This window comes from Manis javanica, chromosome 1, assembly GCF_040802235.1.
Source record: "Manis javanica isolate MJ-LG chromosome 1, MJ_LKY, whole genome shotgun sequence".
Classification (NCBI taxonomy): Eukaryota; Metazoa; Chordata; class Mammalia; order Pholidota; family Manidae; genus Manis; species Manis javanica.
In genome coordinates this window covers 66,097,690-66,169,778 of record NC_133156.1, presented here as the reverse complement: position 1 = coordinate 66,169,778, position 72,089 = coordinate 66,097,690, and the positions used below count along the sequence as shown (strand labels likewise).

Below are 72,089 nucleotides of genomic sequence, written 5' to 3'. Positions count from 1 at the left end.
TCAGACTTCGCAACAGAAATCTTACAGGCCAGAAGAGAATGGCATGATATATTTAATGCAATGAAACAGAAGGGCCTTGAACCAAGAATACTGTATCCAACATGATTATCATTTAAATATGAAAGAGGTATTAAACAATTCCCAGACAAGCAAAAGTTGAGGGAATTTGCCTCCCACAAACCACCTCTACAGGGTATTTTAGAGGGACTGCTCTAGAGGGGAGCACTCCTAAGACCAAATAGATGTCACCAGAGAAAATAAAATCACAGCAAAGAAAGCAGACCATCCAAATACTAACTAAAGGCAAAAAATTAAATCAACTACACACTAAAAGCAGTAAAAGGAAACACAAAAGAGCACAGAATAAAATAAGCAACATATAAAGAATGAAGGAGGAGGAATAAGAAGGGAGAGAAAGAAAGAATCACGAGACAGTGTTTATAACAGCTCAATAAATGAGTTAAGTTAGAAAGTGAGATACTAAAGAATCTAACCTTGAACCTTTGGTAACCACAAATCTTAAGCCTGCAATGGCAATAGGTACATATCTTTCAATAGTCACCCTAAATGTAAATGGACTTAATGCACCAATCAAAGAACACAGAGTAATAGAATGGATAAAAAGGCAAGACCCATCTATATGCTGTTTACAAGAAACTCACCTCAAACTCAAAGATATGCACAGACTAAAAGTCAAGGGATATAAAAAGACATTTCATGCAAACAACAGAGAGAAAAAGCAGGTGTTGCGGTACTAGCATCAGACAAAATAGACTTCAAAAAAAGAAAGTAACAAGAGATAAAGAAGGACATTACATAAGGATAAAGGGCTCAGTCCAACAAGAGGATATAACCATTATAAATATATATGCACACAACACAGGAGCACCAGCATATGTGAAACAAATACTAACAGAACTAATGGAGGAAATAGAATGCAATGTATTCATTTTAGGAGACTTCAACACGCCACTCACTCCAAAAGGTAGATCCCATGGACAGAAAATAAATAAGGACACAGAAGCACTGAACAACACACTAGAATAGATGGACTTAACAGACATCTATAGAACTCTACATCCAAAAGCAACAGGATACACATTCTTCTCAAGTGCACATGGAACATTCTCCAGAAGAGAACACATACTAGGCCACAAAAAGAGCCTCAGTAAATTCAAAAAGATTGAAATTCTACCAACCAACTTTTCAGATCACAAAGGTGTAAAACTAGAAATAGATTGTACAAAGAAAACAAAAAGGCTCACAAACACATGGAGGCTTAACAACATGCTCCTAAATAATCAATGGATCAATGACCAAATTAAAATGGAGATCCAGCAATATATGGAAACAAATGACAACAACACAAAGCCCCAACCTCTGTGGGATGCAGCGAAAGCAGTCTTAAGAGGAAAGTATATAGTAATCCAGACATAAAGAAGGAAGAACAATCCCAAATGAATAGTCTAACATCACAGTTATCAAAACTAGAAAAAGAAGAACAAATGAGGCCTAAAGTCAGCAGAAGGAGGGACATAAGAAAGATCAGAGAAGAAATAAACAAATTTGAAAAGAATAAAACAATAGAAAAAATCAATGAAACCAAGAGCTGTTTCGTTGAGAAAATAAACAAAAGAGATAAGCCTCTAGCCAAACTTATTAAGAGAAAAAGAGAATCAACACACATCAACAGAATCAAAAATGAGAATGGAAAAATCATGACAGACTGCACAGAAATACAAAGAATTAGTAAAGACTACTATGAAATTCTATATGCTAAGAAGCTGGAAAATCTAGAAGAAGTGGACAACTTCCTAAAAAAATAAAAACTTCCAAGAGTGACCAAGGAAGAAACACAAAAGTTAAACAAACCAATTATGAGCAAAGAAATTGAAGCGGTAATCAAAAAACTACCCAAGAACAAAACCCCCAGGCCAGACACAGGCCAGACAGATTTACCTTGGAATTTTATCAGACATACAGAAAAGACATAATAACCATTCTCCTTAAAGATTTCCAAAAAATAGAAGAGGAGGGAATACTCCCAAACTATGAAGCCAGCATCATTCTAGTAGCAAAACCAGGCAAAGATCCCACCAAAAAAGAAAATTAGAGACCAATATCCCTGATGAGTGTAGATGCAAAAATACTCGATAAAATATTAGCAAACCGAATTCAAAAATATATCAAAAGGATCATACGCCACGACCAAGTGGGATTTATCCCAGGGATGCAAGGATGGTACAACATTCGAAAATCCATCAACATCATCCCCCACATCAATAAAAAGGACAAAAACCAAATGATCATCTCCACAGATGCTGAAAAAGCATTTGACAAAATTCAACATCCATTCATGATAAAAACTCTCAGCAAAATGGGTATACTGGGCAAGTACGTCAACATAATAAAGGCCATGTATGATAAACCCACAGCCAACATCATACTGAACAGTGAGAGGCTGAAAGCTTTTCCTCTGAGATTGGGAACAATACAGGGATGCCCATTCTCCTCACTGTTATTTAACATAGTACTGGAGGCCCTACCCAAGGCAATTAGACAAAACAAAGAAATACAATGAATCCAGATTGGTAAAGAAGTAGTTAAACTGTCACTATTTGCAGATGACATGATATTGTACATAAAAACTCTAAAGACTCCACTCCACAACTACTAGAACTGATACTGGAATACAGCAAAATTGCAGGATAGAAAATTAACACACAGAAATCTGTGGCTTTCCTATACACTAACAGTGAACCAATAGAAAGAGAAATCAGGAAAACAATTCCATTCACAATAGCATCAAAAAGAATAAAATATCTAGGAATGAACCTAACCAAAGTAGTGAAAGACCTTTACCCTGATAACTACAGGACACTCTTAAGAGAAATTAAACAGGACACTAACAAATGGAAACTCATCCCATGCTCTTGGCTAGGAAGAATTAATATTGTCAAAATGGCCATTCTTCCCAAAGCAATATACAGATTTGATGCAATCCCTATCAAATTACCAACAACATTCTTCAACGAACTGGAACAAATAATTCAAATATTCATATGGAAACACCAAAGACCCCAAATAGCCAAAGCAATCCTGAGAAAGAAGAATAGAGTGGGTGGGATCTCACTCCCCAACTTCAAGCTCTACTACAAAGACACAGTAATCAAGACAATTTGGTAATGGCAGAAGAACAGAGCCACAGACCAGTGGAACAGATTAGAGACTCCAGACATTAACCCACACATATATGGTCAATTAATATATGATAAAGGAGCCATGGACATACAGTGGGGAAAAGACAGTCTCTTCAACAGATGGTGCTGACAGAACTGGACAGCTACATGTAAGGGAATGAAACTGGATCACTTTCTAACCCCATACACAAAAGTAAATTCGAAATGGATCAAAGACCTGAATGTAAGTCATGAAACCATAAAACTCTTAGAAAAAACCATAGGCAAAAATCTCTTAGACATAGACATGAGCAACTTCTTCATGAACATATCTCCCCGGGCAAGGAAAACAAAAGCAAAAATGAATAAGTGGGACTACATCAAGCTGAAAAGCTTCTGTACAGCAAAGGACACCATCAATAGAACAAAAAGGTATCCTACAGTATGGGGGAATATATTCGAAATGACAGATTCAATAAAGGCTTGACATCCAAATTATATAAAGAGCTCACACACCTCAACAAACAAAAAGCAAATAATCCAATTTAAAAAATGGCAGAGGAGTTGAACAGAAAGTTCTCCAAAGAAGAAATTCAGATGGCCAACAGAAACCTGAATAGATGCTCCACATCACTAGTTATCAGAGAAATGCAAATTAAAACCACAATGAGATATCACCTCACACCAGTAAGGATGGCTACCATCCAAAAGACAAACAACAGCAAATGTTGGCGAGGTTGTGGAGAAAGGGGAACCTTCCTACACTGCTGGTGGGAATGTAGTTCAACCATTGTGGAAAGCAGTATTTAGGTTCCTCAAAATGCTCAAAATAGATATACCATATGACCCAGGAATTCCACTCCTAGGAATTTACCCTAAGAGTGCAGCAGTCCAGTTTGAAAAAGACATATGCACCCCTATGTTTATTGGAGCAGTATTTACAATAGCCAAGAAATGGAAGCAGCCTAAGTGTCCATCAGTAGATGAATAGATAAAGAAAATGTGGTACATATACACAGTGGAATATTATTCAGCCATAAGAAAAAAACAAATCCTACAATTTGCAACTGCATGGATGGAGCTAGATGGTATTATGCTCAGAAATAAGCCAAGTGGAGAAAGACAAATACCAAATGATTTCACTCATATGTGTAGTGTAAGAACAAAGAAAAACTGAAGGAACAAAACAGCAGCAGAATCACCGAACCCAAGAATGGACTAACAGTTACCAAAGGGAAAGGGACCTGGGAGAATGGGAGGGTAGGGAGGGATAAGGGCGGGGAAGATGAAAGGGGGTATTATGATTAGCATGTATAATGTGGAGGGTGGGGGCACGGGGAGGGCTGTGCATCACAGAGAAGACAAGTCGTGATTCTACAGCATCTTACTACACTGATGGATAGTGACTATAATGGGGTTTGTGGGGGGGACTTGCTGAAGGGGAGAGCCTAGTAAACATAATTGTAATTGTAGATTAATGATAACAAAATAAAAAATATATATATTTACATTGAAATTTTGAAAGAACAGGATATGTTAAACACACTGTCATTCATAATGGCATTTAATACAAAATTTTGATTATCTCTTTTTCTCCTAATCAGATATTTTCCAGTTTTATTGAAATTTAATTGACATACAGAACTGTATCAGTTTAAAGAGTACAGCATAGTGATTTGACTTACATATATTGTGAAATATATATATATATATATATATATATGCACACACACACGCACACACACACACACACTAGAGGAAACAAAAAAAAAAAAACTTTTTTCTTTCTATGAGGACCCTTAGGATCTCTTCTCTTAATAGCTTTCAAATATCTATAGTGTTGTTAATAGTACTTATACTGTGTATTACATCCCTAGCACTTAATTATCTTATAATGAGAGTTTGTGCTTTTGACCACTTTTTCTCCAATGTCCCCTCCCTCAACCCATTACCTCTGGTAATTACAAATCTGATCTCTTTCTCTGTGAGTGTGGTGTTTATTTTGTTTTAAATTCCACATATAAGTGAGATTATATAATATTTTCTTTTTCTGTATGACTTCTAATATAATTTAACAATACTCTCAAGGTCCATCCATGTTGTTGCAAATAGCAGATTGCATTCGTTCAACAAATAACTGGATGTGAAATCCTTAGCAAATAATTAGATCCAAAGCAAGTTTTCATTGTATGGTTGCAATTGTCATTCTTAATATCAAGAACTAATAATATTTTTCCTGTCTGAGGATAAAACAGATTCCTATCATGAAAATCTTAAGTACGGGAACAGATGATAGAGGCAGTATTCGAATCCAGCTCTATCTGAATAAGAATAATCATACTTTAGCTTTTTATATTGAACATAGTAATTGCCTGTGGAAATAGTATAGGTGAATTATTTATTATGTAATTCACAATTTTGAAGCTGAAATTTTCTCATTTCCTACGGATTTGTTTATTTCTGCCTAGTATATAATAAAGACTTCGTACAGCTTTCTCACCAATTAGATATTTAAGAGGTCAAAGAAAAGGAATGCACAAGCTTAATATCTTAAGTGTGGGATAAAATGAGACTGAGAATGAAGGTTCAAATGACCTGTTTATAAATTGAGTCATAGAGACTCATGTAAATTTCGTCCAAGACAGAATGAACTTTAAAAGAAAGGGTAATATTTGACTTCCTAAGGGGGTTGGGGGCGGTGACATGGTCATCTCCTTTTTAGGTTTCTAGGTGTGTGCAAATGAAAGGCATCTTTGTTAAGGTAGCTAATTGCTTGATCTAAGCCACATAAAGGAGAGGAATAATCAGCCGTTGCTGGTATCTAGAGCTGTGCTCTCCAATATGTTAGCCACTAGGCACATGTGGCTATTGCCCAACTGAAGTATAGTCAGTTCAAACTGGGAGGTTCTGTAAGTTTAAAATACAAAGCAGATTTGTAGACTTCAATATAAAAAAAAAGAATGTAAGATACTTATTAATGATCTTTACATGGATTATGCATTGAAGTAATATGTTAGATATTAGGTTAAATCAAATATTTATATTAATTTCACTGTTTATACTTTTGTTAATGAGGTTACTAGAAAATTTTAAATTGCTCATGTGGCATGAATAATATTTCTCTTGGACAACACTGATGTAGAATGCCATGTGGAATGTTAACTATTAGGAGAAAAGATGATTTCGATAGTAAAACAGGAGGCCACACAAAACCAGAGAAGACCATACAAAGATGAGGAACCATTTCCCCAGATACGGAGGGTGGATCATTCCAGAGCAGGCATCATTGCAATCATAGTCTCACCTGTAGCAGCTCACAAGCCTGAAGTGGTCCCCATTAAAAGTCACAGTCTTCCTTCTCAATTTCATCATCACCATCCAGTGACATTTCTGATGTCACTTGAAGAATACTTATGAAGTAGTGACGTTAAATATCTGTATAGTTTGCCTACTGAAAAGTGTATGTATGTATTTAGCTGGTTTCCCCCTTCTACGTATCTTATCCAGGGGGCATTTAATTTGGTGTCCTCTCATTGTTTAACTGGTGTTTATTGTGGAGTTTTTAAAAAGGTTCTTATATAAGTGTTCTAACTAGGAGAAATGCAGCGTTGTGCCCTGCCCCCCCTCAAAAACAGTAACTTCATGCTACAGAAATTTCAAATTTCATTATTAAATATATAATACATAAACATGGTATTTTTCATTTCTTATTAACTAGGCATATTAAAAATATCATTATCTAACCCATTACTACTAGGGAAAAGTGTAACAGGAAAGAAAAGATATAATAATAGAAAGAAAAATATATATGTAAATGGTAAATATCATTCCTAGTTAACTCTTAATGAAATAAAAATGGTCATGTTGTCAGATGAATCATCCCACACTGTATACTGGTACTTACGTAAGGTGTTTATGAATACTACCAACAGAAAGACTTAGAGATGTAAAATCACTCAGACCATTAGATTTCACCAAGACTGCTATGGTTTACTGAAAACTCCAGATGGGATTTAAAGAGGAAAGAGGAGAGGAGAGGAGTCAATTAGGAGAGCTCAGGATTAATTTTCTTTATGAAGTATGGTTGCTCAGCTGCTTGACATTAAGTTCTTTCCATAATGAAGCCACATCTGTCACCACTTATCTTTTCTGAGTAAGACAGGTATCAGACTGCAAAATTTTCTAAGGAAAAAAAACTGCTCTTTTGTTTTTTCTTCTTCTCCATAAATTATTTCCTATATTCTGTCTTCTTAGTTCTTCTGTTTCTTATTTATTACCAAAAAAAAATTGTGGTTCCCTTATATAAAAGTGTCTTTGTTGGCTATCCCTCTCACACAAAGAATTGCTAAAGTGGAGAAATACTTCATGATGCAGCGAAAATTGCAGTTCTGAATCTGTTCAGCTTTTGTTTGTAGTTTTGCACATGATCATGTTACTTTACATGTGGCCTATAGTAAATATTTCTGTATTTCTAGAAAAGTAACTTAGTCAGCCTGCTAGTGGTATAGTTAATATAATGCCAAACCATTTAGTTTGTATTACAGCACTTAAAGTTATGCTTAGATCTAACCAGAAGTCAAAACATTTTATAGCTATAGTTCTCTGCTTACCAAATATTTATCATGTGTACCATTAGGGCAAACAAGAGAGAAAAGAAAGCTTGTGTTTTAAAATCAGTCTTGAGAAGAAAACCAAAACTCATACCTCTCTTACTTTCAGGGATAATCCTTTTTTTCAATGTGTAATAAGATGTGAGGACTGTATCTCAAAGACCTTCAGAAATCTTCAGGAATAGGGTTTCCTCCCTCAACTGCTATCTGGGATCAGCTAAGAAAAATTTTCATGTTCCATAAACATATATTGCTGGGTAGTTATCATCTCCAAAATGTGCTTGGCCCTGGGTCTTCATTTTGTCTGGATACATCTTGCGATTTGATTCCTTTGCTTTATGATGTTAGTAAGTAATATTCTTTCACTTCACAGTACTTTCTTAATTAGTAGTTACATGTTAATTAGGATAATTATTTAATTATTATCTATCTTTTTCATTTGGCCATTTATGACATGAAAACAGGAACCATGTTCTGCTTTCACTATTTTTTATAACCTCAGTTCCTAACACAGTGTCTGGCTCACTATAGTTACCAAACTAATATTTGGGGATGAAAGAATGAATGTCCAGTACCATTTTGCAATGAAAGATGATAAAGGTCTGTCCTTAATTCCTAAATGCTTATTACAGGGCAGTATAAAACCAACTTTAGGATAAAGGATAGAAGAAAATATAAAGAATACTTTGCACTGCTTGTTAGCACCCACTGGTCAACAGATCTCATTGGTTAAGACTGTACTCAGGTCTCCCCAGTGAAATATTGAGGTATCTCATCACCTTGTAAACCTAATCCAAACACCAGCTCTGAGAGTAGACAACTTAGTATCTTACCCAAATCTGCCACAAGATATTTTACAGTTATTCTCAATAGGAAGAAGCTTCATCAGCACTCAGAGTAACTCAGAGTAACAGTACTCAGGAATAAGGAAATGTAATCATAATTGTCAACAATATATTTCTTAAACTCCAGCTTATGTTGTATTAAAAAAAATGGTATCTCACTATGTATGAAGTTTCTCAACCCAAATCAGATCAAGCCTCAACATTTGCCTGTCAATTTTCAGGAACTATAAACTATGAAGAAACATGTTCAGTAAAGTAAAAGGCTGCAAAGAGGGAATTCCAGACTTTAGGAAACTCTGCCTAACAAATGACTTACTTTTCCCGACAAATAAATTGCAAGTAGAGAAAAATTGATATTATGGAAATATAAAATTAATTAAATGTTAATCATTCAAATGAATAATTAAAAGACCAAGATCACTTAGATCCAAATTGGATCAAATTCTTTCTTAATCTGGATATTTGCTGATAGTAAGGAAATACTCAAAATATATTCATCTATTTATGCTGATATAAAATAATTTATAAATACAAATCTATAAAATAACCATTACAAATATTATTTCATCAGTACATGTAATTGATAGATTGATATATATTATTCTTTTTTAAGGGATGGAAACCTAATTTATGGAAATAACAATAGTGAAACTCTAGCAGATTTCAAGACTTCTCTAAATTGCCTTTTGTACTGCAAGATATTACTTCTTAATAGAAACATGCAGTGTAACCAGTGCTATACATAAATGGCTCTTTCTAAGAATATAGTTGATAGAAATGAAATTAACTTATCTTTAATAACAATATTACATAATGTGAAAAAAAATTAACTTTTTACCCAAACATACTTCTCTATGTAGTAACTGAAAAAAAATATTTTTTAAATGTCTTTTCATGGCCCAAAGTGTGACAGAATGAGAGGAGCAAGCATTGTGATATTCTGACTTGGTATCAAAGTAAATATTTTAAACTATTACCTTTTATCATTTTTTGTGTGTTTGAGTATTTTTCTCCATGAAGATCCATCTTTTTTCTAAAATCAAGAATAATTTCACTTGGATTTCACATAGTGCTATTAAAAATATTAAGACAAAAATATAACTCCCAAATAAGTTCACTTTCAAGGCCTTTTGTATTACATTTATAACGGCAACCACAATGATTCGAGTGGTGTTCTAAAGTGTGTTCCGAAGGTGAGTTAGTGACTTTTACATATTTCTCCAGTCCCAAAAGGAAACAACAATAATAAAGTACTATGGGGCATTTTGTTACAAAGCTCAAGACCTAGTGAAAGGCAAAAAGAGACATGCACTTTATCAAACAAGTGGCTTACATACCCATTAAATCAACAACCAAGGTTGCTGTCTTCACAGTAAGCCAGTGTTCAATGAAGAGTTATACAGCTAACGACCGAATTGCAGAGCTATTGAACGAAGGAGTCTTCAAAGTCTTAGGCTATGAAAAGCATGCACCTTACATCAGAAGCAACTTTGGATGTGACAGGGTCCAAACTATCAACTCAAAGATGATACAACTTAGCACCAAATATTACAGCAAGGAATGAAATTCTGAGTTTTATGGATTTTCAACTTTAAAGATTCTTTCTAGAGTTGATAATACAATTTTAATACTCATCTCTAAGGTAACAACAGAAAATTAGTTTAAGTGCATTTAAGGGGGAAAAAGTGGGGACCTTGAGAAAAGCACAGGGAACAAAAAAATACCTGAATGTTAGAATTGAAAGAGAGACGAGAAGCTGACATAGAATATTTAGAAAAGTCTTGTTCTGGATGGCTGTTTCTAAAAGGAAGAGCCTGAGAACTAGTTACAAACATTCAGACTAAAAATAGAGCACACGTTTCTAAAGAACATTATGTTAAAGTTTAAGAATTCTCTCACAGGGCAATTTCTACAGAAATTAATAGCTGGTGAGCAGAAACTATTAATATTATTTTCTAGAAGATAAAAAAGGCTAGAAATTTGTGGGCACATCAGCTTTACAGTTGAACAGGATAGGTCTTTGGTGCATCCATAATGCTATCCAGTTGAAATGGAGTTTGAGTGAGCAGGTGAGGAATTTGCGGAAGTCAAGAGCATGGGTCCAAATACCAGGTAACCTGGGCTGCAGCCATGCTCACTCACCCCTAAGGAGCTTCAATTTAGGCAACATTCTCTCACCTGGATAGCAAACTGTCTGATTCCTTTTAAACTTTTTATCAATTAATAGGCAAATGGCATTAACGTCATACTAGGAAACATACACAGTCAATACTGCTGAATTTTAAAAAAGAAACTGAAGACTGTATTTAACTCTGACTCCCATATTTCAGTATTTGTTTTTTAAGTCATAAATATTTTTTCAGCTTTTGAGGAATATCAGTACACTCAAAACTCCATAATTTTCTGTAAATAATTTGAAATCACTATCTGACATTATAAGAAAAATCACTGAGTTTAGTAATTTTAAAATGATTTAATAACTGATGGTATCATAGGCATTGTCTTGAAAAACCTCTTGTTTGATGAAAGGACTCAGTTTATTCATTTGATTAAGTTGTCTGTCAAGCCTTTCAGAATTTTATTTTTTTTGTTTAATGAACTTATTCCATGTATTAAAATTTTGATTGAATGTAGATAAATTTATTCAAACATTCATCTGGGGACTTTACTCTTAAAGCACTAATAACTTACAGTAATTTCATATTTACTGAAATTTCGCATATGGTGTGTAAGAATGGTAAAATTGACTTCTCTGGGATAAACACTCTACAAAATCTACCCGAGAGAAAGAGAGAGAGAGAGAGAGAGAGAGGCAAACTACAAAGTTTATACTTCTTACCATTATACTACAGCATACTACATTATACTACCATTCCTTTATCTTCTGTCATTGGAGAAAGTTCCAAGGATTTTTATTCAGAGAATTTGCTTGTTTGTGTTTTCTTATTAGAAAAAATAAAACTGGTGTATAACAAATAATAGCATATGTCTAATTAGAAAAGTCAAGATAGTGCAGGTATTTTTATTTAAAAGTATTAATTATGTGTCTGGCAAAGCAATTGTCTCTAATGTACATTTCTAAATATCTGTGAAACCTCATAAAGGAAATGTTAAGAATAATGTAACATGTATTCTTTATATCTCCTTAAATAGTAATTTCACTAGGCAATCTAATAATTCTGAGATAATAATAACTTGAGAATGAGATATTAAGTTGCCATATAAAAAACAAATGTAATAGATTTTTTTCCTCAATCTAAAAATGCAATTTTATCTAAATTACTTATTAATGACCTTTGTATTCAAAAGTTTTCTAATAAAATATAAAAGTCTATATCTGCATTACAACAAAGGTAGCTGTAAGGTCAATTTGTATTTAGTGTGATTATAGATTGGATATATTGTCTGTGTGACTCTGCTATGCAAGCAGAGTTCTTGTTTAAATTTGCTATGTTATTGAAATTATAATTGCAATATATTATAATTTGTTTTAATGAAATGCTTTTTATTAAAGTATAACATGCATATAGAAAATGATAAAAGTTGAATATCGCTCTCACAAAAATTTCTCCTTGAGATCTCTCCCAGTCACTAATACTCCCCAAATCCAGAACTATCCTGATTTCTAATTCTATATAATTGTTTTTACCTAGTTTTGAACTTAATATAAATTTTGCAGGAATTCTTTTTTATATATGCTTATTAAAGCATTCTATATGTGATGTTAGTGAGAATACATCTTGTTGCATGTAGCAGTAGTTTATTCATTTTAATTTTTATACAACATTGAATTCTATTACTATACCACAGATAATTCATTTATTTTAATGTTGATGAATAACTAGGTTATTTACAGTTTTTGGCCATCATGAATGAAGCAGCTAGGTCATTCTTAGAAGGAATTGCTGAGACAAAGGGTATGCATGTGATCAACTTCAGATAATGCCCAACTATTTTTTAAAGGGTTAATACCAATTTACACTCTTACTGCCAACATATGTGACAACAGTCTTACTGCCAAAATTCTAGCTATTCTGATTTTTGCAAACAATAAGTATTAGTCAATCTCTCTTATTTTAATTTAAGCTATTTTAATGACTTTATAATGATATCGCATTGTTTTAATTTACATTCTCCTTATATCAGTGGCATTGAACACTTGTTTATGTGTTTATTAGCTATTTGGATATCCTGTTCCAGTTTTTTCTCATTTGTGTTCCATCTTCTTTTCTATTAATTTATAAGGTTATCTCATAAGTACTTATACTTTGTTGTTTCCATGAAGGGCAAATATCTTCCTCCATGCCATGGCTTACAATTTTCATGCTCTTAATAACACTTTTTAATGAATATACATTTCAAACCAAGATCAGGGGAACATTTCTTTTTCTAATTATCTCAGTGTCATCCCTATTTTACACACTTGTATGTACAAACACAGAAGAGAACTTTAAAATTTTCTCTTTCTACCATATGAAGCTCAGTTGAGAACTTAATCTCTGTCTGCTGTTAAAAATGATTCATTCCTTCCATATGGTATGAAAAGAGTGATACCCAGCTTCAACATTCTTTCTTCATCTGACAATTTGTGGGTCAGGAATCATTATCAGTAACATAGGTGACACCCTGAATAGTTCATTATCAAATAATATCATGAAGTGGAAGACATAGTAATAATGACCAGAAAGAGAAAAATGACAGTAAAGATATATACCTATGTGATCCTGTTAGTAAGAAAAAGATTAAAGAATACAAATTGAAATTTTTATTCTTACAGAACAAAAAGGGAATAATGTGGATTTGCATTAATTATATTACTGTATCTTTTAAAGAATGGGGAAATATACATGCATTGGTCTATAGCTGTAATGAGTTATAACTTAAAATTTTCTCTTTTTGAGTCACAATCTGCAAATTTGTCAGTAATGTTATCAAAATCTTCTGAAAATATTTATGGTACATAGTATAGCCAGATTTATAACTTATTTCTGCTCATAGTTAATTGACACTTTTCATTAATTTTAACTTCAAAAAATGTTCTTCAACATGATACAACTTATAAAAAATGTTTTTTTAATGTATGATATAAGGAAAAGTTTGGCATAAAATAAATAAAATAATAATTATTAATTAATAATTATTCATAATAAAATAATATGCCACAATAAGTTCCAGAAAGTGTATTACTGCCATATAGTTTATTTTCTTTAGTGTCATTTCCAACAACTTCCAATGTTTTAAACACAGAAGTCTAGCTGATTGATGAATTCACATTTCTTTCCTTCATTTTATAATCGTTGGACTATCACTGTTTATTTCTACTCTGCTTTTTAAATGGGGCCATGAACTGGGCTTGGAGAGAGCTCAAATGATTCCAAATCCTTATGAACTCACCCTCCAAACAAATGCATATATCAAGGCCAGCTGAATAATTGAGAGTTAAATTAAATTCCATGTAGAATACAATGTTTGCTAAAAGGATAAGTAATAAAAATGTGCTAATTTGAAGCTTACATATATATTATTAAAACTAACTAGTAACTGTAGCAATTGTTTAGAATTTAATAAAGCACAGATTTTTTTTCTAGTAGGAAAATTTTATCACTCAGTTAAGGCCTGGTATTAATAAAAAACAGACCAACGTCAGTCAAGTTTTATTATTGTTTTTAAATTCTCTACAGACAGTATGTCTCGTGAACTGCATGCACCACAGATGGACTGCTCCCACTGCCTCTTTATTGACTTGTCGCTACTACTCACAGTGAGTTTTCTAAGATTAAATATAATCCAAATTTTAAACTCTTTAATGAATTTCTGATTGACATCAATTTTAGGCATATATTTACATTTAATGGCAGTTCAATGTGAGAGGAACATCTCTGTATGACATGTGATTTTTCTACTTGAATATCTTACTGACAGCATTAAATGGTTGTCAGTTTTGCCTCAGGAAACAGTTGTGTAGTATTCAGGTCAGGAAGATTTATCACTAACTAGAAGCATAGAGTATTCTCACTTGTTGTATTTATATACTTTACTTTGGATTTACAATTTTTTCATGTTTATGGTAGTGATAAAGTGCTTATTTTCCTCATTCAGTGTCTTCAATAAGGATTCCAGTATTAACAAAAATAGTAATAATAGTTTACATTTCCATGTACTCTATAGGTTACACAAATAGCAGAACATTTTCATTTACATATACATACAAGCTAAACACACATATAGTTTCTTATTGTCATCACAGTTCAAATATTGTTATTTCCATTTTTCAACTGAGTAATCTGTGATTCAGAGAACATTAACAGTTTGTGTGAGCTCATGTGTTTATTCATTCAGCAAGTATTTATTTAGTTCTTATTCCATGCCAAGTTCTGATTGAGGAAATGGAAATAAAAAGAAGGTCCATGCATAATTATCACACTCAAAAAGTTTTGAATGAATGTGATAACTAAGCTTTAATTTGACCCAAGATTTTGAACACTTGACCTATTACTCTTTCCATTCCACACTTCCCCCTGCAAACCTTAATGAGCAAAGGAAGAGTTGTCGGAAAATCCCTGCCAGAATGTGTTCAAAGTAAAGAACATTATTGAGATAGCATGTTTTATACATTAACAGCTTCATGCCTCTGCCTCCCTGGCTTCAAGCCCTTCGGGCTGAGTGCAATGCAGTATGCTTCCTTATTGGACAGTACAACACATCAGTGGGGAAAGCAAGATACACCTTTTTAAACACAGAGTATCAGAATACATCCTAAAGTGTGCTAAGGGTTGCATCTTTATTCCTTCTGACAAGAACCTAAAATAAAAGAGAAAATTCTCTTTAATGGTTGTAACTACACTGATTTATTTTTTTAATCATTGCTGTCACAGCAGATGTAAAAGATTTCTTTTTCCTTACAATTTTTGTCATTGTGAAATGATATCATTTAAATTGTACTAGTCTTCTAGCGGGAAAAAGGCGGAATACCGTATTATGTTTCTTATTGTATAAAAACAATGGAGTCATTGTATAATGAAGTGGAAAAGAAAGAGAATGGACACAATATCATTATACTATATTGTAAGCCATTAAGAACATTTGGGAACCAAGTGGGTTTTGTTTGCTTGTCCAAAGTTCTTTCAAAGTGGCTGCATAAGTAGTTAATGTTTCCACTGTAAAGAAATTTTCTAAATAGTTAAACAAGTTTTGTGTTCTAAGGTAGCATCCCTTAAAAATATGAGGTAAGAAAAATGAATTAGCAAAAAAAAACAAAAATTAAGATTGCAACCGATCAAGATGTCACTATTTGCCAAAATTTCTGTTGACAAATTATGATGTAGATAAATAAGACTATTCCCATGTGACTTCCTGCCCTTTCAAATTCTACATATTTGCGAGTAGATATATTTGTCTTCTAATATTATTATTTATATAGCTTTCTTAGTCCCATACTTAACCTCATGCCCAATATCTGCATAATTAAAAAAGAGTAATATTGGGGTGTTGCATGAACTAAGTTAGATTATTTATTCAAAGCCTGTAAGATCTTCCTAACCATGGAACCTCACACACTGAATGGCTAGTCATAACTAACTACCTTGCCTTCTCAGAAACGTGGGGAGGAAAAGTCAATAAAATGTGGGATGGAATCTCAGTTCCAGAGGTTTCCAAAGACCTCTTGGCTTTCTAAAAGTCCAATAATAGAGAAAACAGTGTCTATGCCTCATGGTTAGTATAGCTTTTTTTCTGAAACTGTAAAGGCTTCTCTACAAATTGTCTGGAACCTGGTAAACACTTGGATAATGATTGCAGTTATTGTTATCAATATTAATAATATAAAGATGAAATCAAATAATAGATATGAAATACTGTTCATATCCAACTTAAAATTATTATTATACTAACTTAAAATATGTAATAAATCATAATTTTTCAGTACTCCACACATAATACTCAGTTTAATTTTTAACTAAGGATAGCAGAATCTCAGACACAGATAGCCAAGTATCCCTAACTCAGTGTGATTCTTCAGATCTCCAAATTCTGATACGTTTGTCATATATATATAACAAATCCAAGAAAGAGTAATAATATTGATAAAATTAAATATGTATGGTTTCCCTGTTTTACACTATTAGCAGCTATACTGTTATAATAACTGAATGAAGAATCAATTGAGACATGTTTGTTTTTTCAAAGTCAGTAAGCACTTTTTTTCCTAAGAATAGCATTTTTAATTATGGGTGTCTATCTTCAAGGCATTCTCAATAATTTCTAAGCTTTACAAGAGTGAGAATGAACTGTGAAGTTGCCCTCTATGTAACATAGCCATGCCCTAGAAATTCTTGGTTCTACATAACATTTATTAAAATCAAGATTCAGTTCTCAAATTCATGTAAAGAAGAAACTCTATTGTTTCAACTTCTAGCAAGTGGGATGCTTAATGATTAATGAGCAAAAACAAAAATCTAACAATCTTCAGAGAGAAAGAGAGAACACACATTGCTAGCTCAACTGAATGACTCAATTCCTGCTACTACCAAATGCCAAGTGAAGCAAAGTTAGAATTCCGTTGCTTCTGCAATTTTGATAAAACACCCATGACTATATTGTATGTGAAATGTGCTATATACTAATTTTCCCATGTGCCAAAGTATGGTCTCTCACACAGAATGTTCTTTCTTTTACAATATTATGTTCTAGACATTTTACTTAAAATATTTTCCAGCAAAGATAATACTCTATAAAACTGTCAAAAAAATTTCACATGATTTTATACCCACCTCCCTCTGTGAAAATGTCCTCTCTCTCTTATTTTGAGTATATCTATTTTCAAAGTTAGTTTAAGATTACAATGCTTTAGAAATGATTACTTGGGCAATTCTCCTGTGAAAATCATATTGAAATAGAGTTGAGACAGGAAATCTCACAAACTAAATCATCAATATTTTTAGAAAAAATAAAATATGAATGAAGGTGTTATTTGGATGTTGATACATAATGCCTCTTTTGAGGAATATGTGCTACACAAAAAAGAAAGATATTTTACTTAGCATTCTTTTTCTTAAACACCAAATGTCTAAGGAAAGGCAATGATATAGTACCTATGAAAAAACAAGGAAATCATTTGATCACAGTAAAATCTTGGTATTTTACACAGTAAAAAGAAATTATGCCTTAATAGGAATGACATATACAAACTCACTGACCTTACACTACAGAAAATTGATCTATTAAGACTTGAGAATGAACAGGATGGAAACAGGACACTAAGTGCAATAGGAAGAGAGTATCAGAAATATTTGGAGAGTGATCAGGAATGCTTCAACCACTAATATTTAAGGTTTTTAGGACTGCGCTAACACCAGAAAATAATAGGTACTGGGAAACTCCATGTTACAAGTAATCCATAAACTTAGCCGTCTGCTCTCTAAAGGCTTAGAGAGTATGAAATTTGTCCTGCAGCCATTAACCCACCACCACTCTCCAACAATACCAAGAATAAGAATGGCTTCTTAGATTTGTTCCTAAAAATGTAGTGTTTGTGGAGAGAGGTTGTCAAGGGAAAGAGAGAAAAGGCAAGGATGCCCACTGGAAGAAGAAAAAAATGGCATTTCATTCCCTTCCCTTGTCGACATCTACATCAATTGTGCACTTGCTGATCCGACCTCTTTTCATATAGAGCAAAGAAAGATGGGAGTTTTAAGAGGAGGAAAAGGATGCATGTGGGTTTAGTGTGGATCAGGTGGCACCTGGAAAGGTAGCTTGAGCCATCCTGCCTTTGTTCCACACAGGTGGAATGTTTGCTGAGCCCAGAAATCCCAGCAGTATGTGTCCTGGGGAGGGGGAAGAGTTAAGGAAATGGATGAGGTTGCATCAAACCAGAATCTCTGATGGATGCATTATGTGGTAAAGAGGACTGCAGAGGTCTCATGTAGACTTCAGAGACTTCAGACACCCAGAGGAAAAAAGAAAAAAAAAAGGAACTGTCAATATCAGTTACATTAGCAGCTACAATTTGGAAAGAAAGAAAGAAAATAGTGACTGGTTTGATTGATACATTTCCCATTTCCATCCTTCTACTTGTCACAGTAAGAAGGAAGAGCAAGTCCTTGAGGAGGGAGGGAGTTTCATTCTTCATTTAATATTTAATAAATTAATGTTCTACGTCAAGATGATAACTACTCATAAGAATGGGGTATGGTCTAAAAATTCTGCAAAAATATCTGCAAACAGTAGCCAGTTATAGATAAGTCTGTTTGATTCCTGGTGTTCCCAGAAACCTTCCTAGAAACTTCTATTAAAACTTAAAACCTTATCTATATTAAGGACAATTAAGGAAAAGTTATGTCTGCACTCTTATTTGGAAGTGTAAAAGAGAAAGCAGCACTTCTGAGGTCCATGATGGTAACAGCAGAGGTCCAAGGGAATGTCATTGGACCTGGACCATGATTTAATTCATAAAAAAGCTCACCATGGAAATAGTGTACCTGTTCATAGGACCCAGAGATGTGCTACATTTATTTAGCAAAATCCTCATATATAGTAATGTTTCAAATCTCAGAAAATATAACAGAGTAGGAATGCCTAAGTAGAGTTATGTGATGTAATTGATTGAAAAGCAGTTGATAGTAAATTTACTTAGCCATAAATTATCTGAAATTATATTAAGGAGAATTTCCATTAATACACCTCAATTAATTATGCAGTTAGACCCAACACTGGATTTGTAAAGCTGTCATTTAGATTGCTCAATCTTATTGTAAAAATCAGTCTCTTCTTAACTTCATAGAAATTACAAATTTCTGTAGTTATAAAGTATGCTTTTCAATAATATTTAAGTAATTGTTTTAATAATATTTTTACTCATATTTGTGTTACCATCCTTGTTGATTGTGATTCATATTCTGTCTGATCATAAATCTGCAAAGAGGCTGGCGGCAGACAGAGGAAATAGTTCAAACTAGTTATCTTATGAAACTTAATCTTCCTTTTTGACTGAAAAAATACAGAAATAAAAAATAAAAATAAACAATGGAGTTAAGTGATAGAGTCATTCAGTATTGCTAATAAACATCCAATATGCTGATAATACATATTCAATCATTGTCATTTAAAAAGTTAAAGATACAAAGCTTCTGCTTTAAGATAACAGGCTGAAGAAATATTTATTTTTCCATCCTCTTAAGACTCTTCAAAAATATGGATAAAGAAGCAAACACTTCCCTGGAAAGAATACCATGAGATACAGAAATATTTTAGATATTTTTAGATGATAAAGAATGGATACATGATGATGGATTAAAAGAACAGAGAGAGAGAATAATTAAAGATAAGGCTAGGAAAGATCTAAAGTGGAATAATGGGAAGATTTGTTGAGAAGACTATTAAGCTTAGACTGGTGTAGATGTATTACATGAAATTCCAGTAAAAAGTACTCAAAATAATTTTAAAAGTTAAAAAATTCCTTAAAACACTTGAAACATTCTAAGATATATCTTGTCCCATTTGCTGTGTTTCATCATTAAATTTCATTTTAATTGCAATTATAGAGAACTTAATAAAACACATCCCTTAAACAGTGTTTAATATTAAAGTTCTTTTGAGGTTTGAGGTATTAAATATGCAATGATGTAGCTTGCTGTTTAGAAACACACATTCTGGAGCCAGATGGACATGGGCTTAAATCCAGCTCTCCTACTCAATAGCTAAGTGTTACTGGGAAAGAGACTTAAACTTATAAAGCCTGTTTCTTTCTGTTATGTGGAGATGAGGATGGTACCTACTTGATAGAGTATCTGTCGCATATGAAGAGCTAACACAAGTAAAGTCTCTAATCAGCATCTGGTACATTCAATAAATGTTAGCTTCTTTGTTATTATCTATTATGTATCCACAGTTCACCATTTCTGTCTTCCTCCCATATTAGCTAATGTAGTGATGTAGATGTAAATAAGTCTGATTCTTCTCTTCACATGCTGGGTGAGCAATCTAATGTCTCTCTCCCAGGAAGAGATAGAAGAAACACTTTCCCAGTCCTATCTGCATGTGTGTAGTATTGTTCATAATTTTCTGAATAGAAACAAGAGAATTATTGTGAAGAATACGAAAATCAAAATAAACCAAATTATTTATGAGTTGTTGGTTGTAGCTGTAATTTCATAAACCAAAGCGAATTCAGAAAGGACAAGAGTGATGCTTAAGACTATTTTATATCATTCTGTCTTTTCCTGATAAGCAGTGTGCCAGAGAATGAGTTCCCAGTTTGATCCTCTCCTGACAAAAGTAAGGAGTGAAATTCAGATTAGATGTTAGAACACTGAGTATACGCAAAGGAAAGGCCAGATGAAAGCACAATGGGGTGACTTTTTTTCCTCTTCATTGTTTCTTATGGGCTGATTTATGTAAATAAATGCACTTGAAATATAGTTTTGATGTTTCAATGCAGATACACTGATGTTAGTGTTAGGGAATGCCATTTCACTCAGTGCATTTCACTCAGGTTGAAGATTACGCTTTATGAGAGGATTATGTAAATGAAATTTCTCTATAAAGTGGGAAATTGGGATTTCTTTGGGAAAAAAATTTTTTTTAAATCAATTTCATAATGGCTCCCTGGGAAATATTCAAATAAAAAATTCTGTTAAAATAACTACCATTTTTGGGGTTAATCATTCTCTCTCCAAGTATTCCTTTCTGGAATGTAACACAGATTGTTATATGATGAGCATTTAAAAGTAGTTCAATTATGTAAAAGTATGGTAAATACATATTTTGCATTTATAAAATATCCATACTTATTTAACTTAATATTAGATGCCAAAATACTTATGATGCAAAGCATTGAGCCCTACTTCTTCCCTTCAAAAAGAGGGTGTTTAAGTGAGATGAGTTAATACTGGAAATGCAGGCAGTGACTGCTAAGAGCTCCTTAAGTTGCTCCCCATGGAATAAAAAGCCAAGAATATTGTTAAAACAAGAAACAGGATAAAAGAAAGGGAAGAAATCTCAAGGAGCAGAGGTAGAAAGATATGTGAGATTCTGTTGAGAATATGTGGAAATGCAAGCACCGTGAGGCAATAAAAAATAAAAATTAAGCCCATTCCTGTACTATTTGTCAAAGAAAATGGACTTTTATGAGTTCATCTCTGAGAAGGAAGTCAAGCTATTATATATAACCTTATGGATTGTTATAAGTACTTTAAAAATGAAAATATTTCAAATTATTCTCCTCTTGGTATTAGAGTATTTGTTTTCACTGCCTCTTCTGGAATACACTCCTTAGATGCATGACTCCATATCACCTTCTTTCAAGTTTCTACTTGATTCAACTCCTGGAAGACTTGTCAAACCAGATCTACCTGGTCATTCACTTTAGATAGTCCTGTACCTGTGTGTATCTTGACATATCAATAGGAGGGTATGTATGTCTCTGTCATTTATGTTTACATAGATTTATGTGCACTAGAACCAACTTCTGTATTACATTGCCTTTGTGGGAAAGAAGTATATCTTCTGTTTTGTTTTTAACTCCTTGTGGCAGTTTAGTAGTGAGCACTTAGTGGGCTGTTAAGATGTATTTTGCTATGTTTTTATATAGTTGTATAATATTTAAAGAGAATTAAGATTCATGAAAGTTTTAGGACTCTAGGGGTAAAGCTATATTTCAGAATCATCCTCATTTACAATAAAATAGAAAGGCCTCAAAAATAGATTATTAATATAAATATCATATAATAAATATTTTCCTAGAGTAACATGGAAGTGCAGATAAAAAGGGATTGTTGAGATCCATGCAAAAATTCTTACATACATTTCTCCCACTGGTATTATTTACAGATTTGTTCAACAAACATTTATTGGACACTGTGCTTCACTTGGGACACATTGATGGATAAGAGAAGTTTTCTGTCCAAGAGGGGCTTACAATTCAATAAAGCCAAAAAAGCTATAGGTAAATAGTGGTAAGAATTCAGCAAAAGCATAGATATTTACAGTGTGTTATAGGGACACAGAAGAGAAACACTTAGTTATGTCTCTTTGTTACTTATCAAATAATTTGTTGAGCATCAAATATGTTCAAAGACTTTTGGAAAGATGATAGTGATTAAATAATGAATGCTTTCATGGGGTTTACATTATGATGAATGATAATAGCAAGTAAACAAATTATATGTATGATGAAAGGAGTCCATGTAGAAGAATATACTACAGTAAGAGCAGAGGCATCTTGTCTAAGTTCAAAGTCTGTCTTTTTCACTTGCTGACGGTTGACATGGGGTAAATTAATTAACATCCCCAAACGTCAGTTTCCTCATCTCTAAAGTGGAGATAATAACCAGGCTTACCTTACAGCATTATTATGAGAATTAAGTAAATATATGCAAAGTACTATAACAGTGTCTGGCACAAATTAAACACTATATGTATTCAATATTGTTATGCTATGATACTACATTAAAGGGATCAAATCAAGACTGTGATACTCAGGAAGATTTTTGGGAGGAAGTAATATCTTTAGTAAAAATAGAAATGTCCTAGAGGAAAGCTGTTAGAAGGTAAGAGGATGAGGTAAGGGGAGAAGAGAGGAAAGACTGAAGAATTTATGTGAAAGTCTAGAAGTGGAAAAGATACAGCATTTCGGGGAACTAAAATTACTTTGATATTCCTAGATGAAGGATGAGACAGAAACTGGGGAAAACTAAAAATTTGGAGAGGAAAAGGATCCAGAAATGAAGTATCTGAAAAAAAGTGGTACCAGACTAAATTTACAGGAGTCACTAATAATTACATTGATCAAGACAGCAAGCTAGGAAGAATAGTTTCAGAAGAAAGAGCAGTGAGAAGAGAGGCAGGGGTTGTACAGTACTGCAGTGTGCTCCAGGAGCTCCACATACTTCATGCTTTTGCCAACATGTAAAGTGTGAAAAAGAGAGTATGGGGGGAATCAGCTGTATATTAACATTAAAAAGACATATTTCAGATAAGGATGAGAGTAACAATACTCTTTATTGCCATGAAATGCTTGTGCATTACCCTGTGAATGTGAGGAATACTGAAGGATTATCCTATTAGTGATGGAGAATAGTTGAAGGATTTTGAAAAGTGGGTATGGTGTACCATTTTGTTTTAGTGTGAGGGATGGATTTAAGCCAGATGACCTTGCTTTTTAGGGTGTTATTAAAAAAATACAGTTAAGAACTGATTGAAGCCTAAATTTAGAGTGGTCATAGTAGTATCAATAAGTGGGAAGAAATATTTAGAATTAATACTTGATGGTAGCATTGTGGGTTACACTGCTGTAACCAATAGTCTTCCCAGTTTTCTTTTTTTGAGTGACCATGGGAATGTAGAGAAAAAGGATGGAAATACCTTAGATTAATTTTTTACATGATGAATTTGGTGGTGGCACATTTAAATAATGTGTTATGCAGATAGGTATCATATAAGTCATCAGGAAAGATACCAGCATGGAAATTTCAATGTTTAATCATATACCTTTCATATTTTGTGGAAACCGTGAGAGTGGTTGAGATAACATTTGGCAAGTATTCAGAAGAAATAAATACCAGTAAACCAAGATTTAAATGTGGGAGGACATTGATATGCCAATGATGGACCTGCAAAAAACACCATCAACAAGTAGCTACAGAAACATTCAGAGACTTGAGAGACCATATTTATGTCAAGTCATTTTTAAGTGAACACTTCTAAGAAGGGTTAGACACTAACAGGATTGAACTAGTCAAAAAGTGGTAAAACAAGGCTTGTTCTTGACGTTATAGAGGTCATCAGTGACCTTTGAAAGGGAAGTTTTTTGGAATGGTGAGGGAGAAAAAGATCACAGTGGTTTGAGAATCTAGTAGAGCATAAATCAGAAAGACAGGGATTATAGATGTGAGGGAAAAAAAGATCAAGGGAAAGGCATTTTTATTTTAAGAGACCTGGCTGTTTTTATTGGGCTAAAGAAAAAGAGTGAGTAGAGAAATAGTGGTTTGAATTTCAATGATGTTGGCAGAGGAAGAGGAGAAGAATGATCAGGGAGTAAGAGGAGAGGGGAGAGAAAGGAATCAGGAACTATTGTGAAAGAGTTGGCTTTGAAAAAAAGAGGGAAAATAATTTTTTTTAATTTAAGTCAGATTAGAGATGGAAAGATAGCTTTAGTCTTTTGTATTCAAAGCCCCTTTCCCCTTCCCCACTTCTTCCTGCCTGAATGTTTGTGCAAACCCTGGAGATGGAGCTGCTCTCTGTAGCCATGGGCAAAGTCCAAGAGAATTACAAGAATGTTAATTGTGATGTCAATGGACTGTTGAATCAAATTCAACATGTTCCTCCCTCCAAGGTTATAATAATTAAAATTTTTTAAGTTTACATTTATGCCATTTATAACAAGTTTTTTATCATTATTACAGCCACATTAATCCTAAATGCTACTTTTTTAAACTTCTTGAAAGATAGGAGAAGGAAACAACTTTTAAAAATGTAAAGAGTTTTTAAATAGTGATAGACTCACAGACTCCAAGAAGGGACTAGTGGTTACCAAAGGGGAGGGGTGTGGGAGGGCGGGTAGGGAGGGAGGGAGAAGGGGATTGTGGGGTATGATGATTGGTGCACATGGTGTTTATGGGGTCACAGGGAAGACAGTGTAGCTCAGAGAGGACAAATAGGGCCTCTGTGGCATCTCACTACACTGATGGACAGTGACTGCAGTGGAGCATGGAGGGGTCTCCATACTAAGGGTGAGTATAATAACCACATTGTTTTTCTTGTGAAACCTTCATAAGAATGTATATCAATGATACTTTAGTGAAAAAAAGTTTCGTATAATAGGGAAAAAAAAGTAATGTGTTTTTATGGCAATAATATTTAACTGGTATTCCATAGGAGCACAGAGAGGAAATCTGAGATTGGGCTGGGTTCCTGTTTAGCAATTTTAGAAGGAGGTCAGAAATCTGAGAGTTTTGAAGTGTTGAGTCATGGCTGGCCCAAAGTCCAGGATGAAGATGTAGTAATAAGTGACAAAGTGGAGCAAAGTAAAGATCACTGGTATTGAGAAGGCCAAGTTTCAGTGAAGAAAAGGAGTTGGCTGAATTGTCTATGTGAAGCCTGAACCCACCAAGCACAACTGAGGATTAAAGTAATAGTGAGAACTAGGTGTGATTGCAGTGGATAGCATACCTTATTACTTCATGGATTCAGATGCCATTTTTTGAAAGATAACTTCTAAGTTTTATTTCTACTACTCCCTGTCCTTAACTGTCCTTAGTTTTCCAAAGCCATATATTAAGGTACCTCATTACTATTGCTAATTGAATATCCCATTTTCATCTAGAAGTTAGCATCTTCAAAACACACTCTTGACTTATCTCCTTAAAACTATAATTCCTCAGTCTTTCTGTCCCAGCAGAAAGCACACAAGTCACCAATATTTTTGAGCAAAAATCTCCTCCTAGGTTGAATCTATTAGCTTATTTTCTACCTTAAAAAACATGCCTTATATCTGTCCTCTTCCCTCCATCCCCACTATTGCAACCCAAGTCCAAGCCATCATTTTTTTGTGTTTGTTATCTGCTACAACTGGTAAGTAGTCTCCCTGTCTCTACTCTTGAGTCATTATAAGCTATTCATAATGAAGAAACCAAAATTGTATCGCTAGTTCCCATATCATGTGACTGTTCTCTCTACACTTTCCAGTGGATTCTTCATGTAAATGAAATTAAATTAAATTCTCATCTTAGCTTATGTATTCATATCATGTCTGATTTCTGCTTTTCTTCTAAAATCTATTTTCCATATTTGCTCTCTCATTTACTAAGCTCCAGGCATATGGACTTTCTTTATGTATCTTGAAGGCGTTGAACTGGTCCGCACCTTAAAACCTTTGCACTAGCTGCTTCCTCTGAAAGACTTGTCTTTCTGGTCTGAAAAAGGCTGACTCCTTTATGATGAATGAGATCTCAGACTAAGTACCACCTTTCATTGGTGCCTTCTCTGAACACACAATCTTAAGTAGCCATCTGTCAACTTTATCAATTTTCCTCATTTTATTTAACAACATAGTACTTTCCACTATCTGACATTTTCAGCTTATTTTTCATTTGTCCAATGTCTTCTACCCTCCCCTCCAGTCCTCAAATATTAATAGCTCCATGAGAGAAGAGGTTTTCACATAGTGTACACTGCTGTATTCCTATTGTCTACAACTCTGAGAGGCACTTTTTAGGTATTTGTTAAGCTTTTGTTAAATTAATTAATATTCATTACGCTTATCCTAGTTTAGAGTTCTAGTAGGGATAGTTGAAATGATAGAAAACTGAGAATCAGGAGCTGGGGTTAAAAACAGAGCATGTGGTTGAAGAAAGTATATGTACAGGAATGTTAGCTCCTATCACATTTTACAAAATATCATCCATAAATTACTATATAGTTATACAATTTAATGTATGTGAATAAATTTTCTTACGTAAGAACAGAATTTAAGAATATCCTAGTGAAGAGAGTGTATGAAAAGATATTATCAGAAGAAATCCACACGAAATGGGATGTCATAAAGAGCACAGAAGAAACTTAGGTATCTTCTGTGTTGGCAGAACCCTTACTGGTTCTACGCAGGTTCTCAATATAGGCCATTGAAGTTTTTTGAAAGTAATTCCTAAAGAATGTATACATCATTAATTTATTAAGGCTGCAACTTCAAAAATTTAAAAAGGCAGCAACTTAACATATATCAGGATTATATAGTTCATGTTATTCTAGAATATAAATGTGGAAAATTGAAAAGATGTTTGTGAGCAAATCAACCTAGTAAATGAATTTAATTGAAGTTTTAATGATATTGGAATATAGATACATTAAATGACCAAAAATTATTATTGTAATTGAATACTTAACAATATTTAAATAGTATTTACAAGGATTTTTTATGAAGTGGTAAATTGTTTATCCTATACTATGAAACTATGAAAAGTAGAATACAAAGTAACACATAGAACATACAATCTACAAATACAGAGAAGAAAAACAGCTATTAAAGTATCAGATTTCAACAATGGATATGTGGTGGTAGTGAAATTACGATAGCTGTTATTTTTTTCTTTAAAAAGCTGTTATTTTTTTCTTTTTGCCATATTACCCAAGAAACATATGTTGTATTTAAAATCAGACATGTAATAAATGTTTAATAATGAAAATTCCCTTGTAAATAAATAAGTGATTCGTAACAGTAGAAATGAGAAACACACCACTTCTTGCTATAGTATTAGTTCTCCAGAGATTTGTGATATACTTTTTACAGCTTTCATATTTTTAGGGGCAAGAGTTGAAGAGAAATAACTAATTTCTCCATCCCCAGAGCAGCTCTAACTTCAGATATCAATTCATTGACAATCCAGTCAGATCATTTATTATATCACAGTTAGCTGGCCAGAGCCTTCCCTTAGCCAAGGAATTTTGGCAGGCCAACTGGTCCAATGAACAACGTACTTCATTGTGTCTTAAAAAGATGGAAACCACCTTGTTTTTCTGTAGCCAAATGTGAAGTCTTAGAAAGACCTCAGAATGACAAAAATAATTAATTTTAATGTTTCCCATTATGACAAACCAATTTTTTTCCCCCTTTAATTCTACTTTACCATTTGACAAATAAGAGAAAGACAGAGAAAGTCATTCTGGACTTCACCCAACTGCAATTTTGGGTGTAGAATGTGCACTGAATAAAACATTTCAATAGACATTTTCATCCTGTCTTCTGCTGACCAGCTTGGGAGATAAATGTGGAATGATTATTTGCAAGTCAATTATATTAAGTAATGGATTTTTCATGGCATTGTACATTTTAGACATGATACTGATTTTACTCAATGTGTCTGTGTATACACAATAAAATACATTTTATTTAAATAAATTCAAAGTATTCAACATAAGCCCTGGGTATACATTAAACAAGTCAAAACTATTACAAATCTAAAAATAATTCTTCAACCAATGTGAAATAACTCATACTGTGTTTGACTATACTGCATGTATTGTGCCTGATTATCTAGGATATGTATTTCATGCTATAAATCCAAGATAAAATAAATGACAGCATAATATCTTGCCAATATCTAAATATTTACTTTTTCTTTTATAATGGCCAATGACAAATAAACAATTTGCATTTTAAAATTTATAATTACTTACTTTTTATGTTTTTATTGAATAATAATTCACATACAATATTGTATTAGTTTCAGGTGTACAACATAGTGATTCAACAATTATGTAGATTTTGAAATGCTTGCCATGGTAAGTATAGTTACCTTCTGTCACCATACAAAGTTGTTGCATTATTGACTATATTTCCTATGCTGTGCTTTTCATCACATGACTTATTTTATAAATGGAAGTCTGTATTTTATCTCCTTCACCTACTTTGCTTAAATTTCCATGTCATCCATCAATTTGTTCTCTGTATTTATGAGTCTGTTTCTGTTTTGTTTGTTTTGTGTTTAAGATTCCACATATAAAATGAAATCATATGGTATTTATCTTTCTCTGTCTGACTTATTTCACTTAGCACAATATCCACTAAATCCATCCATGTTGTCACAAGTTGCAAGATTTCATTGTTTTCTTTTTTTCCAAGTAACGTTCCATTATATGCATATATAACAATATATATAACAACAATGCATGAGTATTCCCTTTTCTCCACAACCTCTACAACACTTGTTATTTCTTATCTTTGTCCTTTTGGTATTAGCCAGTCTAATCTGTGTGAGGTGATATCTCATTGTGGTTTTGATTTGCATTTCCCTGATGATAAGTGATATTGAATACCTTTTCATGTGTCTGTTGGCCATCTTTATGTCTTCTTTGGAAAAAAGTCTTGTAAGGTCCTCTGCCAATTTTTTAACCAGATTATTTGTGGGGGTTTTCTGGTGTTGAATTGCATGATTTCTTTATATATTTTGGATTATAGCCCCTTCTCAGATAATCTGCAAATACATTCTCTCATTCATTAGGTTGCCTCCTTTGTCTTTGGTGATGGCAGAAGCTTTTTAGTTTAATGTAGTCATGATTGTTTGTTTTTGCTTTTGTTTCCCTTGCCTAGGAAGACATATCCAAAAAAAAGTTAATGCCCATGTCCAAGAGTTTATTGCCTATGTTTTCTTTTAGGAGTTTTATTGTTTCAGTTCTTATATGTAAGTCTTTAATCCTTTTCAAGTTTATTTTTGTATATGGTAGAAGAAAGTGATCTAGATTCATTCTTTCACATGTTCAAGTTTCCAATGCCATTTATTGAAGATATTGTATTTTTTCCCATTGTATATTCTAACTTCTATTGTCATGGATTAATTGACCATATAAGTGTGCAATTATATCTGGGCTCCTACTCTGCTCCATTGATCTATGCTTCTGTGTCCATTTCATACTGCTTTAATTATTATAGTTTTGTAGTATAGTTTGAAATCAGGCAACATGATACCTCTGACTTTGTTGTTCTTTCTAAAGATGGCTTTGGCTATTTGAGATATTTTGGTTCTGTACAAATTTTAGGGTTATTTTTAATTTGTTATTTTCAGCAAGAGTTTCATTTTCAGTTGATAGGTAGTTTTATTCTCTGAATCAGTATATCACATGGTTAAAAACTTCTCAATTTATTCAAAATAAATTTTGTGTTTTTAATAATCACTTTGCTTTTTATCCAGCTAAAGTAAGCAACTCAGTTATTATTTTTTAGGGTTTAGCTTTCAAATCATGCATTCCTCATATTAAAGACCAAAAGGGATGACAGACCATCAACAGACTTCATTCTGTCTTAAATGTTCTACTTTATATAGAAGACTGTATTCATCGAGAATAGTCTGAAGGAATTGATGTACCCAACTTTTAAGTTAAAACTAGTCTTTCTTGTCTCTTCTTCATCTCTGCATCATATTCATACCCACCTCAAAGTTGATGTGCCCTACTGCTTCCAATAAGTTCTTGAGCTTCACAAAACCAGTCTCCTTTTGTTTACCCCATGTTTAGCTTTTGAGCTAAAGCTTCAGTGCCATACAGCTTAGGCAGAGAGAGAGAGGGAAGACTTGCTTGGGCTCACCTTCAAGTATATCATACCTTCTTTTTTACTAAAGTTTATATATATATATATATATATATTGAACTAATTTACTCAATAAAATGCTCTTTTTATTTTCCAAGGTTGAAAATTAATTCCATGGTGTGAAAAAAGCAGAGATATCCTTGTCACATACAAGAACTTCTTTCCTTTCCAAAACAAATATAAGGTATATGTTTCATTCAGGAATTCTAGAAATAGTGCCTCTGTTGCTTTGGTCTAAACCACATAGTTTCTAAAAAATAATATTTCCACAAGAAAGCAAAAAAAAAAAAAAGGAAGATCAATATCTTGACTCGTACCCAGAATGAGATTCATTCTATCCCTTGAAAGACATGATGGCTTCTTACCATCCATTGCTCAAGTATTGAGTAAGTTCTGTCAGGTGGTTATATCATGGGTCAGCAATCAATGATCAATGGCAATAAGCGGCTAAAAAAACAAATTAATACTGCCTCATGTCTATGTTTAGTGTAAGCTAAGATTTTCACATTATTAAAAGGTTTCAAAATGCAAAAGCAGAATAATATTTCATGACACATGAGAATCATATGAAATTCAAATTTCAGTATCTAAAAATGTTTTATGGAAGCATATCTTCACTTATTAATTTATGTTATGTCCATGGCTTCTTTCATGATATAATGGCAGTGTTGAGTCATTGTGACAGAAATAGTATGGCCTACAAAGCCTAAAATATTTATATTCTGGCGCTTTACAGAAAATTTTGCCAACTCCTGGTTCACAGCATAGTTCTTTCATAACTCACATCTTCACTTTGTTGCCTGGAGAGATTAAGGCAACCTGCACAAATCCCCCCGTGACATACTAGCTTCAGACAAATATGCCTATGCATAAATTTTGGAGACTGGATTGACAAATAGAGCTAGTGTATCCATGAAGAAATAAACCTCTCTCTCTATGTATTGGCTCGTTATAATCCTCAGACTGATGGGGAATTGTTAATGTAGGAATAAGTTTTAAAACTTTGAAGAAATGTAGAAAATGATAGAACTTCAAGAATTTTCTTCTGACTATATATGTTGTTTGGTGTGAATATAACTTTAAAAATTTCCTATTGAACACATCACATATATATACAAGCTTTAAAATAATCTTTGTTTTGTTGAGTAGATGAGCTTTTGAAATTGATTTAAGGGTCAGCATTAAAAGTAGAATTAAGAACGATGAACTAGCAGAAAGAGAAATCAGGAAAACAATTCCATTCACAATTGCATCAAAAAGAATAAAATACCTAGGAGTAAACCTAACCAAGGAAGTGAGACCTATACTCTGAAAACTACAAGACATTCATGAGAGAAATTAAAGAAAATACCAATAAATGGAAACACATCCCATGCTCATGGATAGGAAGAATTAATATTGTCAAATGGCTATCCTGCCTAAAGCAATCTACACATTCAATGCAGTCCCTATCAAAATACCAACAGCATTCTTCATTGAACTAGAGCAAATAGTTCTAAAATTCATATGGAACAACAAAAGACCCCGAATAGCCAAAGCAATCCTAAGAAGGAAGAATAAGGCAGGGAGGATTATGCACCCTGACTTCAAGCTCTACTACAAAGCCACAGTAATCAAGACAATTTGGTACTGGCACAAGGTAGACCCATAGACCAATGGAATGGACTAGAGAGCCCAGATATAAACCTAAGCACATATTGTCAATTAATATACACTAAAGGAGCCATGGATATACAAGGGAAATCACAGCCTCTGCAACAGCTGGTATTGGCAAAACTGGACAGCTGTCTGCAAGAGAATGAAACTGGATTATTGTCTAACCCCATACACAAAAGTAAACTCAAAATAGATCAAAGACCTGAATGTAAGTTATGAAACCATTAAACTCCTGTAAGGAAACATAGGCAAAAATCTCTTCAATATAAATATGAGCAACTTTTTCCTGAACACATCTACTCAGGCAAGGGAAACAAAATAAAAAAATGAATGAATGGACTACATCATGCTAAAAAGCTTCTGTACAGCAAAGGACACTATCAGCAGAACAAAAAGGCATCCAACACTATGGGAGAATATATTTGTAAATGACATATCTAACAAGGGGTCAACATCCAAAATATATAAATAATTCATACTCCTCAATACACAAAAAGGAAACAACCCTATTAAAAAATGGGCAGAAGATATGAACAGACACTTCTCCAAAGAAGAAATTCAAATGGCCAACAGGCACATGAAAAGGTGCTCCACATCACTAATTATCAGGGAAATGCAAATTAAAACCACAATGAGAGATCACCTCACACCAGTTAGGATGGCCAGCATAGAAAAGACTAGGAACAACAAATGCTGGTGAGAACGTGGAGAAAGGGGAGCCCTCCTACACTGCTGGTGGGAATGTAAACTATTTCAACCATTCTGGAAAGTAGTATGGAGGTTCCTCAAAAAACTAAAACTAGAAATACCATTTGACCCAGGAATTCCACATCTAGGAATTTACCCTTAGGTTGCAGTTTCCCAGTCTCAGACATATGCACCTCTGTTTATCGCAGCACTATTTACAATAGCCAAGATATGGAAGCAACCTAAGTGTTCATCAGTAGATGAATGGATAAAGAAGATGTGGTACATATGCACAATGGAATATTATTCAGCCATAAGAAGAAAACAAATCCTACCATTTGCAACAACATGGATGGAGCTAGAGGGTATTATGCTCAGTGAAATAAGCCTGACAGAGAAAGACAAGTACCAAATGATTTCATTCGTCTGTGGAGCATAAGAACAAAGCAGAAACTGAAGGAACAAAACAGCAGCAGACTCACAAAACCCAAGAAAGGGACTTTGGAGGGTGGGTGGCAAGTGGGGGGGAACGGCATTAAGGGGCCTTACAATTAGCACAGATAGTGTAGCGGGGGGGCACAGGGACAGCAGTATAGCATGAAGAAGACAAGTAGTGATTCTATAGCATCTTACTATGCTGGTGGACAGGACTATAATGTGGTATGTGGTGGGGACTTGATATGGGGAGAATCTAGTAACCACATTATTGCTCATGTAATTGTATATTAATGATACAAAATAAAATATAAAAATAAAATAAAAGTTTTAAGAAGTAGAATTAAGTAGTACTTAATTTTGATAAGTCTGTATCATCAAAAAAAAATGAACAACTCAAAAAAATCCTGCCTATTTTCCATTCCTACTTAAGATCTTTGTTCTCCAAGATTCAAAATTTCCATCAAGCATAAACTAATCTTATTGGTCATACTCCTTCTGTCAGATGACCAAATCAACAATAACTAGTAGGTTTCATTCCAGTGTATATCCTTGATATTAACCACTTTTTCACATGTTAAACCATCAGAGACTAAAATTTCTCTGGGGAAAAAAGATGCCTTCCATAATAGTACCTATTATCATGATGCCTTCAAATGCCCTTTTTATAATGAGGAAACAAAGACTACAAACCCACTTCTTAAATAAAAACAAAATATTTAATAATCCTTGAATGATTACAGAAATATATCATTAATATCAATCAAAGAAAGTGTACTTTCAATTTATTTTAAGCAGTTGTGCTTTTCTGCGTCTTTAAGGAAAGAACATCAAAAGTGTTATGATTCCTATATTTAAATCTGTGGCAAACCGGTCTGATGCCTTGTATTAGTTTTATCAATGTGTTTCACCAAATCCACATTTGAAAGAATATACATCCTTACCTATTAAAGAGAAAGCTGTAAACCTAATTATTACATAGTTATTTTTAAATATAAGAAATGTATAGTTATATTAGATACATCCTGATATAAACGGATGTGTGGTTTAGTTTAGAATTGTAATGACTGTAGTAAAGTTTTTTGTAGTATCAGTTTACTTAGAGTAGTTCCTATGGCATTTTGACGTTTCCTCTCCTAGGTGATTTCTTAAAATTGCCAAAGTTTTATCAAAATTATATCTGAAGTGCCCATAACTACACAAGTCTAATTTTTTTACCATAGAGTGACAGGATTCTATTACTGAATCAGAGTATTCTTTCATTTTATTATCTTCTTTTTAGTGAAATTGAAATACAAGAAGAAAAGCATCTCACTATTAAATTATTATTTCTTGGAAGTTTTGTCACCATAAAGAAATGGTAGCTGTAAGTATTAGAAAGAAGGAGATTAAAGCTAAAAGTAGTTTATATTATGGTTATTTATTCAAATAATAACCTGATAAGTATATAAATTTAGTGTCATATTTATGAAAAAATATAACAATAACTAGCAATGTAAATGGAACAAAAGAACCCATTCACAGTAGCAATATATATATATATTTATATTAAATGAGACCAAAGTTAACAAGGAAAATTCTGAGTGAATATGAAGAAAAACACAAATTCTTTTTCTGAAGGATAGCAAAGAAGAATTAAATAGAGACAAACCTCGATTCTGGAGGGAATTACTAGAAATAATGTAAATTATTATCAATATTATAAATGCATTAATATGAGTTGATACATAGAATATTCAATCATAATAACACTTTAATAGGATATTTTTGAAAACTTGAAGTAATAGTTCTAACATCCATCTGAGATCAACAGGCAAAAGAACACAAAAAATGATTGTTGAAGGAAGAAAGGAAGGAAAAGAACAAAAAAAGAATGGAAATAAAGCAAGGAAGGAAGGAAGAAAAAGAAAGAAGGTAGGAAGGGAAGGAAAGGAAGGAAGGAAGGAAGAATGAAATTTGTGTCCTAGTCCCTAGATCTTTCTAAAACCATTATCCAGTTAAAGGAACCAGTGTTCCTTTGGATAAAGGACTGTTCTAAACTAGGACGGGAAATATACCACTGAGCCTAGGCCATCTTTCAGAGCCAAAAAATAAGATAGTGCTCAGAAAAAAAATCAAACACAAAGTCTATGTCATATGGCAAAGGGAAACAGGAGCTAATACAAAAGCTCCCAACAGTAAACTAGAGCAATTCAAGCAACAAAATAAATAAAGTGGTGTGAAATAAATATCCATGTATTTATACTTATATAAATAAATGATTAAATAAATAAATAAATAAATGGAAGAGAATAAGCAAATCTTCCATGCATAAGAATTTCAAACAGTTTATGTATATACTCTACACTCAAGTAAATTGAGCATAACTCCCTACTGCTTACATGTGAATTGCATGTGGTGACTTCCTTCCAAAAGGATATAGTATGGAAACAGGAAAAAAAAAGGAATTTACAGTAGGGAAACCTGACAAACACTATCCCAGCCAAGTGATCAAAATTAACATAACAGTGATAAGACATGTTGATAGCATCTGTCCTTGATATGTGATGAAAAGGGTCCTTTTGGCAAGTACTGTGGCGTTCGTTCCAAAAACCCTTAACTCCAGTTTCATCTTGAGAAAAACAGAAAAATTCTAGTAGAGGAAGTCTACAGAATGTCTGAATGGTACTCTTCCAAACTGTTAAGTTCAGTATCTTAGTGTAATACCATAGACTGTCTGGCTTGTAAATAACAGAAATATCTCACAGTTCTGGATACTGGGAAGTCTAAGATGAAGACTCCATCAGCTTTGGTGTCTGATGAGAGCCCACTTTCTGGTTTGTACACTGCTGTCTTTTCACTGTGTCCTTACATGGCAGAAGGGTCAAGAAACTCTCTCTAGGATCTCTTTTATAAAGGCACTAATTCCATTTATGGCCTCATGACTTAATCACTCCAGTAGTCCCCACCTCCGAATGCCATCAACTTGAGGGTTAGGATCTCAACATATGAATTTTGAGGGAGCATAGACATTCAATCTTTTGTAGTCATCAATGACAAAAAGTCTGAATAACTTTTATAGCTAAGAAGAGCCTAAGGAGACAAGATGATGAAATATAATGTGGTATTCTGGAGGGATTTCTGGATTAAAAAGAAACAACAACACATTAGATAGACATCTGTGTTAGAACATATGTATAAAGTATAGACTTTAGTTAATAATAATGCATAAATATTGATTCAGTAACAGGAAAAGGTAAAACTAATGTGAGATGTTAGTAATAGAACTAGGAGTAGGGTGTTTAGGAGCCTTATGCACTATCCTCACAGTTCTGTAAATCTAAAATTATTCTACAGTAAAAGTTTGTTTTAAAAAGGATGTTAGAAATTCCAGTCTTTAAAGTCCACCATAAAGATACAGTGATTTATAAAACATAGCACTGGTACAAATTTGCACAAGTAAATCACTGCATAGAACATAGTCTAGAAAGACACCTACAGTTATATGCTATGCTTTAAGATCATTAGCTGAACAAGAATTTACTAAGAATCTTTTAAGCCAGGCACCATTCTGGACTGTGAAGATAAAAAAGTGAAAAAATATGCCAGAAAAGGAAAATTCATCATTAAACTCACATTCTACTTGAAGAGTCAGGCCAGGTCATAAATACATAAATAAGTAAAAGTTGGTATATCTCAGATGGTGGTAAGTGCTATGAAGGAAAATAAACTAAGCAAGAGTAATATAGAGTAGGGTGACAATTTTAAATAGGGTGGTCAAAAAGGTTTGACTAAAAGCATATTTTCAAAAAAACTAAGGAAGATGAGAAAGTGAGCAACAGGGGTCTGTGGGGAAAGGTCATTCCAGACAGGAGGAAAGTAAAAGTCCCTGAAATGACTGTGTGCTTGGCAGATTTGAACACAAGCAAGTAGACCAGTGTCACGACAACTAAACAGAGAGATCCAAAATTAGAAGCTCTGAGACCAAGGGTGATATAGTGAATATTCTTCAATAAGGTTCTAGAGATTTTCCTCTGAATGTAATGAGATACTTTTAGACGGCTATGAACAGAGGTAGTGTATTGTCCAATGTGCATATAAACACAGTGATCTGGTTACTGTGCTGATAATTGAATGTAGAGGTAAAATAGTGAAATCAGGGAGGCCAATTAAAAGGGCTTTGAAATACTCCAAATAAAAGTGATGGTGGTTTTGACTAAGATAGCAGCAGTAGAAGTTGTGAATTTTTGACAAATCTTGAGGGGAAAGCAGATGGCACATTATAATTGATTGTATGTGGGGTATCAGAGAACTAGAGGAGCTTATATAGAGGAACCAAGGCATTAATCTTGAGCAACCTGTTTGAATTTCCTTTTATGGAGATGAGGAGGATTAATGAGGCACAGGTGTGGGACCAAAGGTAAGGTATTTGGTGTTTGTTAAGATTGAGATGTCTGTAGATGTGCAAATGGTGATGTCAAATAGACATACTAATATACAATTTTGATATATAGGGGAAAGTTGTGTAATGGAGTTATAAACCAATAGTTGTTTTAAACTGAAGAGACTGAAAAAAAATCCATAAGGAGTAAATGTAGAAAAAGAAGAAATGTCTAATTCTTCAAATATTAAGTGCAGGAAATAAGAAGAAACAAAGGAGGCTGAGAAGGCTTGGCTGGTGAGGTAAGAAAAAGGAAGAAAGAGTAATTAATTGGATCAAGCAGTGTTATAATAGGGAATATGATAACTAAGAATTAAAATTTGGATTTTGTAAGGTAAATAGGGTTCATGTGTAGCCTTGAAAGATCAGCCAACACTTGACTGGAAGGTGGTAAAAGAATTAAAAGACAGAATTAGAGCCAACAGTTTAGACAACTCTCTGGAAGTCTCTTTTTGGAGAAATAATAAGTTATTGAATGAAGAGTGCTGAACAATTAGTTTACTACTCACAGAAAAAAAATATATATAATAGAAACAAGAAAGGAAGCAAAGCAGAGAGAAGGACAGGAAGGCAGGCAGGGGAAAAAAGGAAGGTACAAATCAATACTCAGATGGATTAAAAATTTAAATATAAATATGTAAATATATATCTTGAACTAAGGAAGATTTTATATGTATTTTTGTATATTATGTGTTTTTATATTTATATATAATGCAAATAAGCAAAGAATATATTTTAATCAAAATGCCAGTGATATGTAATAGACGCCCTTAATATTTCAACACAAATAAATAAAAAAGTATTGTATCAATAGAAAATGGAAAAAGAAATGAGCAGTTTTCTAAAATCAAATAGAAATGTCAAATATATATATGTGTATGTATATATATATATATGTATTCTAAGTAAGCCTTAATTTTTATTCATCACCTAAGAAAAACTAAAGAAATTACATATTCATTATTACCAGGTATAAGCTAAACAGAAACTTTTATGCACTGCTGCTTAGACAAACTTTCCAGAGGACAATTTAGCAATATATGCCAAAACTTTAAAAATGTGCATTTATTTGACTCAGCAGTTCTTTCTATGAATTTATCCTAAGGAAATAAACATGGATGTTTCCATGAAGAGTTTATGTTAGTAGTACTTTATTAATAGTAGTAAAAATTTGGAGGAAATAATCATAAGCAGTTTGTCCAAAGTAGGAAATATTTTATATAAAATTTGGTGCATTCATAGGAAGGAATAGTCTATAGCCATTAAAATTTTATGAGAGACAAATATTTATTAGCATGGGGGAAGTAATCATAATATATATTTAAGGAAATAAGAATAGATACTATATAAATGCCTTATTTGTGAGTATAACTGTTATATACACCCATATATAAAACAGAATCATTCATCAAGGACTCATGATATTATAGAGGTTTTATACAAGTAAGGTGACAGAACAAAATGAAAACTTTTAAGATAAATATTTGAGAATGGTTTTATGACATGAACGCCTTTCTCACTGGAACTCCTGACCCAGATAGAAGGTAGAAAAAGATCCAGAGATTAAAAAGGAAAGTTTGTGAAGAAGGCTTTGTTTTGTTTGCTTTTTATTTTGGAAAGTGTTGTTCATCTTCTGTGACCCCCAACCCCCTGCCCATTAACTCAGGTCCATTTACAGGAGCTTCATAGACCTTCATCAAGTAGCTTGAGAAGAATTCCCGTTAGTAAGGAAGTACACTGAGCTGCCATCTGGAGCATGCCAAAGGAATAACAAGGCCAGAAGACATGGCTACTGCCAAGGTAGTTGGGCAGTAAAAGAACATTTGGGAAGTAGACCTTCCCAAATCAGGCTTAAGAATGTTTGGGGAACAGAATAAAAAGAGACTAGAGCTATTGTAAAGATTGCCAATGAAGGGTGACTGGAAGGTTCTGAAGGACATGGACTGAAGGAAAAACTGGGGCTGCAGGAAGAATATCACGTGGAGAAGGTACATCACCCTATACTGGAGTTGCAGCAGGAGCAGACAGGTGAGGGGGGGCATTGACGGACCTAGGAAGTAACTAGAAAGACAGTGTGAGAAATCACATACACCCATGGCCATGGAAGACTGTATCCTTCTCCCACTTCTTTCACACTGAGCATGAATCTTATGAGGTGAGAACCGAGCAGTTATGGAATAGTAAGGAGGTCATCCTCTGAGTGAAGAGAAAGAAATAGGGGAGCGTGGTCCTGACTGGGAAGGGGAGAGGATCCAAATGTTAAAGCAAGTTCACAGTTTTCATTCTTTTCTGGGATTATAAAATTTGAACCACTAAATTAAAACTGTGTGTACAGTTTAAAGTGACTGAAAGTCTTTCATTACTAATGACCAGAAAGATAAGATTGTGGAGAGTCTCAACCAGAGTCCCAGATTTTATCGAGGGGCAAGGAAAAATCCAAATTTCCCACACCAAATACATTTTAATGTACATGGGAGATAATATAAAGTTATATTTTTATCCTATTCCATAAGAAAAATGGTTATATATACCAGATATGTGCTAATAGATGCAGAGATGATACAGATATAGATGACAGAGGAGATAGAGAGAAGTAAATGAGTTCACTTTTTGATCAGTATGGTTTGTGTATTTTCAGTATATATGATATATTCCAATAAAATATTTCTTAAAAATGAAAATATGTTAACTACCATTTCATGTGATTCAGCTCACATGGTAATTCCTGGGCAGTCATTGAAAACTGGTTTAAAGCTTAAGTACTTGGAAAATATGATTTTATTATCCAAGTCTGGCCCATAGTAGAAGAACACACCAATGTATAGAAGAATTTCCTGCTACTAAATCCAATTTGTTTTGAAAGTGAGGTGTTTATTTCTATTTATTTATTTCGGACAGATATCCTAAGCCTATCTATTTAGGGCAGATTGTTCCCCAAATACTATGTACAGACAAAAGGTCACAATGCCATTTTAAAATTAAAGTATACTGTAAGCCCATCTGTTAACATGTCCTTCAGAAAAACAGCCAGAAGGTGAATCATCTCTGAAAACCCAGTTCCCTAGTGAGCCCAGCTCCCCGAGACATGGAGTAATAGCTGCTCACTTGAGTTAACGCAGTCTCCGCTGACACTTTACGTAGGTTAGGCCTGGGCCATCCTAACTTTTTGCAGCAACTAAAGCTGGGTCCTTGAGCAAAAAGAGATTTTTAAAAAATGAACTTGTTAAAAAAGTTGAAGATGTATTATGTCACTAATAACTGGTAACCAAATGACTGAAAAACAAATGAGTACTAACTCTTTTAAGAAATCAGCTTTCCTTTGTTTATTTATTTGAATAACTGTTGCATCTCTAGAAACAGCTAACACTGTTTGAGTATATTACTCTGTGTACCTATCTCCAATCTCTTTAAGATGGATGTTAACTCAAGTGCCCTATCTTTTTAGATTTGTTTCATATAAATGACTGAAAATCTATCCCAGCTGTGGTGGAATTGTCTTTTTCATAATCACTACTAGTTAAATTTGCTCATTTTGACCATCACATAATCTTTACATTGCTGGCAGATATTCTACTATATCATCTCAGGTGTGGAACTCAGCTTCTATTTCGAGTCCCCACCTCCCCAACCCTCCATCCCTGCTAACATCATTCATGGACTGTAGACATATATAATCTACGTTAGGGCTTTTACATGTCTCTGCTCCCTCTCCACCTCAATAGTTCTTTCTCCCCCTTCAGTTTTTCTTTGCTACTTTCATGCAGTTTCTAGACCTCTTTTCCTATGTTCAAAGACTTCAGTATAACTGCCAAAACAAAAGGATCAACCACTCCAAAACTCACTGCTTAACAACTTTCTTTTATATCACCATCAATTCCGAGGAAGGAACAAAAGCAACATAAATTGATTTCCCCTTTGATTTGAATTATACAATCCCTTTTACAAAAGCTACTTGGCTATAGTGGTTCTGCGTAAAATGAGAAAATACATATTTTCTATTTTCACTGCTTTTCTGACTATTCCACTGTCTCCATATCTTTAGCTCAATTCTGCCTTGTTTGATCTCTCTTAATTTTCCCTCCCATTTTTGTTTCCTTTTTTCAATTTATGTTCTTGTATCGACCTTCCCTCATTGTTTCTTACTGTGCCTTTCTTCTGTATTCCATCTTCATTCCCATAGAAAATTTTATTTGAACCCAACTCAGTATTACCTCAGTGATCATTTTCTACTTTATCAAGCTGTTCTGCATACATACATTGTCACCAACTACCTTTTATTAAAGAAATTTTCTTTCTTTCATGTTTTAAAATGCTTAAAGTTATCAAATAGCAGAATGAATCATTTTATATATGATGCTAAACATATTTAATTATAATGTAATAAAATGACAATACTAAACCTAAATACTATTTCTGCTTTTGTTAGCATGACAGTTTTTTATTTCATTTACATAAAAATATGTTCAGAAGAATAAAGATTTTGTTTATATTTGCACCTCTATAGTCAACATAACATTATTTACTCTTTTATTTATATATATTATATATACTAATAGATTTATATTATCTCACATCTTATTACTCAATTCAGTTAGCAAATATCCCTAGGCACTACATTATATTCTGCATTTATACCAGAGAGAAAAGAGAGACATAGAAATATGATAAGAATCAAATTAGGCCTTTGTGATAATGGAGGAGGAAACAACTAGTATATACTATAATAATAATAATGATAATAACTACCATATGGAGGCCTTTCAGTAAAATAATAATATCCCATTAAGTTTCTGTTTTACAGATGAGAGAAAAATAGTTTTGGTAGTTTAAGTAATTCTAGATTTATATCTTGATTCACTTATTGAAAATGAAAAGCACATCTTTGCTTACAATCTGTAAATTGTACAATTCTATGAACTACATGAACATATACATTCATACTGGTAGGCATAAATAAAAGCAATTCTAAAATAAGTTTTCATTGGAAAAACATTTCATCCTTTCTGTTTGAAAAAAATACCTCATTGCTCAGTGTATACAAGGCAATATGATCACAGACAACTTTCTGCCTGTACTGCCAATTAAGATTTATACCAAATGATTGCTTTTGAATTATATTTAGATTGTAGAGTAAAAAAGAGATGGATGAAAATCTGCCTAAACTGTACATAAATATGTCATGCAATGGCATTGAAAAACAAGTATAAACATAGTAGTAGTTAAAGAGGGCATTGCCCAGAGCAATCTAGGCTAACAATTAGACACTCCTCAAAGGGGAATTATAGACATCCCTAACTAGGCAACCCACTATTTTATATATTCTGATTAATTTAAAACTCACCTTGTATATTTTACCTTTTCTTCGCAGGTTAGCCCATTTTTTATCAATAAATCAATGGATTATGGACTTCTAAAATTCTTACCTCATGTGAATGACACTTGTCATTATTATTATAAAATTATTTCATAAATTAAATTGAAATTAAATTAACCAGGACCTTGCTTTTTCTTCTTAAAAGTTGAACCACTGAACAAATTTATGAGCTAAAAAGTCATTAGTAGATTATCCTTTCACAGATTACATAAAACAAAGACCATGATTTATGTCATAAAAAAGTAAGCATCTAGTCACAGAAGCCAACATTGAACACCAAAATTATATCAACTGCTAGCACAAAGGTTAGCAACTGAAAGGTAGATCCAATTCAAGACTGTAATAAATTTCCTAAGTAAAATTATTTTTAAATGATATAATTTTTTGTATTATATTACTAATCCTTTCAGTAAGATGTCTATTCAACATTTCAAAGACATTCCATATCCCATGATTGTGTGTTCATTCAATATTTCTCATAACTGAAGAATTAATAGGAGATTTGGGTGGGAGGGACAATTGATTATGCTCTTATATTCTCTAACTCCTAGACAAGAATTTCCATTTTAGCTAAAGAAACATGTTTATAGTTAGAATTTCTTAGCTCACTATTGCTAAGTGTTCTCTAAAATCCTTCCTTACATTTGAGAAGTCCTCTACATTCTTCTCCACTCATCACATCTTTGCTTACATCTTGCTCAAAGTTCACTGCCACGTAAAATCATTGTAAGTGATCTACCTTCAGATCTGATTATCAGGTGTACATCTCTTAATACTTATTTTTAAAGTTCTAGGAATCTTACTTGTTAGTAGTTATCTTATAATATTGTGTATTTTCCCACATGCACTTATTTCACAACACATTAAATGAGAATTCATACAGGTTTCTAGCTTTAAATGAGTTTACTTAGGAATCTGTATGTAACTCTGATTTCTTTACAACTTTTTCCCCCAAAAGACTACCTATATACTAGAAGGAAAAAGTACTTTGCCTATTGATTTAAATCCTCTAGAACAATTTTGAGAAGAATTTGTGATAGACTTGTTAATTGAGTACTTAATAATATAGCAATAAAGATAGTACTATGTTTATGAAATTATGTGTCAGTGAGTGTTCAGCACCATATATATTTAACTGAGAGCAGCAATCATATCCATTTCACAGACAAAGAAATCAAGGCCTTATTTAAATAATTTGGCCAGGGTCACACAAATAATGCATGGAATTGTCAACATCCCAATCAAGATTTGTCTGAATCTACAGCAATTTCTAGTAATTATGTATGAATAGTTTCCCCGCCAATGTGTCAGTACTCAGAGCAAATAATTCAAGCAAATGTTACCTATAGTTAACATGCACTGAGTGTTCTACCCTTATGCTAAGTACTGTAAGCATATGATCAGATGACAAACCAGAATTTTCTCTTGCTGGTTTAAGCTTCATGAATTATGTCATTAGTAGATTTTCTAATTACAATATTAATTCTAGATACATTTTAATATATTAATTTTTACTCTGTTTCAAATATTATTTTACTTCTTATCAAGTCTATGTCTTGGGCTGAATTTCAGAAGTATGTTGCCTAATATGTGAAGCTAATCTTTTTTTATATAGCCTCTGTATGTTATAGTAAAATGACAGTTGGCCTAGAATCCACCTTGTTGAGTTCTTATCCCAATTGGTCACTGAAGAACTATGTGGCCACAAATGAGTTATGTAGGCCTTCTGGACCTAAGTTTTTGATTGATAGATATAACAGACTGAAATTGATTATTTTTATGATATTATCCAGTTCTAATAGAGGATATAACTTCCCATTCTAGTTTGGAATGTAAGATTGTATATATTTATTTATTATGCAAAGAAAATAAGAGGTACAAACAAAGTGGACCAACAAATAATATGACAGACAGCACTATTGTGTGGTCCATGAGTTTATTTTTAAAAACCGGGATACAGAATAATAAAGAAGATCTCTGTTCTACCCAACCATATACTTGGGCAAATCAAATTAAGTGTCATAGAATCCTTATGTTAGAAAGCAAATCTATTTACTGCAGCTGTATAAGGCAAACAAGGTAATAATGGTAGAAAAACTAGCCCTCCCTGCCAGCTATCATTGAACCCTCAAAGACCAAACATCTCTAAGAATGAAAGAGGTAGATGGCAGTGACTTTTCTTGGACCATGGTTAATTGATACAAGACCCCAATTTTAGATCTCTACAGCATAGATTTAAGAAATCAGATCTATGGTGCCAGATCGCCTGAGTTTAAATGCTGGCCACATACTGTCTATATGACCTTTGTTGTCATTCTTGTCCTTCAGTTTCCTTGTCTTCGTATATCAATGTTTCTACCTAGAAAGTTTCTGTGAAGATTAACTTAGTTAATATAGGCAAAGCATTTAGATAATGCTTGGTCTATATTAATCATTCAGTAAATATAACTTATTACTGTTGGAGAGTATAAGCTAGGGACTGTAGCTGGTTAGTTAAGCATTAGCCTGTGACTAAAAAAAAGCATTCTTCTTGTAGAACCATTCTACCTTCTTCTGTCACTAAAGAAGTACTGGTCTTTACCAGTTCATCTCCTGCAAGAATGATTAGAAATGGGATTTTATTTTTAATTCTCATTATCACATCTTAAGTTAACACATGAGGCATGGGAATCTACTTCTTGTTTCTAAAATTGAATTAGTGAAACAAATTCCAACAAGGACCCTGCTGAATATTATGCAGTCTTACCGAATTTCTTTAAACTGCCTTAGATGTCTGTCCTTATCAGTGATTTTACCCAGGGCAAAATGTTTATCGTAATATCCAAATAAAAGTGTGTGTCCCATTTGCATAGATGATAAAGCAATCTGGAATTATTAGAATTATTAAATTTGTATCGACATACCTCAAAAAGGTTTGATAGAGGGAGTGACCTTTGGGAAAACAAGAAAGGAAATGATAAAGGTAAAAGGTACTTCAGAGTTATGGTTTAACAATAGACTTAGAATTAAGAGTGAATTTGTTGAGCAATATATGGAACCAAGATTTTAAAAAAGACAAACTCCTAAATATGGGGGGAAAAAACTTTTAATTTCTGAAAACCTGTTTCCTTGCATTATTTGGACCAAAATTCTAATCTTGATAAAGCTCTCATTAACTTCAGCTATGTTGGATGTATAAAGTGTAGCATGTAAGTGATAAACTAACTGGTGGTGCATAATGATGGGCAAGCAAAAGTAAGCTAATAAAAATATACTATACAAATGGAACTACAACATATTGAAGTTTGCCTAATTTGAGACAAAGCCAAATCCTTTTAGCCACCTGCAATAATTTCAAAGTAACTGGTTACTCAAGAAATGAAACCAACCTGGATGTATCAAAATAAGAAAAAGGCAGTGCAAAAATAGGCCTCTCAGCCAAAGTGAAAATGAAAACTGAGAAATACCACACCAGGAAGCTTTCTCCAACACCCAGTTTCAAAGTCCAGAGAAGAGAAATCCTTTTTGGAAAGCTTTTGAGATATAATTACTTAAACTTGTTTAAAGTGGCACAAAGAAGTCTTTTCTGTTCTTACCTTGCCAAAAAAGTAAAACCCTAATGGATTAGAAACATCAACAACTGAAAAAAGAAAACTTTAGAGTAAAAGGATGCCAAGAAGTATGAAGTGTTTCGATTTCCTCCTTTGTGTTAGCAGCTGGGCTCTACATTACTTTCAGCTTTATCCATGCTCCCCCTTCCTAAAAATCACTTTTGTCAGTTGCTTTCAAGTTTTCCACTTTGCATGGAATTAAAAGTATCATGGAATATGCTGTCAGGAGTTTTTTGTATATTTTTTTTTTAACCTTCCATCACTTACCTAGGTTTCTCAATATATGTAATATTGGGTATATTTACTAACAAATTTTATAGTCTTGATCTGCCTCCCAAAGGAAGTTCCTGTATAGTCAATTAATTTTAAAGTAATTAGAATTATAATTCTACTTATAAACATTAACCGTGAGGTATTACACATCCTACCTTGAATGGTAAATGCTATGATTTTGAATTTCACTACTCCATTTCCATGAAAATAACGGTTCTTTCTCATGAACAAATCATTTTAAAAATGAACATAAGGGTGTATTTTGCACTGATGCTGTTTTATTCCTTCGGTATATGTCCCCGGTATTAACAAATAACTACATATGCCAGTTCTTTGTCCACAAACTGATTTACACATGGGGGATCTCTGCATAATGATCCTGGCAGACTCGAGATTTATGAAGCTTAGCTGCTGTAATGACCATGAATATGTTGCCAAACCTCTTTTATTTATCCTCAAGCCTCCCCTTGTAAATCTCTGTCCTCTTTTTCAGCCCCACCTGATTATCCCAGTTATGCACTATCCTCATTTCTAACCAACAAACATACTCTCATTTTCTTTAGGAGGACCTGCACTTTACCTGCCTCTTCCCCTTTCCTGAGGTCTGTGGTATGACTGCATGTGTTTTTTTTATCTCCTGTTCTCATCTTGGTTTCCACTGTCCTCACCTCAGCACTTTTCCCTGAAGGTCAGGCCACCCTACTTTCCCAATTATGGAAATTCCAAGTGCCACAGAGGAATCCAAGTCTTACCACTTTAGGTATATATGTATTTTTCTCTTGTTGCTTTTTATTTTATGCTTTTATTAAGCACCATACATAAAATATCCTTTTGTATGAGTGTTCTTGACCTGCTTGCCTAGAAATAAATTTTAATTTTTATGATCTGGCATTAATAAACTTGGATGACCACATATAATTTATCAAAATAGCACATTATTTCATAATGGTGGTCAATTCAGCAGCAGAGCATCACAGCTTAAACGAAGACTTCTAATACTGTCTAAACAAATGTTTCTTAAGTTTGTGTATCTATAACCCAATTTTTTGAACTAACAACTTGACAAAACAGTGTTGCTTATATTAAGTATTGACATTCCTAATTACCAGATAGAATTTATTCCATATTCCAATGCAGTTGATTTTATTATAAAATAATAATGGGGCTCTGAAATAGTTATATAATATTTTTTTAATGTCAAAGCAATCCTGACTTTAATTAAAATTACTGTAAGTTAAGTATAAAAAATACAACTCATCTTTAATACCACTGATATCCAAAGTAAATATTTTGGCATATTCATTTCAAATATTTTTGCAATGTTCTTTATTTTGAAAAGTGATATATATTGTCCATAACAAATTTAGAAAATACTGAGAAGTTAAATATGAACAAAAATATTTCAAAATTCTTATGCATAAAAATAATGCTGATAATAGCTTGATTATATCCTTCCAATCATGATATGAATAGGGGTAATTCATATTTATAACAATAAAACATATAAAGGACATATTTTACACACAATGTAGTCTATTTTTCCTACTTAAAAATAGCCTCTGAACCTCTCAGGCCATTGTTCTGTACTATGCTGTCTTATCACAGCCTCACAATTTTCCAACCATCTCATACACTGTTCTCATTAGTACTTTCTAGATATTAGACAACTTATAATAGTATCATTTAATTATTGTTTTTGTCTTCCATTTGAAACATTTTTTTTTTCATTCAATTTTAACCTGATTTGAAACATTTATTTAGCTTCTGCTGTGGACAAGTTGTTTCAGTATTTGTTGCCAGTTCTTTTCTATTATAGTTTTTGTATTCATAAGCAATTTACTTCATTTTTTATAAATTTATATAACTATTTCAAGATTGTCTTATAAATTATTTTCTGAAATCTTGCATATATGAGTGCACTTTGTTGGCTCACTCATCTAAAATTCAAGTTAGCTGAGTATAAAAATATTGACTATAAGTTTTTATGTTTCAAAGCTCTCTACTTTTAATTTGTTATGGCGGAAGAAAAGTCTGTTGCTATTTTGGTAACTCTTGTTTAATATTCAACATATCTTTTCAACTCTGCTATTTTTTATAGTGCTTTCCCTTCTAAGTGTTTGTTTGTGTAAGTTTAAAATTCAGCATATAGCAAAATGTGTATCACTACTTATTAAATCTGCTGAAATGCTAGAAAATTTTTAATCTGCAAGAGGAAACTGATTTATTCAACTCTAGAAAAATTTCATGTTATAGCTTTGATTAATTGCTTTTTGAAAATTTGGTCTGATATATTTTTATCTGACTGTTTCTTTAGGTTACTTTCATACATGTAATACTTCCATGTCCCTTCATAAAGCTACTCTTATGACTTATGTCTTCAGAACTCTATTTTTCTTATTAACACTTAAATAATATAAGATTCTATTTAGATTTAATGTTTGTCAAAGGATGTATATATAATGTAGAAAGATTCCCCTTTATCTTATGTTCTAACCCAGGGGTCAGCAAACTTTTTCAGCAAGGAGAACCATAGTAAATATTTGAGGCTTTACTGACCATCACAGTCTCTGCCACAACTACTCAACTCCATCATTGCAACCAAAGACAATACATAAACAAGTGAGCATGGCTATGTTCCAGTGAAAGTATATTTACAAAAATAAGTAGGGGGCTAAATCTGTCCTTCAAGGTATAGTTTACCAACCCTTGCCCGAAAATAAAAGTGCTATTGGCTCACTCCTTTTACTTATAACTAGAGAACAAGTTGACATGCACTAATTCCAACACAATGACCTGCCTCTAGCAAACAATGATTCCCTTAGGGCAGCACTTCTGTGTTAACTCAGGAAACTCTTCTACTTCAGTACCTTGTTCTGATATTTGAACTTATACATCCTAGAAATAACTTCACAACCTAGTGTGCTCTGCTATCATAGATCTTCTTCAAGCCACTTACCTCTCCTGCCTATAGTAATCTACTTGTGGGGACTATTCATCCAACATACAAAAGCACAAGACAGTGTAATTTTCTAGTTACCATCTCTCTTAGTTATCTGTTGCTGCATAACAATTATCATAGACCTAGCAGCTTAAAACAGCATACACTTATTACACCATAATCTTCATGGATCAGACATATCTTAGCTATGTTCTCTGCTTGGGCCCTCAAAAGACTGCAATCAAGATACTAGCTAAACAGTGTTCATCCAAAGTTTGACTAGAGAGGAACTTACTTTGGAGCTCCTTCAGGTTGCTGGCAGCAATCCTTTCCTTGTGGTTGTAGGACTGCAGACACCTCCTTGCTGGCTATTGGCTAGGGGTGACCCTTAGCTGGTACAGGCTGTCAGTAGTTCCTTGCTAGGAGGGCTTTCCCAAAATGAGGGCTTACTTTTTCAAGTCAATCAAGTCAATCTCTAAAGGGAGTTTACTAACAAGATAGAGTCTTATATAAGGTAATTTAATCATGGGTGTGACATCCCATCATTTTTGTCACATTCTATTGTGTATAACCAAATGTAAACACCAGCATTCAGGGATAATATGGGCCACTTAGAATGTATCTGCAACTTCATTGACTCTAAACTTCTAATTTAGGAAACAAGGAACAATAAATGTATACCTTCTATCTTTTGAATTTTAGTCTGTTTAATAGGAAGCATATGTATACCATGATTGTAGGTTGTGAAGTTTTAGAGCTAATTCTCTGATTTAGAAAACAGATCTTTTTCTAATTACCACTTAGGTTGTCATGAGTTTTTGAATCCTTTCTAGTATTCAAAATCATTAATGGTGGGAGTTGTTAAAGGTGTATCAGACACTTTTTAGCAGATGGCATTTTGAAGAAGAGATCTCCAGGACAAGTCAATTCTAAATGTAGCATTTCATCTCAAACATCTTGTCAAGAAGGGAGAACTTTCCTGTGTCAGTTTAATAAAGGTAAATTCCTTTTAGGCAGCAACTACTCAAGCATGATAGTTTGCATCCAAAAGTATCATCATGATCTTGTAAGAGAATCACTTGACAAAATGACCCAAGCTTACCAAGGTTTGCCAAAGCACACTCATTATGTTTAGAAGTTACCTTGACAAGGTTAGTTCAGAAAGGCTCATATTTCAAGCTGTTGTAACTCTGATACTTACTAGAGAGGCAAAGGATAAGAACATAAGTCAGAATGGCTTCACTAAATTAAGTTCAAGGATAGGTAACTGACTGTTATTAAAACTTGAATCAGCCATCTACTGATTTCATGTTCTTGAAACATCGTTGTGTTCTTTAAGCTGCCTAGTCTACTAGTTTTTAACCAAGTAGAAGTTTTCTGCAGAATGTAACATACAACTTTTGCTCTCCCATTTTAGAAATTTAAGGCAAAAGATACATGATATCTGGAAATTCAGATTTACATAACATTTCATTTATCCCCTCATTTACTTTTATAGGAGGGGGCTTAATTCATAATTATCCCTAATTTTATCCTAAAAATGTTAATTATTTCTTTAAAAATGCAAGTGAATTATACAGGGTTGTTATTCAACAATATGATCTTTTAATACTTATATTATATTTGGAAATAAATTTTTTTTCCTAAAAATTAAAGGTTATTTTACACACATATTCTTAACATTTTCTTTTTAAAATTTTATTAAATTGGCTAGTTTGGTCTCTCATATTTACTATTAAACATTAAGTGTTCTTTAAAAAAAATATATTATGAAATATACCAGACATCCTTAAAAACTAAAAATTAGTGTAAGAAACCTACATATCCCCAATCCAGCTTTCATAAAATGTTGAAACCATCAATGTTGCCCTTAGAAATCTCATCCCCTTCCCCCTCATATTTAACAACTTTTAGAAATATGGATGCTGTCATTCCCAACTATTTCTCTATAAATTTTTTCTAAAAAGCATGTATATACAAAACTTATATGTTATCATTTTATACAACTATTTTTAATAAAGTCTATCCTCATATATGTAACATTATGCGGCTCTCTTTTTTGATTCAATATTTCATTTCTAAGATTTACTTGTATTATTATGTAAGCAATAAATAATTTATTTTCACTTCTCTATATAAAGTCTTGGTTTAACTACAATTTAAGTATCTATTTTCCAGTTGATAAATTTTGTTTCCACTGTTCTTTTCACTATTTAAAAACATTGGCTACCAGAAACATTCTTGCCTATCTATGTCTCCCAGTACCAATATATGAAAGATATACTGTGGACTTTAACTTGATGTGGAATTACTGTGTCATATGGTGAATACATCTTCAAATTTGCTGAATATTGGCATACTGCTCTACAATTTATACCTGCTTCAATGAATTTGAATTACCAATTTGTTAGAGTGTCTTTCATCTTGTTTATAAAATCCTTCCTTCCGTATCAAAGCAGTATATTATTCAATATATTTGTATCAACTCTTTAAAGTTTGTTATTTATGGTATGAGGTTACAATTGTATTATTTTTAATTACAGATTACTGGTGACCACAAAACTATTTTTATCTTACATACTATTAGCTTTGTTACTGAAGCTTCTTCACATTACAACTTAATATTTGCTTGGTTAAGCCTCACTAACTTGTTCTACAAAATTTTTTTGGTTGCCCTTGTCCATTTGCTTTTGCAAGCCCATTTTCCAGTTGCCAAATTAAAAATGAAAACTGAATTTTTATTGGAATTGTGAAGAATTTATTAATTAATATCACGGTAATTACCATACTTTGGATATTTTCCTGTCATAAATGTGTTACATATTTCAATATAGTATTTATTTTTAATGCCTTTCAATAAAGTTTTTAATGTTCTCCATAAACATTATTGTACAGCTATTTTTGGAGTTATTCTGAGATACTTTATAACGACTATTGCTATTTTAAATGGTATTTTATATATTTCAAATGGTTCTTCATGGTGTATAAAAGTACAATTTTACTTTATATAATGTTCAGGAAATTTACTAATCATGCTTATTAAAAGTAATACTATTAGTCAGTAGGAAATCTTGTGCCTTTATGAAAACCATAATAATTTTGAGTGACAAAGTATCTCTTTAGGTATTTTATGGTCTTTGAAAATCTTATACTATTTATTTCCTTTTGGTCAGTCAACATCATGTAGGTTCATGATTTACCATGTTCATTAGAAACAGTGATTATGGCATCCTTTTTGTTTGTATTTGGCCAAGATACCTGTAACTCTGGTGCAAAATCCTGGGGCAAAATACCTTTGAAACCCAAATCAGTCAAAGTGAGAAATAAAGTGGGAGAAACCCGTTTATTGATTACAAGCAGTTATCCACTTCTGCTTGCCTGTGTCTCTCACTACCGCGCTGTAGAAGCAAAGGAATCGCACCCAACCTCTCAGATCCAGATACACCCTTGCTCCCCCTTGTAATTACCTATTGATGTGGAGATGGACTACTTCTCTCCACCCCTTGGAAGCACCTATTGATATGGAGATGTACTAAGGCCAGGGGAGAGATTCCGGAAATACAGTAATTTTACCCACAATACCTTTATCTTATACTTTAAGGAATATATACACACAAGTATGTGTGTGTGTGTGTGTGTGTGTGTGTGTGTGTGTGTGTGTGTGTGTGTGTGTATGTATGTATGTATATTGGTTATTTATTTTATAAATGGCAAATTACAAGATTTCATTTTTAATCTAAACATCTCTACATTTTAATGAAGTGTTGACTCCACCTTACATTACATTTGCATATTGAATATTACATTTGTAATAGTTTTTTACTGTTAAACCAACTCCCAAATCTTACTGCTGTTAAAAAAATACATCACTTGCAACACCAACTTTCCTCCATATTAGTTGGAATAAGTTGTTCAAGTAGTAGCAACAATCATAAATTTTCAGTGGCTGAAAGAAAAAGTTTGTTTTCTATTTTGTTATGTTTTGTTTTACCCTCATAAATTTTGCCATGTTCAAATAACTCCCAAAATAACTCTATTCAGGCATGTATTTCAACAGTCCAGATTGCTCCAGCCTTTAGACCCACCATCTCAATGCAAGATCTCCTCCAAGATTGCCACAAAGTGGATTTTCCACCAGACTTACAGGTATCTTGGCCAAATAGAAACAAAAAGGATGCCATAATCACTGTTTCTAATGAACATGGTAAATCATGAACCTACATAATGTTGACTGACCAAATAGGAGTACTCATAGGAGTACTCACAGGCTTTCACTGGCTTAGGCTGAAAGTCATTCAAGCATCTTCCTCTCATATTTCATGGTCCAGAAGGAGTCAGGTGACCTTGCTTGCAATGGGATGAGAAGGGCAGTCTCCTGAGAGTCTGAAATGGAAATGAATAATGAATCAGATGTAATGAACACTAATAATTTCAGATAAAATCCAGGTTGCATTTTTAAATGTCATAATATTACATATGTGAAATTACAGGAAGAATAGACAAGATGATGATACTGAGATTTTTTTTTCCAAGAAACTAAGTAGCCTTTCCATTTGTTTACAACTCTCATTGTGTCACTCAGGAACATTTTTAAATATTTTTAATGTAGAATTTAAACATTTCTTGCAAAGTTTATTTTCTATACAATTTATCTTATTAATTACTAATATAAATGGGACATTTTCTCCATCTTATTTCTTCTGACTTATAGCTGTTGAAGTATATGAAGGTTATTGATATTTTATATTATTAGTTGTAGTATATGCTAATTTTTTGTTCTATTACCATAAGTTACATTTGCTTGATTCTCTTTAACTTTCCAGATGCAAAATTATCTGCATTATTCAGCTTCCTTCAGTGTTTATATATTTTCTGTTACTTTTCATTAATTTTATTGGATAAAAACTAAAGAAAATTTTTGAATAATAGTGTTTACTGAGTATATCATTATCTTATTCCTGATACCTTAGTGGGAATGCTTCTAGTATATTTCCATTATAAACAATGCTAGCCTTTGAGTAGAGATTAATACATTATATCATAATAAGGACCCTTATCTTACTCCTATTTTCTCAATTTTTGAGGTTTTTTTTTAATAAGCCAGGGAATTGAATGTTGTCAAAAGAATTTTCAGTATCTACAGAAATTCTCAGATGACAGTTTCTTGCTTCCCAAATAGTATAAGTTATGTTAATATATACCTTAGTATAGTCCTGGAATGAACCCACTAAATTATATTATGCTCTTTAATATTTATGCATCTCTGCTAATTTTTTATTGAGCATTATTATATCAAAACTCATTACTTATTTTTTACAGCTCTACTATGGTATTGACAGTTAAAAATTGTATATGCTTTAGGTGTACAATTTTATGATTTGATGTACATTGTGAAATAATCACCACAATCAAGCTAATTAACATATCCATTACCTCATATAGTTAACATATTTTTTATGTGTGGTAAGAACAATTAAGATATAACCTCTTAGCAAATTTCCAATATGCAATATAATACTGTTAACTATAGTCAACAGTGTTATACATTAGGTCTCCATAATTTATCATCTTACATTACTGAAACTTTGTACCCTCTGACCAACAACCCCTCCTTCCTCCAGCCCCATACAATTACCATTCCACTCTTTTTTTGAGTTTGACTATTCTAGATTACACATGTAGAGATCATGCAGTGTTTGTCTTTCTACATCTGACTTATTTCTCTTAACATAATATCTTCCAGGCTCATCCATGTTTTTGCAAATAGCGGAATTTCCTTCTTTTAAAGAATGAATCATACTCCATTATATATCTAACTACTTTTCTTTATCCATTCATCCATGAACAGATTTTTAGGTTGTTTCCTTATCCATGCATTTGTCTTTTTAAAAAAATAAAATAAAAATTTTTGTCAAACTAATGCTTGAAGTGAGAGAAACATTCAGAAATTTACTTTCTATGTTCTAAATGGCCTTTCTGTGTTCTAAGTGGTTCTTTAAATACTTCATAGCATTCTTGTGAAACCAAGTGAGATTAGACTTTTTAGGAAGGAATAGAGATAGATTGATACACAGATAGATGGTAGATATAGATATAGATAGATAGTTTTCTAAGTTTCTTGTTTAAAGGCTCCATTTTCTCTAAATACTGCAATAGGCTATATAAAGCACTGCATTTCTGCATAGTTCTGATTTGTTCAAGAGGGCTTTTCCATAATTCTGCATCTCTCTGGATTTTTAGACTGCTGGATTAGCTGGATCTAAAGATGATAGCATTACCTTCCTAGATGATTCATTCATTTTAAAGACTACAGTGCTTTACCATATCAGTTCTCCTCAGAGTGGTTCCCAGTCAGAGCCCTCTTTCCTCTGAGAGTGAATATTTGCTGAAGATTTCTGATACCCACCATTACAGGGACTCCTTCACACTCCTTGTTCTTTCCCACAGAACATTATGAATTGCACAAACTTCCTAAATGGTTCCTTTTTTCTCAGATGCTTTAGGTATCACTCAATGGTAATTGCAGTTCTGGGTTTTCTCTGACTTCTCCTTGCACTAAAAATGTACTAAGTGTTTGATGTTTTGTTTTGTTTTGTTTTGTTTTCAGAGAAAATATTTTTAGGGCAGTTTTAGGTTCACAGTAATAGTGATAGGAAGGTACAAAGATTTCCCATATACCCTTTCCTCCCGCACATGAATAGTCTCTCCAAATATTGACAACCCCAACAGAGTTATACATTTGTTACAATTGATGAATCTCCACTGACACATCATAATCACCCAAAGTCCATAGTCTGCATTAGCATTCACTCTTGGTGTTGTATACTTTATGGGTTTGGAAAAATGTATAATAATTTGTGTTCATCATTATAACAGCATACAGAATATTTCTGCTGCCCTGAAAATCTGTGTTCCACCTATTCAACACTTCCTTGCCTCCCCAACTGCTGGCAACCACTAATCTGTTTCCTGCCTTCACAGTATCATTGCCTTTTCATACAGCTGGAATCCTAGAATATGTAACCTTCTCAGATTGTCTTATTTTACTTAGTAATATGCATTTAAGATTCCTCTATCTATTTTCATGGCTTGATAGCTCATTTCTTTTTACTGCTGAAAAATATTCTATTGTCTAGATGTACTACGGCTTATTTTTCCATGCATCTAATGAAGAATATCTTGTTTGCTTCCAACTTTTGACTTTGGAATACAGCTGTGATAAATATCCACAATGAAGGTATTTGTGTAAACATAAGTTTTCAACTCATTTGGGGAAATACCAAGTCATAATTGCTGGGTCATATGGTAAAAGTATGGTTAGTTTTATAAGCAGCCCCTGGGTTTTTATTGTTATTCTTCTGATTGCTTTGCATGGGAGACTTTAGAATTTAGTATCACCATTTATGCTCTTAACCAGAACCAAAAGTCTTCCTCAAGTCTTGCTCATATCTCTTAAATGAGATATCTCAAAAATCAAAAACTAACAGAATCCAGTCAAGGAAAAATAAATCAGGAAATTTAACGATATCTGAAAATGCTATCTTGAATTTTTTTGGAACACATATTGCATATATTAAAAATTAAGAATATTCATTTCCACAAAAAAGTACCCTCCCTAATTTCCATAGAACATGAAACTCTCTCTTTCATGTTCCATTTTTGGTTGTCCAAGAAGAAAAGCAAGAGAGGAAGCACAATGCCTTATGTGAACTAAGATTTGACCTCAATTCTGGAACAGATTGACAAGGAAGGTGGCAAGCTAAAAAGTATGTACCAGTACTAGGCTCGGGTCCAGTGTATCAGCTTTTCAGATTATACAGGGAAATCCATAAATTTGGATTTGTGTGTGAAATCTCCTGCATTTTAATTGATGGCATATTTTTAAAACCATATTCAGGTTCAAACAAACATTTTGTGAGCTGTGCGTAAGCAGTAGACTTTCAGAATATGAAGTCTTCCTGAACCCTTAAACTTTAGTGTTATTGTTGCATTTGGCATCATCTTCATTTCTCTGTGTCTGAAAGTGGGCACATGAATGACGTAATTCATTTGTTTAGATTTTAATGTCTAAAACTCTCACTGGAAAATGTGGGCTTAATTTTTTTTTAATTGTGCTAAGCACAACTCTGTCATTAAAACCTGCAGTCATTTCTCACTTAATAACTTGCTCATTAAATTATATTTTTTCTATTTCATTCTTTTAGTTAATTTTACACCTTGATAAATTGAACACTTACTTTTTCTTCTCAGACATTCTATGCCTGATTTCCTTTTACTGCATCAACATAAAGGATGAATTAATGATTTTACTGGAAAGACAGGGGAATCCATTTACATACTCCTCATGGCATCAGAAAGTTGAATATTATTCTACATAATTATAAGAGCAAATGCCCAAAGGAAACATTAGAAAATGGCACAGAGGGAGGAATGGAGTAGAATTAGATTGTATTATTTTAAACAAAATGTTTTTATAACTCAGAAGATACATGTGTTTTAGACACATTTAGGCTTTTAAAAAATGGAAAAGTTAATCAGACAATTCAAGCAAAAAAGATGATTCTTGATAAACTAGGAATATTAAAAAGTTTTCATTATTGCAAACGCCACCTACTGGCACACAGTAGGTACTCAACCAACATTTGTGAAGATCACAAATTAATAAATGAACATCATTTTATTGATATTCATTCATTCATTCTAGCATCATGCTATACTTCCGACCAGCCTGGTGTAATGGGTTAACCTGATTTTATGAGAAAGGATACGTACATCATATCTCTGTACACCCTCTCAATTACTATTTAACTCACTAAGTCCTCAGGCTTTGAAAGGCTGGCAAAGTAGGGAGATGTTAGGTTTTGGCATTTGAGAAATTTTTAAAATTCAATAACATCTGTTAAAGTTTTAAAAACCGAACATAATTTAACCTTGTGATTAAACTTCTAGATGATACTACATATGTTCTCCCTCATTTAAAAGATTACAGCACTACTTTTTCAGAATATAAGACTAGAACTTACTTTATATCCACCAGTAGGTATGTAAAGTGTGGTGTTTTTATATAATGAAAGACTTTGCAACACAAAAAAAGAAAGGTTATATCTCTATTGCTTCATATTCTATGCTTTATTTTTTTAATATACATGCTGGATAGAAATGTTATCCATATTATGTTTCTGTTAAAAACTGAAAAAACAAGTAAGTGTAGTCATATATACTTTCACATGTATGCAAATAAAGATGATAGTTAGATACATGCATACAAAATGTTCATTTATAAATGGACTATCTATAGATGACACAAGGTATTTTTGCAGTGGAGAACTGAAGGAATGGAGGTCTGGAATGAGAAATTCATATTATAATGATTAATACTAGTGGTAGTAGTTACAGCAACATCTACATATGTACCAAGAATTTCTATTTATTTTACACAGTGTTTCCTTGAATCTACATAAAAGTGACCAATAGGTCCTAGTATCATCTCTTAGTCAAAGCAAGAAATTTACTTACAGAGTAATTAAATAATTTGTCTAAAATAATGGGTTTAGTTGTTATTTCAGTTATAGTGCAACCTGTTGAACTCAGAGCCAGTGCTCTTATATATTGTCCTACGCTGTGTACATGTATAAATTTTTTCTACTCAAGAAGTTTGAAAAATTAAATCAGTGTTGAATATGCACATTGTTGAAGGGTCAAATATTTCCATAAGGATTATTACAAAAAAGCCATCACCAACCCTGTAATGTTTTACCTCCCCAGAATCATTTTGAAGTCTGTGCTAATATTTAAAATATTTCATCACATCTATACATAATATCATTATATAGTTACATCCTGATTTTTTAGTTTTAGGCATTATGTATTAACTTCTTAATAAGAAAGATGTGATTTTCACTTTATTACTCTCTTCTCCTCTGTCATTCGAACAATAAACAAGCATACTTCCCTCCCACCCTGCTACTGAAATTACATCAAATTTAGAGTTAGAACATTACCCAGTGTTTAAAATGATGACTACATAAATGCTATTCACCACTGAATTATAAAGAATAAGATAATTATTACTTTTGTTAACTTCTTATTTTCCTCAGAGTGAATTTTGTCTTGTTTTGCCTTGCTGTTTATTTGAATACTTTTCTACTTACATAACTTCAAACACCTATCCAAATGTTCAAATCTCCTTGAAATACATTCAGACTTAGCAGGTGTACTTTCTCTTGAATCTTCTCAAAGAATCTCTGTTGGCTGCTTCTCATCTTCTCCATCTGGACTTTGTCCTTCTTCTATAGAGCACAACTTTGTAAGTTCCTTTCTTACTCATTATCCTGGAGTCTCTCATTGCCTTTCTGCCATATTTAGATCCCCTGAATCCTGGATCCCATCACAGGTATCCCCACATTTAAAATTGTTCTTTAATTTGTCATTTTGTTTGGGGGTTTCAAGAGTCTTAGCTACTTGTTTGAATTTGTCTTTACCCTCATCTTTGTATGAGAGTTTAACTGAATGTGGAATTCTGGATTTGGAAATAATTTTTTCTCAGCAATTTGATTGTTCTTTTGCCTTTAAGCATCTTACACTGAAATTGAAACAGTAGAAATTATTATTTTTCTTGAGTCTTTGTATAAGACAAGTTTTTCTCAGGGGAAGTTTATAGGATTTTCTTTTTATCTTCATGATTTGAAAATTCAGTAATAATGTATCATGATGTGCATCTGTTTTCACCCATGGTTCTAGAAATTTAGTAAGTGCCTTCAGTCAGGAAACTTATGATTTTTAGCTCTAGAAAATACTTCCTGATTTTATTATTTCTTCCACTCCATTTTCTTTGCTGCCTTTTAAAAAATATTTCTACTGCTAGGATGTTGAGCATCTAGACTAGCAGTTTAATTTTTTCTCCCCTGTACTATATTTTGTTGTTTAGTTTTGCTCTTGTTTGGGGGATCAGAAACTTCCCAAAAATTTTGTTGCATTTTTCAGTTCTGGTTTTATATTTTTAAGTTTGAAGAGTCTTATTTTAATTATGATTTTTCTTGATGTAAATACTTTCACCACACTATGGTAGATTTCAAGATAGTAAAAAGTAGTTACTGAATGCAGAGTAGGAAGAAGATAAAATTGACTGTTCCACCCAAGCCAATAGGCCCACCTGAAATCACTTCATTCTTTCATTTATTTGGTCCCTGTCTTCCTTAAGATATATGGTGATCCTTGCTTACCGTCTCATCTTTAAGAGTAAGGTACTATAAAGCCAACTGGAGGATGCATGTGGGCTTATCAACTGGACTTTGCTAAGTAAGTATCTTGCCAGAAATCCCAAATGTTGATGGTTCTAGTATTTTCTCTTAGAATGCTATGTTTCTCAAAGAAGGATCTTCTAGTATCTTGCCTAGACAATAAAGGCCTACCTGTTAGTCCCCAAAACAGAGGAGGAAAGGGCTGGTGTTTGTTTCAGAACATATTTGCTTATTTAATTCCCCTGTTTTCTTTAGAGTACTCACTTATTCATGTACGCATGTCTTCCCTAGGGTAGATACTCTGTTATCCTATTCAGAAAATAAGTCTTCTGCATTTTGTGTCATTCTGACTTGAACTTGCATCATGAAGTCCCAAGCACTTTTGGTAGCAATTGGGACTTAAAATAAATGTAGAGGTTTTCTTTAAAAAAAAGTGGGGGTGGGCAGGGAATATTACTTCAACACATTATCAATGTTAAGAAATGAAAGTAAGAAATAAAAAGATGAAATGTTTTCATGGTTTCTCCTATCCTGTCAAATCCTTGTATTACCAAATTTCTCATTAGAAAAGATGTTATTTAAATTTACATTCTATAGTGAAAGAAAAAAATAGTCAGTTTTGCTGCATAGCCACCAGTCCTTTAATTCAAGACCAAGCACCAGGAATTCTCCCATCAAGTATAAGCCTCACTTAGTCTCCATTGCACGGAGCCTCCATGCAATAAGAATGAAAAAATTTATATTTCTGTGTAGTTTTTTTAGTTAATACCACTTAAGACTTGCTAAATTATCAGGATCCAATTCAATATTTTTTGGCTTCAATTTTTCATATTCTAATTTCAGTTATATTCTTTCTTTTGCATAACAAAGTAAAAATAGGCTTTGGACTACAGTTGAACAACTATATAATGCTCCTATGAAATACTCTGGTTAAATGTATAGCATTTTCTGACAAATAATGTTCGTGTATCCTTGAACGCAAACAAATCTATGGAAAGTTTTTAATTTTTAATCCTTTTTTTATGCCTGGTTTATTTGATAACTTCTGTGCATCTTCATCTGCTCACCTATAGAGATATTACTAATCATCAATGGATAAAAATGAAGGCTGTATTTCTAGTAAAATAAATATAAATACATATAAAACTGTTTAATATGTGTACAAATGTTCAAAATACTTTCAACAATTTATCTGTCACCACAAACACTGTCAGAATCAAATGTTTTTGTTTTGGTTGATGCTTTTTACTTTAATGAGAAGAGATTCTAGAGATTTTTTGACAAAGAAAAATAAAATTCTACACTAGAATTTGTTTCTTGTGGAAAAAATTTTAAAAGTTTATGTGAGATCATTTTTAGGTAAGAACTCTAATACTAAATCATCACTGAATTATAGGAATTTATGACAGTATCATTGTGGAAATATGTATGCTTTTCATTCAAAGTGATGCTAGGTCTAGTAGATCACTAATTTTTATCTACACATACAATGATCTGAATTGGAAAATATCTGTATATATTTTTAGCTATTTTATAACCTTTCATTTTAATGATAATTTGGTATATAGACTAAAATGTTATATAGTAGAATAAACACATTTTTTATCTTTTCACTTTATCTTCAATTAAAGAAGTGAAATGTATTTTCTAGAGAAAAGTTGTTTCATTACAAGTGTCATTTAATATGAAAATAAGACTTTTGGGATGCAACAATGATTTATTCATCTGTGGTCCTTCAGTAACCATTAGCAAACTGCAAGCTATCAGAAGAAGAAGACAAAACAATTAGTGTCATTGAATGTACACAGAGAATGAGCTTGATTTCATAATTGTTGATTTGTTACCTTTAGTATTTATCCTAACATTAAGGAATGCATTTTAATGTTCACATACCATTGACAAATTAACAGAATAATAATAATAAAATCATGACATCATAATGCTGTTATGAAAAACCTTACTGCTTATACCATTCTAATGCTGTTAGGAAAAAAAAAACTTAAAACACTGTTTAATTTCATACCTTTCAAAAATGTAATCTGATTACAAATATTTAAGCCTAAACAAATAATGGAAGCAAAACAATATGCCCTCAGATTTTCTTAGTGGTAAATATATATAACAATTTTCAAATACCCTGAAGTCTTACAAGAGAAAGGTATAATTTAAGAATATTGTGGCATATTCATTCAATGATATTTTAAGAGGTCTTTAAAAAATAATACAGAGCTTATGTAAAAATATGGACCAGTGTTTATAGACTAATAATATTAAAAAGGGTCACACACAGATAGATGTAAGATGGTGGTGTAAGAGGTAAGACAGAGAACTCCTCCCAAAACTACATATAATATGAAAATATAGCTAATACATCTAATCTTAAAAGAGTAACAGGAAAGAAGGCTGTGCCAGACTGCGTACACCTGGAGAACAGAGCTGACCTCACGAAACAGGGTAACGAACCAAAGCCTTGATCTGGCAGGATCCAAGCTCTTCCCCCATCCCAGCTTACTAGCAGGAGGAAGAGAAACGGAGCAGGGAAGGGGGTGAAAGCCTAATACTACTGAACACTCAGCCCTGGAGATTTGCTTTGGAACACAAACCTACATTGTATGATGCTATGGATGTAAGTGGGGTAGGAAAGCAAAGACAGGAGGAATACTCAGGGAGACTGAGATTCTAACCATTTGTGGAGCACAGGCATCCACATCCGGCTGCTCTGGAACAAAGAAAAGGAGGGCATCAGAGTGGCTTCCTAGCAGCAAGAGGGCTGCTGAATGGGTGGGCTTTGCATAGAGCTTGCTGTGCCGGAGAAGGGTGAGCTGGAAAAGGTTGTGTGGGCATGCTCTGCCCAGGGGTTTGGGAACTTTCAGGAGCTTCAGGCACTCCAGCAACCTGGCTGGCAACTCAGCTCCAAGCCCTCTACTGTGATACACAGCCTACTGCGCCTTCCTCCTGGCCTGTAGGCACTGGGTTGCAAACTGACAAGTCCCTGTCCTGGCATCAGGCCAGCCAGAGGGCGGCCCCGTATAAGGCAGCTACAGACACAAAGCACAGGCACTTACACCTGTGTGATCAGTGCACTGATTCTGACAGTGGAGACAGGCACTGCAGCCCGGAAGCAGGAAATAGCTCTTTCCTCCCCCAAGGCACCATCCCTGTTCCCCTGCAACCTCCAACATCACTCCAGGGGCTAAGCAGCTCTAGAGACTAGAGCTTCTGGGCACTAGAGGGTGTGACATACAAATAGGACATATCAAAGGAATCTAGTTCAAACAAAAATTTTGCAAGCAGCAGAAAAAGGGACAAATGAAACTGAACTCTTCAATCTTCCTGACAGTTCAAAATAAAAATCATAAACATGCTCATTGAGGTACAGAAAAATATTCAAGAACTCAGGGATGAATTTAGGATGGAGAGTCAATCATTAAGAAATTCCATATCTGAAATGAAACATACAATGGAGGGATTTAAAAGCAGATTTGATGTAGTAGAAGAGATAGTAAATGGAATAGAAATTAGAGAAGAGAAATACAAAGAAGCTGAGGCTTAGAGAGAAAAAAGATCTCTAAGAATGAAAGAATATTGAGAGAACTGTGTGACCAATCCAAACAGAACAATATTTACATGGTAGGGGTACCAGAAGAAGAAGAGATAGAAAAAAGGGACTGAACATGTCTTTGAGGAAGTAATTGCTAAAAAGTTCCCCAATCTGGGGAAGGAGGTAGTCTCTCAGACCATGGAGGTGCACAGATCTCCCAACATAAGGGACCCAAGGAAGACAACACCAAGACATATAATAATTAAAATGGCAAAGATCCAGGATAAGGACAGACTTTTAAAAGTAACTAGAGATAGGAAAAAGTTCACATACAAAGGAAAACCCATCAGGCTATCAGACTTCTCAACAGACACCTTACAGGCCAGAAGGTAGTGGCATTATATATTTAATGCAATGAAGCAGAAGGCCCTCAAATAAAGGATACTCTATCTGGTAACATTATCATTTAAATTTGAAGGAGGGATAAAAGAATCTTCAGATAAGCAAAAGCAGAGAGAATTTATCTCCCACAAACCACCTTTACAGTGCATTTTGGAAAGACTGCCATAGATGGAAGTATTCCTAAGACTAAATAGCTGTCACCAGGGAAAATAAAACCACAGCAAAGAAAGTAGAACAATTAATTATTAAGCATATGCAAAATCAAATCAGCTATCCCCAATGTAAATCAAGGGACACACACAAAGAATATAGAATATGATACCTAATATGTAAAGAATGGAGGAGGAAGAAAAAGAAGGAAAGAAAAAAACAGAACTTGAAGGTATGTTTGTAACTGCATATTAAGTGAGTTAAAGTAGACTGTTAGATAGTAAGGGAATTACCCTTGAACCTTTGGTAACCATGAGTCTAAAGCCTGCAATGGCAATAAGTACATACCTATCAATAATCACCCTAAATATAAATGGTCTGAATGCACTAATCAAAAGACATAGAGTCAGTGAATGGAAAACAAACAAGACCTGTCTATATGCTGCCTACAAAAGACTCACTTCAAACCCAAAGACATACACAGACTGAAAGTAAAGGGATGGAAAAAGATATTTCATGCAAATAATAGGGAGAAAAAACAGGAGTTGCAGTTCTTGCATCAGACAAACTGGACTTCAAAACAAAGAAAGTCACAAGACACAAAAAAGGACATTACATAATGATAAAGGGGTCAGTCCAACAAGAGGATATAATCATTATAAATACCTATGTACCCAACAAAGGATCACCTACATATGTGAAACATACTAACAGAATTAAGAGGAGAAATAGGATGTAATACATTCATTATAGGAGACTTCACCACTCCACTCACTCCAAAGGTCAGAGAAAATAAACAAAATAGATAAACCCCTAGCCAGACTTATCAAGAAAAAAGTGTGTCTACACACATAAACAAAATTAGAAATGAGAAGGGAAAAATCACTATGGACACCACACAAATACATAGAATTATGAGAGAATACCATGAAAAATTATAGGCTAACAAACTGGATGACCTAGAAGAAATGGACAACTTTGTAGAAAAATACAAAATTCCAAGGCTGATCCAAGAAGAAATAGAAAATCTGAAGAAACCAATTACCAGCAAGAAAGTTGAATTGGTAAACAAAAAACTACCTAAAACAAAATGACTGAGACAGATGGCTTCAACGCTGAATTTTATCAAACAGTGAATACTTAAGACCCATTCTCCTTAAAGTTTTTCAAAAAGTAGAAGAGGAGGGAATACTCCCAAACTCATTCTATAAGGCCTGCATCACTCTAATACCAAAACCAGGGAAAGACACCACACAAAAAGAAAATTACAGACCAATATCCCTGATGAATGTAGATGCAAAAATACTCAACAAAATATTAGCAAACAGAATTCAAAAGTACATCAAAAGATCATCTGTCATGATAAAATAGGATTTATTCCAGGAATGCAAGGATGATACAATATTAGAAAATCCATCGACATCCACCACATCAACAAAAAGGAGAAAAACCATATGATCATCTCCATAGATGCTGAAAAAGCATTCAACAAAATTCAACACCCTTTCATGATAAAAACACCCAACAAAATGGGTATAGAGGGCAAGTACCTCAACATAATAAAGGCCATATATGACAAACCCACAGCCAACATTATACTTAACAGAGAGTCGCTGAATATTTTTTCTTTAAGATCAGCAGCAAGACGAGGATGCCCACTGTCTCCACTTTTATTCAACATAGTTCTGGAGGTCCTAGCCATGGCAGTCAGACAGTACAAAGAAATAGAAGTCATCCAGATTGGCAAGGAAGAAGTTAAACTGTCCCTGTTTGCAGATGACATGATAGTGTATGTAAAAAATCCTGAAGAAACCACTCCAAAACTGCTAGATCTAATATCTGAATTCAGCAAAGTTGCAGGATATGAAACTAATACACAGAAATCTGTTGCACTCCTATACAGAAACGATGAACTAGCAGAAAGAGAAATCAGGAAAACAATTCCATTCACAGTGGCATCAAAAAGAATAAAATATATAGGAATAAACCTAACCAAGGAAGTGAAAGACCTATACAATTAAAACTATAACACATTCATGAGAGAAATTAAAGAAGATACCAATAAATGGAAACACATCCCATGCTCATGGATAGGAAGTGATAACATTGTGAAAATGGTCATCCTTCCTAAAGCAATCTACAGATTCAGTGCAACTCCTAACAACAAAATACCAAAAGCATTCTTCAACGAACTGGACCAAATAGTTCTAAAATTCGTATGGAACCATGAAAGACCCTGAATAGCCAAAGCAATACTGAGAAGGAAGAATAAAGCAGGGAAGATTATGCTCCCCAACTTCAAGCTCTACTACTGAGCCACAGTAATCAAGACAATTTGGTACTGGCACAAGAACAGACCCATAGACCAATGGATCAGACTAGAGAGCACAGATGTAAACCCAAGCATATTTGGTCAATTAATATACGATCAAGAAGTCATGGATGTACAATGGGGAAATGACAGCGTCTTCAACAACTGGTGTTTGCAAAACTGGAAGCTGTATGCAAGAGAATGAAACTGGATTATTGTCTAACCCCATACACAAAAGTAAACTCAAAATGGATCAAAGACTTGAATGTAAGTTATGAAACCATAAAACTCTTAGAAGGAAACAGGCAAAAATCTCTTGAATATAAACGTGAGCAACTTTTTCCTGAACACATCCCCTTGGGCAAGAGAAACAAAAGCAAAAATGAACAAATGGGACTACATCATACTTAAAAGCTTCTGTACAGCAAAGGACACCATCAGAAGAACAAAATGACATCATACAGTATGGGACAATATATTTGTCAATGACATATCTGAGAAGGGTTTAACATACAAAATATATATAGACTTCACATGCCTCAACACCCAAAATTGAATAACCCTATTAAAATATGGGTGGAGGATGTAAACAGACACTATTCCAAAGAAGAAATTCAGATGGCCAACAGACACATGAAAATTTGCTCCACATCACTTATTGTCAGAGAAATGCAAATTAAAACCACAATGACATATCACCTCACACCAGTTAGGATGGCCAGTATCAAAAGACTAAGAACCAAAAATGCTGGCAAGGATGTGGAGAAAGGAGAACTCTCCTACATTGCTGTTGGGAATGTAAAGTAGTTCATCCATTGTGAAAAGCTGTATGGAGGTTCCTCAAAAAACTAAAAATAGAAATACCATTTGACCCAGGAATTGCATTCCTTGGAGTTTACCCAAAGAAAAAAACTTATCAGATTCAAATAGACATATGCACCCCTACGTTTATCACAGCACTATTTGCAATAGCCAAGGTATGGAAGCAACCTAAGTATCCATCAGAAGATGAATGGATAAAGAAGAATTGATACAAATACACAATGGAATACTATTCAGCCGTAAGAAAGAAACAAATCCTACCATTTGCAACAACATGGATGGAGCTAGAAGATATTATGCTCAGTGAAATGAGCCAGGTGGAGAAGGACAAGTACCAAATGATTTCCCTCATCTATGGAGCATAAGAACAAAGAAAAAACTGAAGCATCAAAACAGCAGCAGACTCACAGACTCCAAGAAGGGACTAGCGGTTACCAAAGGGGAAGGGTATGGGTGGGCGGGTGGGGAGGGAGGAAGAAGGGGATTGAGGGGTATTATGATTGGCACACATGGTGTGGGGGGTCATGGGGAAGACCGTGTAGCACAGAGAAGACAAATAGTGGCTCTGTGGCATCTTTCTACAGTGATGGAAATGACTGCAGTGAGGTATAGGGTGGGACTCGATAATAAGAGTGAATGTAATAACCACATTGTTTTTCTTGTGAAACCTTCTTAAGAGTGTATAGCAATAATACCTTAATAAAATACAATTAAATTAAATTAAGTGTCACACACAATGTATGTGCCCAATTAATGTAACTACCAAAATGTACATACTCATAGACAAGAAGGGAAGGAATACACACTGATGTACCAGTAAGGTCATGAGATCAGGTATAGTTTTGAAAGGTCTTTTATTTCATAAAAAAAGAATAGGAAAAATCTCTTGATTCAAAAGTTTCCATTTTTAATTATTGCATATCATCTGAAGTTGACTATAAACTAATATTACTTTTTATAATAGAAGTTCTAATCATTCTTATTGAATTGAATAAGTACTGAAACTTGATACAGTTAGATAAACCCATAACTCTAGGGTTCTAATTTCAATATTGCTAAGTGATTTTGAATAATATGCTTTCTTTATAGACTCTTTGAAGTTATAAAATTAATTTTGGTAATTGAGCTGAGCACTGTCAATTACCCTTCCCATTCACAAAATCTTTTTGCATTTTCTCTATGACACAGTTTGTTTCCTAACGTGCAGATGACAATGGAGTAAAATTCAGGTCTTCCTGTATCTACTAAAACTGTATTAATATTAATGAAGCAACCCTTCCCACTGCTTGGTATCTAAAAATACCCTATTTTTATCAACATATAATTCATTTCATTAATTATCAATAGTATTTCATATGATTGAGCGCAACTATCCCCTCAACTGAAAACCAGGGCACTAGACAAAATTAAGTTAAATAATTTTTACAGTTAAACCAAATTAAGTTCTGCTTCTTAAGCTTCTAAGTAATTTTCTTTGCTGAATGTACTTTCATGAATTAGAACTGTGTTGTAAAATTGAAACATATACTTGAATTATACCTATTTCTATTATTATATTTCCACCTTAAAATACATGGCCACACAAAATCATACAGTGATTCACAGTCACAATAATAGTATTTTATATAACTAGTTAAAACCTCACATTAATTGTGCACTTACTAAGTGCAAGTTAGTCTACAATTATTTCATTTAATTATCCTACTCATAATATTTATACACATTTTAAATGAGGAACTTACACAAGTGTTCATAGCTGGTAAATGGCAAAACTGCAATTGGATCCTAAGTAGACATACTTAGAGCTTATATGATTAGCCTCTACCTATACAGCTTCCCATAAAATTATCAAGATATTTGTTATAACATTAAGGGCTTACAATATTTAGCAGTGATTTTTCCATATGTTTGTGCATACATTGTATATTTATATATATACATTCACATATGTATATGAAATATGTATGTATGAGTATACAGTATATGTACATATATTTATATATGCATAGTTATATGTGTGTACTTTCTATGGCCATTGTTATTTATGCCTGTGTAATATATACAGATGTAAAATATATAAACATGATGTATGTGGTTCTAAAGATTTTAGCATATGTATGTGCACATAATGGGGATAATTTATAGAAATCTCTTATGAAAAGTAGTTCAAATAGCACATGTGTCAGACTGATAACCAGGCAGCTGCTTTAAGGTTGATAATTAAAATGATGAAAATGCAGTGTCTTAGAACTGTGGTATTAGTATCACTTCACCTTTTCAAAAAAAAAAAAAATTTAGGGAAAGAAAAAGTAAAACAAATGTACTAAAGCATGATTGAACTTAAGTCTACACAAAGCCCTCAATTTGAGGCCATAGATCAATTTTCACTTTGCATAAGTAGGTTCATAGTAATCAGAGAACTAAATGCAAACAGTAGTAAAGTCTGTAGTTGGTTCTGTGATAAATAGGAGAGAAATGGTTTAATAGCAAAAGCCATAATTATCCACAGCTCTCAGTTTACAATTAGTTTTCTTTGACAGTTATAGTCATAAATGCCAGCTTTAATCATGTGTTCAGGTTGAATTAGGCTTTGCCAATGCTGGGAAAGATCTAATCCGCTTTCTTTCCTACTCATAATGAAATAATAATGCAAATTCACTACATTGATGGGACGACCCATGTGAATTATTATAGGCTTGGAGAAGTCTCTTGAAAGGGATAAATTCTTTCTGGGTACAGACTTGAGGTAATTCAAACCAGACAAGGAAAAAAATGGAGCTGTCATCAGAGGCCAGGATATGGAATGGATTTAATTTGTATGAATAGGCTTTTTAATAAGTATAACAGGGCTAAGCTCCAGCTCTAGTTGGGGAATATTACTGCTGTCAGTTTCCAAATCTGGATGCACTAACTTTATTTGGGAAGATAAAGACCATTTCCAAAATTCATTTCTTGTAACAGCACAGGTTACTGTAGCTAAAAGCACATTATGCAGCATCCATGTTAAATAGGTCTAATTGTAGGAGTTAATAGGACGAACTGTTTTCATCAATTGACTAGTGTCAGATGCAGCTGACATTTCCAACAGCTGTTTGAATGTATATTTTAGGCTACAGAAGACATGTCAATGAAATAAAATAAAATTTTAGTGGCTTTTTTTATTTTAGTAAGAAGCATGTTAATACCATCTAAAGAATAAATAATCCCATTTTCTAAACTAACAGAAGCATAAGCAAAGCCCAGTTTGAGAAGTTATACAAAAAACACAAACTTCTGTAGTATCAACACACAAAGAACCAGAGTTTGACCATTATAAATATTTCAGGCTGCTAAAAATTCATGTACCTTTGCTTACTTATTATGTATATATTTTCTCCTGAGGCTTATGACAAACTCAGCATGTTTCTTTAAATATTTTAAACTGTATAAGTGTCAGTAAAATAGAACTGGGAACATTAATTTACTAGTATAATATCATTGATTATTGTGATAGGAAATCTAGTTAAATAATAAAGTGTTCAATGAAGCAAAACAAAATTTTTAA

At 33.2% G+C, this 72,089-nt stretch overlaps 1 long non-coding RNA gene across 1 annotated transcript; it reads left to right on the top strand.

Moving 5' to 3' along the window:
- The first annotated feature begins 25,236 nt into the window (after positions 1–25,236).
- Positions 25,237–40,138, top strand: LOC140848342 (uncharacterized). The gene is made up of 6 exons (XR_012129066.1): positions 25,237–25,358; positions 28,848–28,905; positions 30,805–30,890; positions 34,767–34,850; positions 37,978–38,146; positions 39,571–40,138. It is a non-coding gene; the product is annotated as an uncharacterized lncRNA (long non-coding RNA).
- The last annotated feature ends 31,951 nt before the right edge of the window (positions 40,139–72,089 follow it).